The sequence below is a fragment of the Myotis yumanensis genome, unplaced genomic scaffold, assembly GCF_028538775.1.
Source record: "Myotis yumanensis isolate MYYU_CA2020_CCGP unplaced genomic scaffold, mMyoYum1.0.hap1 SCAF_7, whole genome shotgun sequence".
Classification (NCBI taxonomy): domain Eukaryota; kingdom Metazoa; phylum Chordata; class Mammalia; order Chiroptera; family Vespertilionidae; genus Myotis; species Myotis yumanensis.
Window position 1 is genome coordinate 5,356,584 of NW_027223758.1, and position 68,830 is coordinate 5,425,413.

The following is a 68,830-nucleotide window of genomic DNA, read 5'->3' on the forward strand; positions in this document are numbered from 1 at the left end:
ATGGAACAAAAATTATTATGTAGGTACATGGTTATGTAAGTGCTCATTGAACAAGTCTGACAGGAGCCTCGCCCTCCAGGCCCTACAGTCTAATGGAAGTTCAACAGCTAAACCAGACTGTTTCAGTAATTAATTTATTCCCCAGATAATTATTGATTATGTTGTTTTTCTTTTTTTAAAAAAAATATATTTTTTATTGATTTCAGAGAGGAAGGAAGAGGGAGAGAGAGATAGAAACATCCATGATGAGAGAGAATCATGGATCGGCTGTCTCCTGCAAGTCCTCCACTGGGTATCGAGCCCGCAACCCAGGCACGTGCCCTTGACTGGAATCGAACCTGGGACCTTTCAGTTCGCAGGCTGACGCTCCATCCACTGAGTCAAACCGGCTAGGGATTATGTTGTTTTTCAATAAGTAATCATTGAGCCTTTACTATAGGCAAGGTACTGAGAATCAGTGTTAGCAAGACAGGCAGATCCGTGCCCTCAAGGGCTTAGGTTGAGGGGCAGTTAAACAAACGAGATGACCTCTGAGACGATGAGCGCCCACTGAAAACAGTACAGCAGGTGTTGTGATGGAGGACCCAGGGTGGTTGTGATGGGGGGAGGACCCAGGCTGGTTGTGATGGAGGACCCAGGGTGGCTGTGATGGAGGGAGGTCCCAGGGTGGTTGTGATGGAGGGAGGTCCCAGGGCTGGTTGTGATGGAGGGAGGACCCAGGGCTGGTTGTGATGGAGGGTCCAGGCTGGTTGTGATGGAGGACCCAGGGTGGTTGTGATGGAGGGAGGTCCCAGGGTGGTTGTGATGGAGGGAGGACCCAGGCTGGTGGTGATGGAGGGAGGACCCAGGGTGGTTGTGATGGAGGACCAGGGTGGTTGTGATGGAGGGAGGACCCAGGGTGGTTGTGATGGAGGGAGGATCCAGGCTGGTTGTGATGGAGGGAGGTCCCAGGGTGGTTGTGATGGAGGGAGGACCCAGGGTGGCTGTGATGGAGGGAGGACCCAGGGCTGGTTTGATGGAGGATCCGGGCTGGGGATCTGCTGAGGAAGGTGAGAAGGAAGGCCTCTCTGTAGGGTGACTTCTGCGCAAGGGCCCTATGAACCCGGGCCCTCCGTCCTGTTCCACGGAGCACCCATGCCTCCTAACTGAACCCTTCATGCAGACATTAACCATATTGTTTGACGTTAGTTTCTCGTTGTCTATTTGTCTTCTTTCCCTCCAAGGTCATAACCCCTGTGAGGGCAGGTGGAAGCAGAGGTGACTGGTAGGCTGCCTGGATGCGTCTGGAGCCCCAATAGCATGGCCGAGACGGCGGTGGGAGGAATCGTCTAATGGCGCCAAGAACATTTGCTCAAGTCAAGGCGACAGGCCTGTCCACACCACCCGCTGATGGCAGCTGTCAACAGGCCTGGCGACGCCTGATGATGGTGGGCGGGGCGGGAGGAGCGGGCGGGGCGGGGCGCCGGGAACCCGCTGGGCCAGGCCCAACTCTGCCCAGAGGTCAGCCTCCCGCGACGCCCTCGAGGGGGCGGGCCGCCCGCCGCGCCTGCGCAGCACCACGGCCTCGCAGCGGCTCCCGGCGCTGCCCGCGAACTGCGCCGACGCGGCGCCCGGCGCTAAGGGGCGGGGCTTGGTTGCGCCGCGCGCTAGGCCGGCGCCCAGCCCGGGCCGGGATAGGGCGGGGGCTCCGCGTCGGGACGTCCCGGCGTCGGGCCCGACGGCGCGTGCGCGCTGCGCGACCAGCGGGAGGCGAGGGGGCAGGGCGGGGGCCGGTGCGGCCTCTTTGCCTCTTTGCGCCGCCGGGACGCCGCGCGGGACGCCGGCACCATGAAGATTTGGACTTCGGAGCACGTCTTTGAGTAAGTTCGGGGCGTGGGACGGGTCGGTGGGGGACGCGGGGCCACTGTGGAGTGTGTGGGGGGAGGGGAGAGGGGGGCAGGTTGGGCCCGAAGTGGTGGCGAGGTCGAGGCGCCCCGCAGGAAGCTTCCCGGCGTCGGGCCGAGTTGGGGAGCTGGATCTGAGCCCCACGGGGTTCTGGGGGCGCCCGCGCGGCCCTGCTCCCGGGAATGGGCCCCCAGGACGTCCCGGCCCCGCCGCCGCCCCGCCGGGAGGGGGCCAGAGGCGCGGTACCTGCGGCCGGCCCCCGGGTGGCGGGAGCGTCGCCGAACACGAGTTCCTGGACGACACTCGGGCGAGCGGCCCCCCGCTTGGACCCCCGGCTTCCAAAGCCGGGACGCGGCCCGGGGACCCCGAGGGCGTGTGGGCTGGGCCGAGAGTCCCGGGCGGCCCCGCCAGCGCCGGGTGGAGTCTCACGTCGGAATGTGACTGGACGAGCGCCGGCGACCTGGAGGCGACACTTCCGGCAGCTCGAGGCCAGGAGGAGCTGCCCGGATCGGAGTCCGGGTGCCGCGCCGCCTCCTGCGCGCCCGGTGACCTCGGTCCCCTCCACCGGGGACGCAGAGGGCGAGGGTGGGCGGGGTGCCTCGGGGGCCGCCCTCGGGGACGGCCCGGGTTGCCGAAATGGTCAGTGACGGAGGGAATGGCCTGGAGCCGCGGGTGTTGGGAACTAAACCTCCTTCTGGGTGTCGGACTCCACGCACGAAAGAACCGCCCGCCACGCGTGTAGTCAGTGGGTCTGCCGTCGCCGGAAGGACCTCGGCCCCGGGCACGCCGCCCTGTCCCAGGGCGCGATCTGTCCGAATCTCCTTCCGAGCTGCCTTGTGTGATCTTGCCGAGGAGCCACATTGTTTTAGCTCTCATAGCTTTGCAGTGTGTTTTAGTTTCCCTGTCTGATGAACAGTGTTCCCGAGGGCAGTTTTAAAAGAAGTTGTAAACTTCTGACCTGCTCGGAGCCCGCTGGGCCCTGGGACGCGTGGGATGTTGGAGTCCCAGGGAGGATTTCTTTTCTTCCTGGTTGGTTATGGTTCTGGGGGCAGGGACCCTGCGCTCCTAGTCTTTCTGATCATCTCCCGCCGGGACACATTCTTCACTGCTCCGTCGGCCCTCGGGACCAGGGGTGATCCTCTGCCAGGTTTAAGGGCGTCCATTGCTGGGACTGACTGCGCCTCCTGAGGATAGTCTTCTCCGTCTCCCCTAACACTCTGTTCCCTGGCTTGTCCCCAGCCCCTCTCTGCCCTTCTTTCTTTAATGTTTCCAACGTTCCCTTTGGGTATCAGTATTGAGTGAGATTCTGTTGTCGGCCTTCTTGTCTAGCATTTTATCAGTGATTCTTAATCTTTATTTTTCTCTTTTTGCCACAGACTTCTCTGGGATTTGAGGAAATCTCTGGGGCCCTCCTCCCAGAAGACAGACATGTTCACGTAAAAGCTGTACATGTCCTGGGAGAAGAAGTCCTGATCCTGACTCTGTCCAGATACTCAGGGCTTTTCCATCATGGTCCTAGCTGATTTGTACACATTAGGGCACCAGAATCGGTACTTTGGGCCCATCTAGTCTTGAACTTCACATCCTTACTTTCAGGTCCTACCAGACATCTCTACTCACCTGTCCCACGGGCTCTTCAAACTCAGCATACCTGAAATTAAAGTCATTGTCTCCCAGTAATCTTAGACCACTTCCCTACGTATCTAACTTAAGGATGATCCAATCTAATAACAATGCCTAAGGCAGCGGTTCTCAACCTGTGGGTCGCGACCCCTTTGGCGGTCGAATGACCCTTTCACAGGGGTCGCCTAAGACCATCCTGCATATCAGATATTTACATTACGATTCATAACAGTAGCAACATTACAGTTATGAAGTAGCAACGAACATAATTTTATGATTAGCTCACAACAAGGGCCAGAAGGTTGAGAACCACTGGTCTAAGGCATTATTCTGTGTGTACCCATCTTTGGTTTCCCACACTTCCTTCTGAGGCCTAGCATGTAGTTGGCATCCAGTTGTGAAGTCATTCATTGGCTCCTTCATCAGCTGTGAATGCCCACAATGCACCTACCAGGCACTGTTCTTGGGATTGGCAGAATTTGTTGTTACTTCAGTGGAGTGGCAGTGTCTCCCACCTCATTTTATAGGTGAAGAAATTGGACAGGTCAGTAAGCCACCACCAGGTTCTCCGGACTGCCCTTTGGTGCTATGAGTATCTTCCAGTGTGAGATCTCACATAATTACACTGAGACAGTTAAAATTAATTGCAGGAAGACTGTGCATCTTAATAGGCCTCCTTTGTAATGTTTGAGCTAGTTCTATTTCATAAAGCAGTCTTAGTTCAAGCAAGTCAACGTGGGTGTTTTCCAGTTGGCTCAGAGAGGAGAGAAGGCCTAAATTACAAATATTGTATAACCACCCCGAAGCCATGCAATTATTCATTTTTTTTGAGGGGATAAGGTAAAGAGTTAAGTGCAAGGAGACTAGCTGACCATGGTATGGGGCTAGATGGAGTCAGGAAAAGGGTTTGTCCAATTTTCATTTTAGATAGTTGCTTTGGTAATAATCAGTGCTTGTCCTGTATCACTCCTATTTGTGAGGGCTATTTAGATTAATAAAATATCTCCACTTACATAACTGCATTGATTGCTGAGTAAGGCCTGATATTAAAGACAGAATGAGGTTCGTTTATTTAATATGGTAGCAAAAATTAAAACATCCTATATAGCCCTAACTGGTTTGGCTCAGTGGATAGAGCGTCGGCCTGCGAACTGAAGGGTCCCAGGTTCGATTCCAGTCAAGGGCATGTACCTTGGTTGCAGGCACATCCCCAATAGGGGGTGTGCAGGAGGCAGCTGATCGATGTTTCTAACTCTATCCCTCTCCCTTCCTCTCTGTAAAAAATCAATAAAATATATTTTAAAAAATAAAATAAAACATCCTATATAATGAAAGCCTAATATGCAAATCGACCAAATGTCGGAATGACTGGCTGGCGGGGGGTTGGGGCCGGTAAGCGGGCAGCGCCAGACCAGCCAAGGTGGATGCCAGTGGGCACAGGGAGGGGATGATGATCGGGGGACAGTGGTGACCAGGCAATGGGGTGCGGGGCCAGGCATGCACCAGGCAGTGCCATTGCCCCGATTGGCCCACCCGTCACCTCCCACAGAGGGAGGCCAGACTGTGGTTTAGGCCTGCTCCTCATCAGTGGTACGTCCCCCAAGGGCTCCCAGACTGGGCACAGGCCGGACTGAGGGGACCCTCCCCCCCCCCAACAAGTGCACAAATTTTCATGCACCAGGCCTCTAGTTCCAAATAATGTCACTGGTTGTCCAGGGTTTTGAGATTTTCCTTCTGTCGATGTGAAGTAGTTGTCAGACTTGGTTCTCTGAAAGTTAAGTCACCTTTCATATTCAGTGTAGTTCATGAGGGCTCCTTTGAAAAGGATGTCTTTTGTACAGCCTCCTATTCACATAAGTTGTAGAGTGAACGAATGTACATCACGTTTGAATCACCAGGCACATGTGCTTTCTCAAGAGATGAAGATGCTGCAGGTTCCATTTCAATCCTAGAAGATAAGCAAATCTTAATATATTAAGAAATAGCATATTAGCAGCATCTTAAAAACATTTTATTGTCTTTTCAAAGCCAACCAGAACCACTCCTCGGAGCAAAGCAATGGATCAAGATTGATTGGAGGGGGTCACTGTTATTTATTACCTTAATGTAGAGAAAAATACATTTTTAATATGGTATTTAAATCAGTAATGTTTTGAATCTTTGTTATCACTGTAAGAATTTACAGGGCAAATAAGGTCTTTACTCTCGTTACTTTGTAGCTTTGTATAATTGGGGTCAGACAAAAAGATAAATGGTATAATTTTTGTTGCTTGATTCTGTAGAATATAATTTTTATGAATTTGGTTCTTAGAAACAAAATTTCATGTGAAAATAGACATGGGTAAATAGGAAAGATTATTTAAAAACCTGTACTGTGATGCTCCGTAGGCTGTTTTAATCTTTTTAATCTTTATAGAAATCAATTGTACCATATAACCTGTGCTGAAAAAAGACTAAAATGTATATTTTTAAAATTTAGATTGAGCCCCTAAACTCATCTTTTGAGAAAATTTTCCCTAGGTATATTAAACTTCAATTGCAAAGAATAATTTGATGGGTTATAAAATGCTTAATTTAAAGGTATATTTTTAAATGTTTGATTGTGCTTTATGTTGCAGCCACCCATGGGAAACTGTTACAACAGCCGCAATGCAGAAATATCCAAATCCTATGAACCCAAGCGTGGTTGGAGTCGATGTATTGGACAGACATGTAGATCCTTCTGGAAAGTTGCACAGCCATAGACTGCTCAGCACAGAGTGGGGCCTGCCTTCCATTGTGAAATCTGTAAGTGTGTCTTTATTCCTGCAGAAATGTGACTGCTGGGGAGAAGTTTTCCAAACCACATTATAATTTCAAATAGGCTGTGGGAGCAGATTCTGAATGTCATTTTTTCATCAGTTCAAATTGTATTATAATAAACTTGACTTATGAGTGTATAATGAATTGGAAATATTATTACAGTCTTCATGAAGGCACCTGATAAAACTTTCTGAAGGAAGCCAGCTAATGCTCTGTAGTTTAAAATGAGGAATATCCTACTTTTCCTGTTTTTGCCAGCAACTTGAGACCAACAGTAAGATTTGGAAATAATGATTTGGAGGGGATTGTTAGCTGACAGTTGTGTGGTCAGTGGTGGTTCGTGCACATGAAGAGAACAGCATTTTCTTGGCCTTCCTGTTGCCACATCGTTCCAAGATCTGGGCCTCCTCTCCATACATTTCAAAACAGAGTTCTATTCAGTTTCAGGCAAGCAGGCTTTAGTGATTCAATTTAACCAGTAAGAAACTGGAATGCCAGTTTATAGTGTGGGAAACTATGGTATGATAAGTGGATCCAGTTTTTTGTAGAAGTTCCCTTTCTAGAAGGTAAACAAAAGTACACCGTTTGCAACAGGAAGGCACTGATTGCTTCCTTTGTACAAACCACTGCATTAGGTAATGGGGGCCCAGAAATGAGGAGATTGGGTGATTGGCTTGGGGCAAGGCACGGGGAGTGACACTCACTGGGTGTGATGTCCTCCTTCATGACGTGGCTGTTTATGCCTGGAGAATGAGGCCGTTGCACCGTCTCCTTTGGATGGCTCTAGGAAAGTGCTGACTGGTGCTCTGAGCTCTTGTTCCAGATGCCATGTTTCCCAGACCCTCTGAGTCCCACGTTTCAGCCTGCTCCTTGGCCATTGGCAGGTCCAGCATCCTTCATCACTGCAGTGCGCTCAGTGGGCTGCTTGCTCATTGCCTCTGGGCAGGGTGTTGTGTGGCGTCTCATCTTATCCATGGGGTGTGAATTCCTGGTATCTCAGATGGGCCTCCATTCTGACCTTTGTCTGATGCCTCATGGATTTGTTTTGTTTTTTACGAAACAGATTTTTGGTTCAAGACATTAACACATTTTACTTTCAAATAAAATATTGATACACTTGTTAAGAAATCCTTCCTCCTCTGATTACTATTTGTGGATGTTTTATTTAGCTGATTGGTGCGGCAAGAACCAAAACATATGTGCAAGAACATTCTGTAGTTGATCCTGTAGAGAAAACAATGGAACTTAAATCCACTAATGTAAGTTTTGGCTTCCTTTTGTCTTATTTTAAACTATTTGGCCTAAGTTTTTGTCACTCCTAGTGTTGAAGAAATGAATCTAGCTCTGTGTGGGCGTTTAGGCAGTCAGCACTCACATTCTCTGCTGCCTTTGCCTTTTTGCAGCTTAGCCTCACCACTCAGTGAGCCTACTTAGCATTTTTTTTTTAAATATATTTTATTTATTTTTTACAGAGAGGAAGGGAGAGAGATAGAGAGTCAGAAACATCGATGAGAGAGAAACATCGATCAGCTGCCTCCTGCACTTCTCCCACTGGGGATGTGCCCGCAACCAAGGTACATGCCCTTGACCGGAATCGAACCTGGGACCCTTCAGTCCGCAGGCCGACGCTCTATCCACTGAGCCAAACCGGTTTTGGCAAGCCTACTTAGCATTTGTAGGGGCTAGCACTCAGTAAAATTACTTGGGATTCTGTGTGTTAGTACTCTTACAATGCTTTTGTCAAATTTATTATTTTTAATAAAAAGAATGAAATTTAAATTTTGTCTACACAGTAATATCGAAGTGGTTTATTTGTTCTTGTTCTGTATACAAAATTTGGGTTTGTGACTTAATTTTGGAAATGTTTTTAGTCCTGGTTTCCCACATGAATTGAATTTTTTTTTTTTTAATTTCTATAGATTTCATTTACAAATATGGTTTCAGTAGATGAGAGACTTATATATAAACCACATCCTCAGGACCCAGAAAGGTAAGTAAAAAAATGGTATAACAAACTTATTTTACAGGTGTTTTAATTCTTTTACCAAATATTATTTTAAAAAATGAAAGTTAGATCATTCTGAAACTGTGTGAATTTGTTTTGTTCCAGAACTGTTTTGACTCAAGAGGCCATCATCACTGTGAAAGGAGTGAGCCTCAGTAGTTACCTGGAAGGGCTGATGGCGAGCACAATATCTTCAAATGCTAGTAAAGTACGTGAGGCTGCCCCCTGGTTAATGTTATTCCTGGGTTTTGTTTTTTGGAAGAGCTTAGCGGTGAGCATGTGTTTGTCCTCACAAGCCAATTTTCAGCCATGATACAATGAGAATCCATGTAAGCTGTACTTGCACAGATTCTGGGCCCAGTACAGCTTGGTGTCCGGGCCCAAGCTCTAACTCTTAGCGGCCTTGCTCAGTTAAGTTAACCTTTCTATGCCTTAGTTTACCATCTATGAAGTGGAGGTTAACTGTCCATCTCACAGGGGTAGGCATGAAGAGTTAATGAGATAACATGGAAAATGTGTTGCCCAGGGCCCAGCATGTGGGAAATACTTGATTACGTGGCGCCATGTCATTTAAAGCACCAATTCTCAACCTTTTTTCATTATCATTTCCCCCGTCCCAGATCCATTTCAGACATCTTTTTCTGATCACCCTACCCTGTGTAGTTAATTGATAGATAATGCTTTATACATAAAAAGGTAGATTTTTTCCACCAACCCAGCTAATTTTTGCCCCATTGAGAACACATGATTTAAACTAAGTTTAGAGAAAAGGATGCTTAGTGCACTGTTCTATAACACTTAATGTAATCATTCAGCAGTCAGAAGATATTCATAGATAGACACCCGCTTTGTTCCAGACAGGGTATGAGGCTAGACTGGGGATACATCTGGAAATAAAAAAATGTGGTCCCTGCCCTTGTAGAACTAAGAAAGGCAACATTCATTGCAGTGTATCCTTAGAAAAGGAAAAGTGCAGGAAGGTATAAGAGTGTTTAATGTGTATTCGGTGAGTGATGGTGACAGCTGCATGAGGGGTGCCATGGTTGTGAGGGATGTGCAGGGCCTCTGCACACTCAGACAGGAGCTGAGTGTGCAGAGGCCCTGAAGCAGGAAAAATGAAGTGCTGCTGCTGTTTCTCCTTAACGGAACTGCACAGAGCATAGTGTGCCAGGAGAGAATGGTTGAGGAAGCCAGGGACCAGATCTCTCAGGATTTTGGTTTAAATCTTTGGTTTAGCACTTACATAGGATCTTGGTTTCAAATACATAAGAAGAAAAAGGGGGGTTTGGTTTCACCCCCAAAAAGGTCACTACTCTAATCATGAAATAAATGAAACATCACTGTCACTTGGAGAACATCTTTTGCATACAAAATAAAAATCAGCCGAAACCGGTTTGGCTCAGTGGATAGAGCGTCGGCTTGCGGACTGGAGGGTCCCAGGTTCGATTCCGGTCAAGGGCATGTACCTGGGTTGCGGGCACATCCCCAGTGGGGGATGTGCAGGAGGCAGCTGATCGATGTTTCTCTCTCATCGATGTTTCTAACTCTCTATCTCTCTCCCTTCCTCTCTGTAAAAAATCAATAAAATATTAAAAAAAAAAAAAATAACAAAATAAAAATCAGTTGATGGAGCATGTCAGTTGCTCAAGGCATTTGTTATTTGGTAAATAACATCAGGAAGAAGCAGCAAATGATCTGTCCTGGTGAGGTTTAGTTAGACTTGTAATGCCCACTGCTACTTCCTGGTGTTCCATTTATTTGATAGATGCCTTTGGTCTCACTCAGTAACAATAAATGTATTGGATTTTTTTTAAGGGCCGAGAAGCAATGGAATGGGTAATACATAAATTAAATGCTGAGATTGAAGAATTGACGGCTTCAGCAAGAGGAAGCATGAGGACGCCAATGGCAGCAGCAGCATTTGTAGAGAAATGATGAAAGTGGTATACAACACCCAGTCCCCCAGATCTCTACGAGCTGGCATTATATTTATTGTTATTTAAAAAATACATTAAAAACTATATTTTAGGTAGATTTTTTTTTAATAAGCTGAAGAAAGGGTATGTGACTTGATCAAAACAAGGAGGTACGGTGTTTCTACATAAAAGGGAACATCTGAAATTAGTGTTGTTTGAAATTACTCTGGTTTTGAAGATTCCATAGTTATGTGAGAATTTAACAATTTTTGAATGGTACTTGGAAATTGGTGTTAGCATATTAAGTCTCCTTCAGGTTTAATTTTAAAGCTTTTCATGCATTGGAACTCTACCTGGCTTTGGACCAACCCCAGGACAAAGCAGAGCCACCTCCAATAGACACAATTGTTCTGCTGTGGGAAACTTCAAGAGGGAATTCACTTTCAAAGGAGAAATTATATAGTTTAAAAGATATAAATTTGTATAAAATAACTTGCTCTGCTTGCTATAAACCACCGTTAAAAACCAGTGTTTTAATTTGGTACTTAAATGACATTTTTGGAGTTAAAATTATCACTCAAGTAATATTTAACTGCATCTTTATTCTCTGAAAGAGTACTGTATTGATTTGCCAAAGTTTTGTAACTTAGTGAAGATATTACCTTCCATAGATTTATACTTTATGACCTATATGCTGTATTGTGGGCCGGTTATGTTAACTGAAAAAATAAAGTCATTACCGAAATTTTTCAGCACTCTGAACTTAAACAGAAGAGCAGCTGTTCACATCTTTTAGCATTTCACATTTGTCTGACTTGTAAATTGCCATGTGTCAGAATTATGGTTCTGTAATTGCTAAAATATGATCTGCCAGGTTATTTGAATATAATTACTTTTTGAAGTAATTGTGACCACAGAACATCTTTTTTACATGAGGAGCTGTACATCACTTGAAATTGCCTAAATGATGTCTTATCTGGGGTACAAATCCCAGGTACCTACTGTTTTTAATAATATGGTGCCACTGAAGGGGTGGAGGTAGAAAGGGGGAGAAAGGCATTGGCCTAAGATAACCACTACATGAATTGCTTTGTGATTTTTATTTATGGGGAATCCTCATTTTGGGAGCCAAAGGGCCACTGCACTCAGAAAAACAATCCAGTAAATGTATTTTGTCTCATATTTTGTAGCAGTTAATTATCAACCATTAAAAAATATCTTTGATACTTGCAACTGTTGCTTATAGAGTATTTTTGTTAAAAGGTGATTAGCTCTTGCATTTAACAGTGCTTAATGTGATCAACTTCTAGTCAGGTTTCCTATAAAAGAAACCAGGTAATATATGTACATAAACCACAGAAATAGTATACCAAACTATTTAAAAATTAGTGTTTTCTACTTAAATTATTGTTTAGCTTGAGACTTCTTGGGGCATTTGTAAAAGCAAATGAAATTCAATAAGGTTTTTGATTATTTTTGTAACCAGAGATAGTTTTTACAATTGAAATAACATTTCAGCTAAACAAAATATTGCTAAGTACTGATTTTTTATTAATAGTTGCCTTCTATGCCCTAGCTGGTTTGGCTCAGTGGATAAGAGTGTCGGCCTGTGGAGTGAATAGTCTCAGGTTTGATTCCAGTTGGGGGCATATGCCTGGGTTGCCGAATTGATCCCCAGTGAGGGCATGCAGGAGACAGCTGGTCAAGGATTCTCTTTCATCATTGATGTTTCTCTCCCTTCCTCTCTAAAATATATATATATATATATATGTATATATATATATATATATAAAATTTTAAAGTTGCCTTGTATGATTTCTGTAAATTATACTTGTTCTGAAAAAGGTGTAATGAATGCACTGATAAAAAGGTTTAAGTTTTATTCTGTTCGATTTTGTTTTAGTGAGAGCTAGTTATAAAATTCTCTAAATTTTTATTTTCCTGTGTAATTACTCCTTTCATTTAAATAGCTGGTAGTTTATGGCTTTTACCTGTAAAGACAGAGATGCACAGCAAGCAAATACATTTGAGAGGACTACACTGGAAGTGTTCATCGAATAGACTCTTGGATTAGGAGCATCTTATCCTATTTAATATTAAAAGTGGATTTTACACTAAGAACCTTTCTTAATAAAAACTTTATGGTTTTTCCTGATTATAATTCTTTATATTTTTACTGATTTCAGATGAAGGGAGAGGAAGAGAAAGAAACATCAATGATGAGAAGCATTGATCAGCTACCTCCTGCAGGGCCCCCACAACCCCTACATGTGCCCTGACGGTTTAAACCGTGATCCCGGCTCATAGGTCTGTGCTCAACCATTGAGTCACACTGGCCGGCCTGGTTATAATTTCTTAAATGTAAATAGCGGAGTAAATTTTTTTTCCTCCTAAGAATACACTTAATTGTTTGTGCTGTATCCCAGCTCTGCTGAGACGGGTTTTCCACGTGTCTGGGGATCTCCCCCTTCTGCAGACAGCACAGGTTTCCCTAAGACTCTGGGAGATGTCCGGGCTGGTCACTTGTTCCCCCCGCCCCCCGTGGGGTGCGCCCCACACCAGCCACTGCTTCGCATCTCCCGTCCTCAAACCACGCGGCCGAGCGTTCCCTCCAGCTCCGCTTGCCAAAGCCGGGAACTACGGGAGCCCGCGGGGCACAAGCTCATCACCCGCCGCGCCAATCACGAGGCGTAGCCGGCCGGCCTGCTCGGCGATTGGCATTCGCGGCCCGTGCCGCACGCTCCCATTGGCTCCCGGTGCCGGGATCTACGGCGGGACAGCGGAGGCTCTTCGAAAATGCCGGGCGGGGCCGAGCGGCTGGATTGGCAGGCCAGGGGCCCCACCCCTTCCGCTTCTCAGGCCTGACCTTCCGGCCGCTGGGTCGCGCGCTGAGCCGACATTGAGGCGTCCTTACGATTCGGTCCGACCGTCCCCCCCTTTCGCGGCAACATGGTGGCCTATTGGCGACAGGCTGGACTCAGGTGGGCCCGGGCCTCGGGAGGGGAGCTCGGGGCGGCCGGGTCAGAGGTCACGCGGGCGCGTGGGGGTCGGGAGGCGAGCGCGCCCAAGATGGCGGCATTCCGGGGCTTAGGGCCGGCCGGCTGCTGCTGGGAGCGGGCGCAGCCTCGTGGGGGCCGCGCGCGCGAGCACCTGCGCGCCTACGTGGGGTGCAGCCCCGCCCCCGGCGCGACGCCCCCCGGAGACGGCGGCTCTCAGCGCAGGCCCTTTGCCCTTCTCACGACATCGGTTGTCAAAGTGGCAGGTGACATACAACGTGGGAGCTGGAAGAATGGGGGACAGCCCTCTGGATGTGGCCACTGCCAGCCGTTTCTGGGTTTGCCTTCCAGCATCAAATTGTGGCCCTTGACGATGGTGCACACTTCGTATGTTTATGGTACATTAACTCCGTGGCTCTTACCTGCAGAGAGCCCTGCGCACAGGTGGCGGTGGCTCCTGGACGCTCCCATACGGACCCCGTTTGAGGACATAGCAGCTAGTGTCCCGGGAGGACCCCTCTGGGTGCTGGGTGCCCGGTCCCTCCTGCTTCCTCTGGCCCAAGGGACACACCTCCTCACCTGCCCGGATAAAGTAGCACCTCCTAGTGGCGCCCCTGGGTAGAGGCTGGGAGACGCCGAGCAGCCCCAGAGCGCCTGACTTTGCAGAACTGGGAGGAGGGTAGTCCCAGGAATGGGCACCGTTTATTAACACGTTAGGCCCCATGTCAGTCCCTGTGACTGGCACCACACTTTCCGTGTGAAGCACCTACTGTGTGCGGGAAGGGGTGACTCATGCTTCTCACACTTTGTCTCTCCTCCTCCCACCCACAGGTGGGGCGAGTGTAATTACCCGTCTGTTTTATTCTATTGTTTCTCTGGGTGAATAAACGAGCTGAAAGATTGAACAGCCTGAAGGTCACCCAATTAGTAAGAGTGGAAGCAGGCATTGGAACGCCTACCTCTTGGCCAAAAAAACCCCTAATCTGAAAACATGAGAAAATAGACAGGATCGCTCCCCCCTCGCCCCCCTTCCTGTTTTCAAAAAGTGTACAAGTGAGCTGACATCTTGAAAATAAGATGTTGATGGGCGTCCATCTACCAAACAGGAAGCAGGCTGTTAGATATTTTGCTAGAATTGATGATATTCTCAAAGGACTGGTGCAGTTTAATTTGGAAACCTTGATTGGGAAGTATGTTTAATGGCAGAATTGTGAAACGGGATCCAATATTCTCAGGAAAACCTTTAAATAATTAATCAGAGGGAGAACTTTTAATTCAAAATAGTTTTTTTCTCTTTTAATTATACATACTTTACCTTGTCAGAATAATATAAAAAGTTTCAAATAGAGAAATTGGGAGGAATCCCTCATGTTATAGACTCCATTAACATTTAGGTCTGCTTCTTGTGCTATGGGTTTTAAAAAATATATATCTATGCATATTTTATTTTTTAATATATTTTTATTGATTTCAGGGAGGAAGGGAGAGGGAGATAGAAACATCGATGATGAGAGATAATCATTGATCAGCTGTCTCTTGCACGCTCCACACTGGGGATCGAGCCCACAACTCAGGCATGTGCCCTGACCAGGAATTGAACCATGACCTCCTGGTTCATAGGTCGAGCTCAACCACCGAGCCACGCCAGCCAGGCTGTGCATCTTTTATTTTAATATGTATTAAAGAGGGGAAAACAACATAAAGTACAAAAACTAAAGCCCACCCATCCTAACACCAGTGAAGACTCTGGTATATTTCTTCCTGGTCTTCTTTTTCTTTGTATGGATTCCTGTTGGCATTGTCATTTCTAAATCCAGTTCTATAATAATGGACCCTCAAACCAAAGTTAAAAATATAGGAAAAAAAAGAAAACCAGTTACACAACCAATCTGGCTGGATCCTTGATAATTAACTCTGGATCGTCTCTCATTTTCTCCCAGCTACATCCGCTACTCCCAGATCTGTGCCAAAGCAGTGCGGGATGCACTGAAGACTGAATTCAAAGCAAGCGCCGAGAAGACTTCCGGCAGCAGCGTCAAAATTGTGCAAGTGAAGAAGGAATAATGTGTAAGTTCTGATTGAGTTAGAAGAGGTGCATCTTAAATTTTGAGAGTACTTTTTAAAAAAAAGTAATTTTACTTTTGAACTTGTCCCATTTTTGGTCAGTTAGTCCATGTAGAAGTTGGTGGGATAATAATGTAAAGCATACAGGTTATACAAGTCCCTTGGCAAAATCAAAGGATGTCGCCTGGGGCCCTGACAAGCAGAAGTAATTGGCACATTGATTTTCAGCTCATTTAGCCGTGCTTAGGTAGAGATCCATCTCGTTTTAATTAAACTTGTTTCATTTGCACAAAGTCAAATAATCTGGAGGATAAACTGCCCATTTTTGTAATTGCTGTTGGCGTTACATAAGAGTTCAGGAGCTTGAAAAATTACAGTTCTTTGTGTTTTTCTTTCCCCCACACCTGCTAATGTTCTCACATAGCGCTACCTAATGAAGGGCTGCAAGTGCAGGCAAGGGTCCTGCCATGTGTCAGGCAGGAGAATCTGCAAGACCCTGCAGTGAGCCCGCTTTGCCAAATGTGCTGTGCTCTCCGGGGGTCTGGCTATTCCACTTCTCCGAAGATGATGGCCGTGATAAGTTCCCTTCTGCACAGCACAAGACAGTTCTGTACGTTGGATCAGTCAGACCTTTGTGCTCTGAACTTCTAAAGTGATTTGCTCTATAAACCACTTTTTTGAACATTGTTATTTCAAAGATAAGTGAAGTAAATTACCAGAGAGATGTTTCCCAGATTTCGTTTTCTTGTTTTGCTTTTCAAAAAGCTTCCGACCCGCAGTAGCAGGGAAATGTGATAAATATTAATCCTTTGGCAGCTTGTGGTTATGAGCAATTTTACTTATTGGAACTGTCTCCCCTAAGCGCTTCTCATTTTCATTTTGAATTAGTAAATATTTTATTACCAGTCTAGAGATACAGTGTTTTGAATTTAGTCCTTTTTCTAGGGGCTCTCTGTATAATCTCATAATTCTGAGTGATGAGACCAGGTTTTACGTGGGGTTGTTTTGTTGTGAACAGTGAGCTGACTTACAGAATCACAGCCCTGCTCTGCAGCATAGTCTGGCCAAACCCCGCATCTCACTCCCATGACCTTGTGATATCCTTGGGTCAGGATGCAGCGTCCAGATCCGGAAACAAAACGTGGGCCATTCTCTGTATGTCCTGCAGGGGATTCGGCCCCCACCCCATCAGCACAGGGGGTTTTAGTGTCTTTTAAAGGCAAAGTAGTTTCTTTATTGCTAGGCAAGGGTTTGGTTTTACTAAGGGAAGTAAGTGCCTGTTGAGCTAAGGCCCTGCCACGAGCCAAGGCTCCTCACCAACCGAGTGCATTGAAGCCACAGTTATGTTATGTAATTCACTGTAAGGAGGTTATTTCCCCCATTCATGTTGGGTTTTCAAGAAAACACAGAGGACTAGCAACTTCTGCATTTTCTTTTTTCTCCTAGACCCTGACTAAAGCTTGAATGCTACATTTTCAAAGTGAAGATGTGTGGGCACAGGTTATGGCAGATTGAAAACGATCGCACTTCATGGGGAAAGTAACACCTGTCTTGTTGATGGATTGACATTGCCAATAAACCGAAACATGCTCCCCTCCGGCTGTTGTGTTGGTTTCTGTCGGACTTGTTCTTTTTCTTCATGGGAACTGTCTGCACAACTGCTGGGCCGTGACCCTGGGAACCGAGGTGTCTCAAGTAGGGGAAGCAGATTTAATATCCAGGGACCAAAGAGATACAGGAAACAGTTTGAAAGTGTCTCAAAATAGAAAGTACTCTTTTTCATGACATTAACTGACAGACTATGTCAGTAAGGCCCTGGCTGCCCCTTATCTTTGAATTGTGGAGGTCGTGTCAGAGCGTCCTGCTTGGTGCAGGCCGCCATCTCTCTAGGTAGTGTGCTGCTTGGCCAGTAGCTTAAATGAAAGTAATAACTCAAGTCCTCCATCAGAAGGAAAATACTAAATTGTAGTATTTATGTTTTTCTTGTGCACTTAAAACCTTGTCTGATGAATGAATCCTTACATTCTGGGAGTATTGCTCATAGGAAATGAGGCACAGCCTCAGTCACCAGCTTATCGAACTAATGGCCGAGCTGAAATTAAAATCCAGGCTCCTAACTGCAGTCTCGGGGTGATGATTACAACAGTTAGATGGTGTTTGTGAGGTGACTCATTTAGTCATTAAATATTTATGGATGAAGTATTATTGCAAGTGTCTTGTTTTTATCTTTCTTTGAAACTTGGAAGCACTTGGCAGAGTAAAACTTCATTGCAGCATTAACTGCTTAATTTTAGCTGTTTTTGGAGAATAGAGAACTAAGTTCGAACAGGAAATTTTGAAACACGGTTCAGTTCATGCCCTGGGACCAGTTCTCACCACGGCACTTCAGCTAATAATAATTTTAGCAGGGCCAAGAAGGAGCCCAGAAAATGTCTTTGTTCTCAGCTTGTGGAGAAGACTCCCTGCCCCAGGACACTTGACCTGTAGATTTTATTTAATTCTCAGCACAGGGCATGCCCAGAGCAGCAGAGCAGTGGGAGAGTGGGGCTGAAAGCCACTTAAAGCTCCTGTGGTCCTTTGCCCTGGGCTGTTGTCCTGCTGTTTTGAAGTCTGGGCACCTGGGTTGTTTGGTGATGGAGGGACTAGGAAGCATCATTCATACAAACAGGAGTCAGTGACTCATGAGGCCTTTAGGCCTTTTTGATAACCAGACAAAGTGAGGGGCAGGCAAAGAGCTAATTTCCAGGCAAGTAATTAGAAATGAGTCATTTATTAGGGAGGCAAATGTGATCATTGGAGGTGAGACTTAGGGACAGGGCTTGTGACATGGCAAGGATTATAAAGGAACTGAATAAAAGATCAATTTACTGCCAGCAAAGATTCTCTAAGGCTCTTTCTCTGTGATTGAAAAATACCGTGAACTGATAACTGATTAAATAAACTCTGCATCCAGCCCTGCTGGGTAGCTGGCAGAACTGTCCAGGTTACCAGGGGCCCCAATCGGATCTAGTTGTGGGTATTTTAGTCACTGGTTGGGATGGTTGAGGCTGTCGTCAATCTCTTGCAGTGCTCTGGGCTGGGAGGTGAAGGCATCGGACAAGCTTTAAAATTCGATTCTACTATGTTGGTCTCTGAGAGACCAATGTCACTGTAACGACCATACTACTAAATAAATCGGCTCTTCAAAATCAGAGGGGACAGATTTCTTTTGGCTTCTGGATTTTTAAATTTTTGTTTTGTGTTGTTGTTTTAAATCTATTTCTACCATATGAAAGAGTAGGCTGATGCGATGCATTTTGAAATATTTTTAACTAAATTAATCAATCTGGGTGGTTAGACTCCAAGAAAAGCAATTTATTTAGTTTGAAATAAAGCAATTGAGCCATTTAAAATTGAATTTCTTTATACTTTAATGATTAATATTGAGCAAACAAAAATCTTTATAGTAATAAAAGTCAGCAGAAGTCTTTTTCTTTTTAATTTAGATTTATATCCTTCCTCCCATCCACTTAATTGCCTTTTTAGATTTGAGGAGGAAAGTGCTCGAGGAAGCGTGAGTATGAATTCTTAGGTAATCACAGGTTGTAGGACTTTTTAGCATCTAAGGAAGTTCACAACTTCAAAGTAAGAGCTTACAGGTGCAGCTTCTTATTCAATCTGATTGTGTTTTTAGTGATTCTTGAACCTCAAGTAGAAAGTGTTTAAAACTTTTCATTTTGTAAATAGAAGGCTTGCTCTACTGCCGACCGCAAGACTTTAATTTTCTCTTGGCAATTTCAGTCCTGTCCTTTGATGCATTTGTGAAGAGTAATGTTTCCCAGAATGAGCTATGTCTTTCCCCCAAGCCCCCCAAACCTGCCTGCACCTGCTGCCTCATTATTGCAGATTATGGAAGCAAATCGGGAGGCAATAACCCAGTGTCCGCAAGTGAATCCCTGCTGTCCGCGGAGCAAACAAGGCAGAGCTCAGTGGTAATTGTAGGCCATTAAACCCTTACGGCCCTCAGGGCCGGCAGCGTGTTAGAAATAGGTAAGCTGTAATTAAGTTACAGGCGATTTGATTATGCTCTTGTGTGTTTGGTCCTGTTGCAATGAGAGCAGATTAAAACCATGTGATGGTTAAAGCTGTGTCATCCTGCAAACATCATGACAACTTCTGCAAATTAATCTGAACTGTAAAAGTTCCCTAATGAGATGATGTCCTCTGTAACCAGGAGGGGCGTTGCCGAGCCCACGCTGTGCCCTTCTGAGTGAGCAGGGGCTGCGTCGTGCTCAGAAGGTGGTGACCGGAGGGGAGTGGGCAGGCCATTCCAAAGTAGCCTTAGTGGTTCTCAACCTTCCTAATGCCGCGACCCTTTAATACAGTTCATGTTGTGGTGACCCCCAACCATCAAATTATTTTTGTTGCTACTTCATAACTGTAATTTTGCTACTGTTATGAATCGTAATGTAAATATCTGATATGCTATATGTGTTTTCCGATGGTCGCGACCCACAGGTTGAGAACCGCTGCAGGGACACCAAAGAGGGTGGTCGATGAGGTCCCAGAGGCTAACACTAGTAAGAAACGTAGATAGTACATGTGTGTGTTGAAAGCTGGTAACAAGGCGTGGATTGGTGGGTGCTCCTGAGTTTTGTTCCTGAGTTTTGCCTGTCGTTTCTGGAATGGGTTTTGGCCTGCACTTTTCTCCCCTTCCTTTCCCCTTTCCAGTCCAGTCAGTGGCTGCGTTGTGCACAAGGACTACACAATTTCCTGGTGGGTGTTGACTCACTTGCCTCAGCTGTGTGGCTCCCCAATACCACTTGGTCACCTGGCTTTCCTGGAAGCCAGCAAGGGTGAGAGGTGGGGTGGGGGCAGAGTCCTAGCAGCCCGGGACACTGAGTCAGGAGTCCAGATGCGCTGACAGTTACAAGGTACCATCCTCCCCACATATCATGTGATGTCCTGCTTCCCACGCATGCTGTTCATACAGTAAACAAAGTTGTAGACAAAGGGAGTCCTTTGTGATAAATTCACTTTACTATTCAAAGGAGTGCAGACAATGTGCATGGAATACAGCGCCAGAGAAGACCCTGAAGCCATCGGTGATGTCCCCGCCCCGCCCACCACCCTCTGCCCCTGCCCCTGCCCCTGCCCGTGTCTGTGTCAGCTAGCGCCGAGTGGCTGTGTGCAGTGGTCCTCGGTGCTGCCCAGCAGAGCAGCCTTGGGATTGCTGCCCAGAGCACTCGTGTGGAGAGCCGCTCCCGTGCCCGCCTCTCTTGGTTAACCCTCCTTATCCTCTGCTTCCATTTCTGCCTCCCCCACCACCTCGTCATCTTCCTCCAGACCTGCTTTGGCGTCTTGAATCTGCTGGTACTCGGACACCAGGTCATGGATGTTGCTCTCGGCCTCCACAAACTCGTCGATGTCCATGCCCTCGCCAGTGTACCAGTGCACGAAAGCCTTCCTCCTGAACATGGCCGCGAAGTGCTCGGACATCCTGGTGAACAACTCCTGGATGGCCGTGCTGTTGCCGATGAAGGTGGCGGCCATGCTCAGCCCCGGGGGCGGGATGTCGCAGACGGCCACCTTGACATTGTTGGGGATCCAGTCCACGAAGCAGCTGCTGCTCCGGGTCTGCACGGTGAGCATCTGCTCGTCCACTTCCTTGGTGGACATCTTCCCTCGGAAGATGCAGGCCACCGTCAAGTAGCGGCCGTGCCGGGGGTCACAGGCAGCCATGGTGTTGCGGGCATCAAACATCTGCTGGGTGAGCTCGGCCACCGAGAGGGCCCGGTACTGCTGGCTGCCCTGCGCCGTGAGCGGGGCGAAGCCGGGAATGAAGAAGTGCAGGCGGGGGAAGGGGACCATGTTCACGGCCAGCTTGCGCAGGTCGGCATTGAGCTGGCCCGGGAACCGGAGGGAGGTGGTGATGCCACTCATGGTCAAGGACACCAGGTGGTTGAGGTCTCCGTAGGTGGGCGTGGTCAGCTTCAGGGTGCGGAAGCAGATGTCGTAGAGGGCCTCATTGTCGATGCAGAAGCAGGCGTCGGCGTTCTCAATCAGCTGGTGGATGGACAGCACGGCGTTGTAGGGCTCCACCACCGTGTCCGACACCTTGGGCGAGGGCATGACGCTGAAGGAGTTGAGGATGCGGTCGGGGTACTCCTCCCGGATCTTGTTCATGAGCAGCGTGCCCATGCCTGAGCCGGTGCCCCCGCCCAGCGAGTGCACGATCTGGAAGCCCTGCAGGCAGTCGCAGGCCTCGCTCTCGCCCCGCACCACGTCCAGGACGCTGTCCAACAGCTCCGCTCCCTCCGTGTAGTGGCCCTTGGCCCAGTTGTTGCCAGCCCCAGAGTTACCTGTGGCAGAGGACACGTGGTTATCTACCCAGAGGCAGAGGAGGCAGGGTGGAAAGAGGAAGACGCCATTAGCAGGCATCCTTCTCTCGTCCCAGTGGAACCTTCCAGAAAAAAAACCTACCGTGGACAAAACTGTCTGGTTGAAAGAGGCTTCCCAATTTGCTAGATCGGATGCTGTCCATCGTCCCAGGTTCCAGGTCCACCAAGACGGCTCGGGGCACATATTTCTTATCTGTGCAGAAAGATAGGAAGAGTCAGAAAACTATTGTTTTTTCTAAAAGTTAATGTTTCGCTCTAACCAGTTTTCTCAGTGGATAGAGCATCGGCCTGGGGACTGGAAGGTCCCCAGTTCGACTCTGGTCAAGGACACATGCCTGGGTTGTGGACTCCACCCTCAGTAGGGAGTGTGCAGGAGGCAGCCGATCAGTGATTCTCATCATTGATGTTTCTCTCTCTCTCTCCCTCTCCCTTCTTCTCTGAAATCAAGAAAAATATTTATAAAATAAAAATTAATGTTTCATCAAAATGGAACCTTGTGATACTGCGCCCCCCCCAAGAAAAAAATGGTGTCTTTGGTAGACAGATTCACTATCACACCCGGACCCTGACAACACACAAATCTACAAATGCCTTAAAAATTATGTTTCCATTATTGTTGTGTTTGTTATGTTGCCAACGACAGAGATTCTGTTCCTATTGGAAGTGCTGCTGGTTTTTACTTAAAAACCAAATGGGAAGCCTGGTGCTTAAACTGCACGTGTTAAGACATGTGCCCCCCTTTAGTGACTCCTTTGAACAGGGCTTGGGGAACCCGTCACTCAGCGTCCTGCCAAGGTGCCCGGACGTCACCCATGGACATCGCGTGGTCCCCTGTGAGCACTGGCCGCCCCGAGCACAGCATCCTACCGTGGGCCTCGTTGTAATACACGCTGATCCTCTCCAGCTGCAGGGCGCAGTCCCCGCCATAGCTCCCCACCGCGTCGATGCCGTGCTCCTCACCAATCACCTCCCAGAACTGAAAGCAGAGGAGGGATGGTCAGTGCGCAGAGGGACTCGAAAAAGGCTGTGTTGGCTGCAGGTGGGACAGGAAGGCGGGAGGTGGCCCTGGGCCTGCCTCCCTGGGTCTCCCTGCCTGTCCCTTCCCAAGACGTGCTTTTGGTCCTTTTCATAAATCCTCTCCGTGGCATCATCCCTTTGTGCCTCCCCTACACATGCATCTGAAGACTGCATTCCATACCCACCTGCATTCCCCAAATGAACTGTCAACATACATGAAGTTGGATTTTGCTCTTATTAAATTCAGGCTGTTGTATACCTTAAAGCTGTTGTTTAGCATTTCACATCACAGTGTAGCTCTAATTTCATCTGTAGTGCTCCAAGCATATGAAGTATAGACTCCAGGCCCTAGCCGGTTTGGCTCAGTGGATAGAGTGTCAGCCTGCAGACTAAACGGTCCCAGGTTTGGTTCCAGTCAAGGGCACATACCTTGGTTGCAGGCTCCTGCCCAGCCTGGGTTGGAGGTTTATTTTCATGCAGTTTACCCAAAAGCCCATAACTGGGACATCTCTGCCCGATGCAAGCAATGTGCATTTTGATGATCAGGTGTGCACAGAGTTAAAATCATGCACAGCTTACCCTCTTGTGACTGTTTGAAACACATTGCACCTTCAATCACACATACAGTACTTATTAATGTACATACATGCCAAGCTCTCAGTATGGAAGCAGTTACCGGACGCCCTCTTTTCATTGCCCTGGAGAAGCCCATCGTCCCGTGCAATGAAAACATCTATGCTCAAGTCACCAGCCGCCTCCTGTGAATGACGGCTCTGCTCCGGCCATGGTCTCATTCCCAGTAAGTTACCAGCACTGTCCAGGGTGTGGAAGAATCAATGAAGTTAAGTTCTGTGATACCACAAATTAAGTATAACTTCAAGTTCTTATGGACCCAAATAATAAGTAGTTGCTGTGGTTCTGACCAGGAGGCCACAGAGTTCTGGAGTGAGAGCGAGGACCCGATCTGGGCTGCTCTCCCTCTCAAGGGCCTCCGTCCACATTATCTTGCAGCGTCAGGGCCGTGGGGGCTTGGGCCTCCTCTGTGGGCTGTAGTTTGAACATCTTATCACTGTCGTGTGGAAGGCTGATGCTTCCCTTCAAGCGGTAATCGTCTTTGTCCCAGGGTTTAAGCCCCTGGTTTCTGCATAGCAGCAGCATCCACAGCAGCAGAAAGTGGAAACCAGCCCAGTGTCCATCGGGGATGAATGGTAACAAATTGCAGTCCCCCCACACAAGCAATATTCAGCCTTAAGAAAGGAAGGAGCCTGGCTGGGTGGCTCAGTTGGTTGGAGCATCGTCTGGTGCACCAAAAGGTTGTGGGTTCGACTCCCAGTCAGGACATATACCTAGGTTGCGGGTTCGATCCCCAGTCTGGGGCTCCTGGGAGGCAATCGATTGGTGTTTATACATCAATGTTTCTCCCTTCCTCTCTGAAATCAATGAGAACGTCCTCAGATGAGGATTTTTTAAAAAGAAAGGAAGGAAACCCAGTCACCTGCTATAGCCTGGATGAACCTGAGGACATTGAGCTCAGTGACACAAGCCTGTCACAAAAGGACAAATTCTGATGACTCAACTTACATGAGGGACCTAGAGATGTCAAACTGAGACGGAGTAGGCTGGTGGGGCCAGGGCTGGGGAGAGGAATGCGGGGTTATTATTTAGCAGGGACAGAGTTTCAGGTTTGCAAGAGGCACTGAGTGATACTCTTTTAAATAGTTAAATACAACAGCCTGAATTTAATAAGAGCAGCAGAGGGGAGGGGGATAGTTAAGGTGGTAAATTTTATGCTGTCTTTCACCAGTTTTTTTTTTTAATTTTAAAGACAGTTTTAATACAGTTCATACTTGTAAAAGTAATTTAAAAACAGCAATGAGAACAATCAGATGCTATAGAATTGGTCATCAGATTAGGGCTGGAGGCATTGGGCGCTCTCACTGTTTTCTTAGCATTACCAACTGAGCCAGGTCCTTTGAGACATTTTAAGAGGGGAAGAGAAAAACTCATTTATATTCCAGAGGGTCTATTTTAATTCTGATTGCTCCTGGGCACAAACCTTGTAGGTTTACCTTTTACTTTTCTGTTGCATATTAAATGGAACAGCAGTTGATCCTTTTTAACTTTATAACCTAAAGAGGAGGGAAAGATAGCTTCGTGATATGGTGTTGAAGGTTTCCCAGCAAACTCTGGAAAACTGTTTGGAGACAAATTACTGTTTTCAGACATAAAAAGTTCATTGCTTAGAGATGATAAAAGTAAAAATAGTTGATGTGTATCGTACACAAGAGACTCCACAAAATTAACATGAATTAAATTAACCCTTTAAACCTTTGCTAATTCCTGAGTCTCTAATTAAAGGCTGTTTAATAATCAAACGCCCAGCAAGTGCATGCTGTCTGTTCAGCTGACAGAGGGCAGTTTCTTGGTTGGCTGCACCATGGACCGTGGTGAAGCTATTGCTAGGAATGCAGGCGCCTTACCTTGGCTCCGATCTGGTTACCACACTGGCCGATCTGAATGTGCACAATTTCACGCATCCTTGCTTTGTGCCCAAGGGCAAGATCTTCACGGCCTCCTCAGACCCTGGGAGAGACGCCCTTCACCAGTGTGAGCCCAACACGACTGGTCATCGCAGTGATGGGACCAGCTGACCCAGCTCCCCGCAGTGTGACCCAAGGGTGTGTCCAGCCCAGGCCCAGCCCCGGCCCCGGCCCTCCTGTGCTCAGCCTGTCACCCTAGTGAAGGGGGTTTTCTCTTCCTCTCCCAGCGCAGAATAGTGCCTGGTCATTTCCTAGAGTTCAAGACCAAAGGCTGCCTTTGCGCACGGTGCCCGGCAGTCCAGCACCAGGCCTAGGCTTGCGCGATGGACCCTCGGCATGTGGTGTGACAGCTGAGCCTGGCCCCTCATCACCCTCTCTAGCCCTGCGTTCTGTTGTCCCCTTTGCTCTTGTCCTGCTGGCTGGGGCTCATTGCCTGCCAGGGGTTTCCTTGAGCAGACCAAGAGTGTGCCGGGGGCCAGAGGGACGCCCACCCACATTTCCATTTCGCTAAGGCCCAGCCGAGGGCAGCCGGACTGGGGGGTGCAGAGGATGGACCCGCTCTTCCAGGTCCTCAGCGTGCTTCCCTGAGTTCCCAGCAAGCAATTTGCAAAACCAGGCCCAGGCCCCCCTCCTTCTACCCACAGCCAGCCCTGCCCAGCAGCACAGAGCCCTGGGGGTGCAGGCAGGGCCACATCTCAGTCTGAACCCCTGGCACGTGTGCACCTGCTTCCCGATGCCTCTTCAGCCTTTGCCAGGGACCCCGAGGCGGGCCCTGGTCATTGAACAGCTACCAACCGCCACCTGCCCTATGCCAGGCACATCTTTGGGAACTGGGGGTTGGGGAATGGAGGAGACTGGTGCAGGCAGCTCCTGCGTCCCAGAGCTCTCTGAGGAGGTGACTGACTTAGGAAAGCAAGTCCCTAGGATGTGGATTCAAAAGCAGGACTGAACTGGACTCAGCCCCAGAGGCCCTGGTCCCTGTCCTCCCTGCCCCTGACCTGATAGGTGATGTCGGTCGAGGGGTCAGCCCTGCCTCCCAAGCCTTTCCAGACCCTTGACTCCTAAACCCTGTGTCCCCCCGGCCTGGGCAGCCTGAGATGGGGGTGCAGGGGACGGCGAAGAACAGTTGCTAACAATGGACTTGGGGGAAGGGGTGGTCAATAGCCTCTACTCACTCCCACAGGCATTCACCCTCAGGAAGGACCTGAGCTGTCCATTGAAAGCAACACCGAGAGGTGGGGGCGGAGGACTGTCCCCCGGGGGCCGGCAGGAGAGCCGCTCTAGTCTGCCACTGTCCGGAAGAGGCCCGTGACGCTGGGCCGGACCTGGACCGGGGAAAGGCGCTGTGAAGGGCGCTCCTAGGACAGTTGTGGGCATTTGAATACATGGCATACATTGCTCAATAGCACTGTGTCCATGTTAGCGTTCCTGCATGTGATCGGGGCCTGGGGCTTATGCAAATAGAAATCCTTGTTTTCAAGAGACTATGACGCACTCAGGGTCAAGAGTCACCAGGCCAGCAATTCAGTCGCAAACATTTAGGCAACACAATAAAAATGCGATCCGTGGAACGAGGTGACCCAGTGTGGCAAGATGTTAACAGCAGGTGCATTTCCCCCAACGTGGCGCAGGGTTAGCGCTCCGGTAACGCTCCTCCAGCTTGGCATTTCCTTCTGCTCAGGTCGCAATGACTGCAGGCATCACAGAGGCCTCTGCTTCACACCATGCCGCCCTCAAAGGCAAAGAGAAGGAAGTGCGAACTCAAGACGAAGGAATTCGGGCGTCTAGCAGTACTTTTCACAAATTAAAAAATAAGCTTTAGCTCTCATAGGTGTCACCCCACTCCCTTTCCCTGGGTGCCCCCTTCCCTCATCCCCTGCTGACCTCCCCACCTTCCCCGGCTCATCAGACTCCTACAAAGTCCCAGAGCCCCAGGGAAGCTCCCCTGTCACTTCCTGGAGCACCTTGACCTTCCCCTCAGCCCCTGGGTCACACACACACACACACACACACACACACACACACACACACGTGCGCGCGCGCGCACACACACACACACACGCCTGCGGCCCCAGCACTTTACCTGGTCCTGTTTGCTAATCACTTATCCTCATGCCTTATCTCCCGCCAGTCTGGAAACTGCCGCTATCTTTCTACCTTCGAGTCCCCCACCTGCCCCTTGGGTAACAGGGCCTCAGCAAATGTTTGCCGAGCGCACACAGACAGCTGGGCAAGTTTGAGCAGCCATGGCAAGTTTTCATAAAGGCAATAATGTATTTATTCAGAGTATGTCCTCATGGGGCAGGGGGTGTGGAAGGGGGAGGCTGGAGGATTTTTCCCTCCAACCCCTAAGTGGCTTGTTGATGGGTAACCGCAGGTGCTGCTAGAGCTGCTCACAGGGCCATGTGGGCTGCGGGGACACAGCCAGGCGGGGGCTACTAGGTCTCTGTGCTCGTTCTTCGCTGTGTGGGCAGGAGCCACTGTGTGGGCCCCCACCACCTCCACCCGGAGCACATTCCTCTTGGTCATCTCAGTTTGCTCAGGGAGGGGAGGCCAGGCTCCCAGATGGGCGCCTAAAAGGTTTTTCTGTTAATGGGGCAGTTGGCAAGAGGAGGGAAGAAGAGGAGCTGTTTGCTTTGAGCTGTTTGCTGGCAGTGTTTACTCAGTCTCAGCACTGCACTCAGCTTTGGACACCGCTGGGGCGAGGGCAGATGCTGGGCAGGGAGCCCACGGTCCAGGGCCGAGGCTTGGCCGCTCGTGGGCCTTCCTCCTGCCTGAACCTGAGTTTTCTCGGCCGCAACACGGGGTAGCGGTCGCCGGTTCGCTGTGGGGACTGTGCCTTTGCAGGCAGTGTTTTCCAAGTCTGCTTCCAAGGGTGTTAGAGGCTGCGGCTCCCTGTATAGATGGCACCGTTCATTTCTAGATAGTGAGCACCTACTATGTGCCAGGCTGAGCTAGTTGTGGGCGCAGAAGGCTGGCTGTCCGAGTTTAAAATGTCTGGGTGGGACAGGGTGGTGAGAAAGGCATGGGTCTGAAAGCGGCCACTCTGCACCCCTTTGTCCTGGTGACAGCAGCTGTGTGCCATGGAAAGAGCTCTCCCCTGAGGGCCCTTCTCAGACCAGCAGTGGCAGCCCCTCCCGGGACACTGCTCTGCTCTCCTACCGGGAGGAAGGTGAGCCTCTAGCTGGCCCTGAACTGCAGCGAGGGATGGAGAGTGGCCATCTGTGACGAAGGACAGTCCTTTGTCCCCCAGAGAAGGGCTGTGGCAAAGGCAGGTTAGCAGTGACTGCCCGGGAGCTCAGAGCATCAGCGAGCATCACTGCAGAGGGCAGAGGGCAGAGGGCAGGAGCAAAAGCATCCCAGGGAATGCATGGTGGTGACACCACTGCACGACAGGAAAGCTGCTGCCTGCGGACGCTGAAATGACCCTTAGTTGGGCCTCGAGAAGATGCGGTGGCAGCCAGCCCCTTCCTGCGTGTCCCCGGGTCTATTATGGGAACAGAACTACGATGATAAGGAAAACCAAGTGTCACCAGAAACCCCAGATCGGCTGCTCCCAGACTTCCTCCAGGAGCTGCCCCAATGGTCAGATGGAGCCCCCCCCTCCATTTGACAAATGAAATATAATCAGGAAAAACACAGCACACTTAGAATTCATTGATTTCATCCGCCCCTGATCCTCTTCTGGGTACATCCAAGTTCCGCGAATAACTCCGAGGAGATTGTTGAATTACAGTGTTTGCTTGTGATTCAGAGGCAGAAATTTTTCCAAATGTCTTAGCAAGAAAATGACATCTGAGGGGCCATTATGAGTGAGTCAGCGGTGTGGGCAGATCAGCTGCACCGAGCTCCCCGTTCCTGTCCTCGGCTTCGGGGTGTCTCTAGCTGTGAGAGAAAGTTCTGGAGGAAGAATAAGGAATTCGCAGAGAGGAGGGACTGGGAGAGCATGGCTGTTTTTCTATAAGCCAGGCTGCCCGGCTTCATGGAGAAATTTTAGACCTGGTCCCCCAGCCGAAAATCCCCATAGCACCCACACCACGCTGGCCTCGGGGCCACTCTGCCCCGCCCCCGGCCTCCAGCCCAGCAGTGAGACACTGCAGCTCTGTGGGCACATCAGGGGTCAGAGCTGGGCTGTGCTGTCTCCAAGGTGCAGGAGGAAACACACGCTCGCACGCTCACGCACCCCCCCGAAATGTCGTGATTCCACAGGGACACCTTAGCCTTCTCCACCAAGCCTTCCCCTCCCAAGGCGGACAGGACCTGATAAGCAACGTTCGCTGCGGAAACAGAGATAAGCATAACACCGTCCGCACCTGGAGCTGAAATCAAACAGAAACTTACACTTCTTCAAGCCCCGTGTTTGTCCAAGAAACCTCTGCTGTGCGCCTCCCAGAAATCCATTCGTTTATCCAACAAATACTGGCCAGGTGCTCTCTGGGGGTTTGAGGGACCTCAGGGAAGTAGGGAAGGGGGGCCCTGCTCTCCAAGGATGCAGACATACAGCCCTGGTCCCCTTTCCACTGGCCTTTGCCACCTCATTTGGGAATCTGAGGCTCAGAGAAGAAACCGGCTCACTCGAGTCCCAGAATGATGGCAGAAGCAGAGACGGGTCGGGCTGCAGGTCTTTGGGCCCCTATGTCCAGGGTACAATGTGAGGTGTTGGGAGGGGTCGGCCCGCTGGCCTCCAGTGAGGCATCTGAGGAGCCCAGACTGCTTCCCTCATCTTTCTCCTCACCCCTGGCCCACTCCTGGGTCCTGCCAGCCCTACCTCCCAGACAGGCAGCCGTGTGCCTACTGTCACCATCTCTGCTGCGAGGCATCATGACCACAGCCGGCCCCACCTGGCCTCACATCCCCTCCGCCCATGGCCACCAGAGGGATCTTAGCGCATAAGCCAGGCCCTGCCCTTCAGGAGCCAGCTGCCACCGGGGAGAACTGCCCACGGGGCTCAGACCTTCGGAGAAGATGCGGGAGGGGCGGGGAGGGGGCTTTCGGAGACTGCGTTGCAGGGCGGAGGGTCCACTCCTCCTGGGCTGCGCCTGCAGGAAGCCTGGCCGCGGGCGGTAGGCAGGACACAGCAGCTGGGGCGTGTCTAGGGCACCTGTGAGCTCTCCGTGACCTCACCGGCCTGTTGGCCAGCCACCCCTGCTGCCTCGTGCCCCTTGGCTTCTTCCAGGTGAGCACCCACCAAGCATGTTTGTGTGTCGAGGACTTTGCGTAGTCTCTCCCGCCTGCCTCGCAAGTCCAGCACTTTCCATGCCCGTGTCCTCGCCACCAGTCTCCGCTCCCTGGAGTGCCCTCCCCAGAGCCCATCTTTAGCCAGCCCCGTTCTACCCATTTCCAAGCCCTTTCTACTCCCGGGGGCTTCCTTTCTCCACGTGCCCCTTTCCCGAGTGCAAGCTCCTCGAAGGCAGGGGCTGGCACAGTGGTTTGGCACATGCCAGGAGCTCAGCAAATACCTGTGACTGCCTGACTTCAGAGAGCACCCGGATCTGACCAAGACCCCTCAGACAGGTCATGGGCAGCTCCCAGGCGGGCTTGACATTCTGCGCTCGGCCACGGCCAACGTGTTCTGAAGGTCATGCTGACAGCCAACCTCAGGAATAGGGTCCCAGGGAGGCAAGTGTGTGCAGCCAGGAGAGGGGTTAATGGCGATGCCTTTGGGGACAGCGGCAGGACGAGGGCACACCTGACCCACCCTATCGGAAGGCCTCCCCCGCAAAGGCGTCTGGGATTCAGACTGAGCATCCGGCCTCATGGCCACGTGGATGGAGAGGAGCCCTGCGGCTGCCAAGAACGCCGAAGTGCTCGAGAAGCCAGACTTGCCTGGCAAGCAGGGTCGGCATCCCTCCAAACAAAACCGGTATCCAGGATGTGGCCAAACTCAGGAATGTGGAGTAATGGCAAGTGTCTGCAGCTTGCGGGTGGGAGCCACGACACGGCCTGGAGGGAGGGGTGAAGGTTCCGAGGAAATTCCACAGACGCAGAAACAACCTGTCCACACTCCCCTTCAAGTAGGGAGAGCGGGCCGGCCCCGGCCCAACTAGAAAGTATGTGTGTTCTTTATCGGGACGAAGGGAAATCAACCTTATTTTTAGAAATAATAGGTTTTTGTGTTGTGGCCTTGGATCATGTATGTGTCAGGAGACTTTATAGAGGAAAAGAAAAGAGGGGGGACTAGATTCTAACCTGCCACCCACGAGCCTATGCTAAGTAGAGGTCTCCTGACCTCTGTGGGCCTCAGTCTCCCACCTATAAAATGGGGAGATAGCAGCTGGCCCCACCTCCAACATCTAAAGAGGACAGATGATTCCCAGTCTGGAGACTATTCTAGAAAGTCATCATCTCTGCCTTCAAGCACCACTAGGAACAGGTATGACTCAGTTACATCCAGGAGGAAAATGCCAGGGCACAGGTAGGCTTCCAGAGAGAGGACTTGGTAGTGGTTTCAGGGGACTCCACGTCTCAGCACCTGCAAGACTGGCCCCAGGTGGGACAGCAGGGCACACAGAGTGCAGGAGGGAGTGGCTGGAGCTGGGAGGCCCCTGCCCAGCCCCCTCTGCTCCAGGCTGGGGAAGATGAGTCTTTATCACAAATGCCTTCACAGGACCGGCTGCCAGGTCGGCCAAGGCCCAAAGCTGCGCTCAGGTGCACTTGCTGTGCGGAGAGACGAGCAGGCCCCGGGAGGCCAGCCCCACAGGCTCTTCCTCCTGCTGAGGCCAGCGGCCTTTCATGTTGATCTGCCTGCCCTTCCCTAGCAGTCTGCAGGCTGACACTTGGCTCAGGTTGGTCCAAGGCCACCCCGCCTCAGAGCCTCAGCAACCACTGATCACAGCCAAGTTCACACGTGAAGGGCCCTGGGTCTGTAGGTCTGACCGTCCAGGGGCTGGAGAGGCAGAGCGTGTCACACCAGACCTCACTCACTTCTCACCTTGCAAGTTGTGGTTTCAAATGTCTGGACTCCCTCCCCATCCTGCTGCCCGATTTCCCCATCACTTTCTGAGTCTGACTTGCTTCCGTGTCAGGGAAACGCTTTTGGGCCACAGCGAGACAACCCCGGGGTCCTCCCATCACCAGCCTGAGTGTCATCACCCCTCCCTCCGTCTAAGCTGCATTCCACAGGCCTGCGTGACCTTCCCAGCCAGGACCCTGGCCTCCGCCCTGGCCGCTGGAGGCCATGTGATCAGGCCAGCCTGCTGCAGCGTCTGTGGGCGGCAGCATATGGCAAGCTTGGCCCTCAGAGCCCGGGACCTGTGTGACTGCACGTCACCTGCCAATGACGAGCTTAGGGCTCTCCCAGGAGAGAAAGCACATCAGAGGGTGGGGCCGTGACCACACTTGAGCTCCCAGTGGCTTTTCAGGAACAGAGACGAGACTTCTGGACTGAGAATGCAATGTCCGGGCTCCACCTGAGGCCTCGGCTGCTCGGACAGCCACTGCCGGACAGGTGTCCAGCCACGTTGGGGTCCCATGGTCACTTCAGCACTCCTAAGGTGGCCACGGAAATTTCTGGAAGTCCAGGAGGCAGTCATTTTGATTTTTGATTGTCGGGTGGGCACAGGCCCAGGAAGGGGCCAAGGGACCGCAGAGGGGCCTGCGGACCCCGGCCAAAGCCTGTGCGGACCCTTCCCTTTAGGCCGAGGCAGCGGCTCTGCGGCCTGGGCAGCAGGAGGGAGGGATGACTGTTCCGTTACGAAATCGAGGCCAGGGCTCCCCACTTCTGCTTTTAGTCCCGCATTTGACCCCGAAGAACTGCGTCAGCAGGAAGCCTGCGCAGCATCTTGGAAGCCAGAATGCAGAACCAAGGATTTCTGTGCCAAGGGAGCCTGGCACTGCCTCCTCTGTGAGGGGCAGCATCTCCTCAGAGGGCCCGAGCCCTCGCCAAGGGGGGTGCAGAAAGCCAGGCGAGGGCAGGATTCTGGGGGGACAGTGGCTTTCCTCCAGGACTTGGGGAGCCCCTGCCCCTTCCCCGGAGGCCCGGGCCCAGTGGGATGTCGGGACAGGGGCACCTCTCCAGGGCTGAGGGTCTCAAGCATCCCAGGCTGCTGGGACATTCGGACCCGGCCGTCCCCCTGCCCCGCCCCAGGGCCCCTCGAGGTCTGGCTCCAATGTGCTCGGCAGGCCCGCAAGCCACGTGGCCGGTGGCCAGTGGCGGGGTCAGGTCAGGGGTCTGGCTCCCCGCCCAGCGCGTGACCCCATCCCAGCCCCTCCCGCACCGGCTGCGGCTGGGCGGCTCTGCCCGCGGCCGGGGCGGGGCCGGGGTCACGGGGGCAGGAGCGGCCGCCCCGCCCCGGGGGTGTGTCCGGGCGCCCGCGCCGCCACCTTAAGGACCGGGCGGGGCCGGGCCGGAGCGCGAGGGCCGGGAGGCGGCGGGCGGAGGGGCACCGGCGCGGGATCCGGCGCGGGGTTCGAATCGGCACCGTTGCGGGACGGGCGCGGAGCCATGGCGTCGTCGGGGCCGGCGGGGCCGCTGCTGCTGCTGCTCGTGCTGCTGTTGGGCGCGCGGGCCGGGCTCCCCTTCCGCCCGGGCCGGGGCTGCTACCGGGCGCCGCGCGGGGACCGGCTGGCCCCCCTGGGGCGCAGGTCAGCGGCCTGGGGGCTGCGCGCGCGCCCGCCTCCTGGGGACCCTGCCGCCTCCTGGGGCGCCCTGCCCCCCTTGACCTTTGAGGGTCAAATCAGTGTGGGGGTCTCGCTTCTCTCTCACACCCGGGGAGCCCTGCCTTTGGGGCGGCCTGGCGGGAGCGGGCTCACGTGATGGAGGCCCCGCCGGTGCGAGGCCGGGCGTCCTGATAGCTGGTCTTTCCCCAGGACCTACCCGCGGCCTCACGAGTACCTGTCCGCGTCGGATCTGCCCAAGAGCTGGGACTGGCGCAACGTGGACGGGGTCAACTATGCCAGCGTCACCCGCAACCAGCACATCCCCCAGTACTGCGGCTCCTGCTGGGCGCACGGCAGCACCAGCGCCATGGCGGGTAGGTGTGGCCAAGGCCTGCCGCGGGCTCCCCCCAGCCTCCAGCCCAGGGCCCAGCCGGGATGGGGTGTCGGAACCCGCAGACCGATGCCGCCTCCGCAGGGACCGGTGACCCAGGCTGGCGGGTCCCCACGCAGGTGGACCTGCTTCGCCGGGACCGGACCGTGACAAGTGGCCCCTGGGATGGATCCAGACGTGGGAACACAGCGGCTCCCTCCGTGTCTCGGGTGGAGATGGAGCTGCTTTTGGACAGCAGCTGGCAGTTGCGGTGCCGGCCCGCCTGGGCTTGGAGCCTCACTGAGGCTGGCCCTTTGCTCGGGGACCTTGGCCGGCTGGCCTGTGAGGAAGGCTGCGGAGGTCAGAGCACCTGAGGAGGCTGCTGGGCCTGGCCAGGGAGGAGGGGGAGCCACCTCACCCTTGGAGGAGGGGTCTCCTCCCCACAGAGGAGCTCAGGGCGGCCGGCTGAGGAGTGGCCTCTGCTGGGGTCTCCCTGGGGGCCTTGCCCCATCTCTTTTGGGGGACAGGAAGGAGGAGGAAGGGGGCAGGTAGGCCGAGGCTCAGTTGGGAGGTATAGGAACCCTCGGGGGAGCTGGGGCGGCCAGGAGCTAGACAGGGCCAGAGCTCGAACCACTGAGAGGCGTGGGCCGGCAGGCAGGGCATGGGCAGCCTTAAGGCGGAGAGCTAGGGCAAAGGCCGGGCAGGTGGGCAGGGATGGCGCTTGGCTGAGGAAGTGAAAGGGCCCCAGTGGGGGAGGGGAGAGGAGGAGGCAGAAGTCCCCTGGGCCCTGTCCCCGGGGAGGGCCCTAGGGGAGCCTTGAAGAAGCTGGGGGAGGGGGGAGCAGGGCCTGCCTTTGACTGTCCCTTCAGCATGGTGAACCTGCCACGGTTCTGGGGGAATTTCCTGGACAGAGGACTGCTTCTCCCACTTTCTCCTCAAACCTCCATCATCTTCCCCAGCAGCAGGGTTCTCCTTCCACTTTCATTGAGGAAACAGAAGTCTCCAGAAGGGGACTTCCACGGGGGCCCGCCCAGCCGCCACCCAACACAGCTGGCCATAGTTTACGCCTTCGCTCTGGTCTCTGGGCGTCACGTGTTCGAGTCCCTTGCCCAGGCCACGCCTCCCTGTGCTCAGATTTGGCCATCACTGAACCTATGAGCCCCAACCCGCCTCCAGCCACCACTCTCTGCTGGCCTCCCTGCTTCCTCTTCCCCATCCTTGAGCCCACTGCAGCCTCACTCCACTTCGTTGCAAGGTCACTGGCAAGAGGCAGCCATGCAGGCAGGTCCAGTGGTCAGCCCGGGCCTCCACCTCCTGGGCTACCTTTGCAGCGAATGCTTCTAGCACTCTCCCTCCTCCTTCCCCGCTCTTCCAGGCTCCTTGTCCTCCCAGCTCCACTAATGAACTTCGGCTTCCCCAGGACCAAGTCCCCGGCTCCACCCAGCCTGAACGCTCCCCTCAGCTTTACACCCAGCACCCACATTCCCTCTCGCTTGGACATCTGGCCCCTCAAACCTCATATGTTCAGACTGAACAGCCCGTCCTTCCCACTACTGCCCTCACCCCTGTGGACCAAGAAATATGCAAACCTCTAGAGAAGCGTGTAAGACTTTATTTGAGCCCAAACTGAAGACAGTTACCGGGAAGCAATATCTCAAATGCCCCAGGTAGTGACATTTGGAATTAAGGGGGGAACATGAGCAGAATTACAGGGAGGTGAGGAAGCAGGCGGCATGGTTGCAGGATTATTAACCAGATCCAGTGCCCTCCTGGGTGGTTGCCCTGGAGGGGTCTGAATAGAGATGTTTCAAAGGTGTGTTCACCTAAATGTATAGGAACAATGGGCAGGGCTGGCTTAAGGCAAAGAGAAATCCCTTCTAAAAAGTTATATGCCTGGGGCTTGTCTGCCCACCATCACCTGCCCCGTTGCCATGCCCGATTCCTCTGTTTCATACCCTCATACAATCCTGCAACAAATGTCGATTCAAAATATTTTGCGAACGCCTCTGCATCTTGCCACCTCCACCTCCACACCCAGCCTGAACCCCCACACCCGACACCTGGCTTCGTTCTGGAGCTGGACTGGTCTCCCTGCTGTCCAAGCACAAAAGCTAGCCCGAGCCTGGTCAAACCCTGGTCTTAGACCCCTTTAAGATTTCCTGCAGATAAAACACAAAAACCTTCCTTGGTCTGCCAGAGCTCCCTTCTTGTGGGTCCAGTGTGGTTGCCCTGAGCTGGAGCCTGCACTTGCAGACCCTCCTCACAGGGATGCCACTCAGTGAGGCCTTACCCACCCTCTCTGCACGTGGCCCCGAGTTCTCCCCCCTCGGACTTCATGCTTCCACACTGACATGTGTTTATTGTCCTTTGTCCCCCACCACGTAGACCTCTGTGACAAGAAGCTTCTGTCAGGAGGAGGGTCCGGGGCTGCAGGAGGGGAGAGCGGGATGCTCTGGGGGGCTGTGGGGGGCTCTCTGCTCACTGTAACGAGCTCTGACTTGGGGATGGAAAGCAACAGGAATCCCTGAGGTAGCAGCCCCTGGCGGGTGTGTGGCTGTGAAATCGGTGGAACGTGAGCAGAGGGGACTGGGGTGGGATTGGCTGCAGGTCCAGGGGCCCCGGGTAGGTGCAGGGACCACCTGTAGTGCCCCTGGCTGCCCACAGTGGGGTGTGGGCCCTGCCCACAGGCAGAGTCAACACTGACCAGATCCTGGCTGGCTGCTCAGAGCCCTGCCTCTGCCCCCCAGTCCCGTGGTGCAGATGCCACCAGCAGTGGGCGCAGTGCCCTCGGGACTGGTCCCGCCCAGCCTCCCAGGGGCTGTTGGCTTTGGGCTCACTGCCTGTGGTCCTGGCTGCCCTTGCTCACCAAGTGTCCCTGTCCTTGCTCCTGGCCCTTTCAGTTCCTCAGCGGGCACTTACGGGGTACCTACAGCTCGGCCCTGCCCACATGCCCTTCCAGTCGAGTAGTGTGGCCAGAAACATCAGTGCAGGGAAGGGCCGGGGGACAGCTCTGGAGAGCCTCGGCTTCCTCAAGGCAGTCTGGCGCGGGCCCTCCAGAGAGGGACAGGGGAGCCATGGACAGGCTGGGCAGGCTGGGTGCTAAATCCCATGGGTGTGCTTGCAGATCGGATCAACATCAAGAGGAAGGGGGCATGGCCCTCCACCCTCCTGTCTGTGCAGCACGTCATCGACTGCGGGATGGCTGGCTCCTGCGAGGGGGGCAATGACCTGGAGGTGTGGTCCTACGCCCAGAGTCACGGCATTCCGGACGAGACCTGCAACAACTACCAGGCCAAGGACCAGAGTAGGGCTCACCCACCCACCCTGCCTCCCTCTTCCCAGGACAGTCTAGGCTTCTCTCCCTGGTGGGGGCACTAGGGGAGGCTCAAACCTGTGGGTTTGGGGGAGCAGGGAGCTGGAGCCCATAGTCCTTGCTGAGGGCACCAGAAAAGCCCTGGGCAGGGATCTCTCCAGCCTTGTGTCCCTGTGGCGGGGCTGGCCGTGGTTGTGGTTCTGACATGGTGGCTGCGTGGGCCTTTGTAAGAGAAGCACAGGTGGCCATGATCCAGGGAAGAGTGAGTTTCCCGGGAGCTGCTGAGCGCAGGCGGTCCCGCTGGAGGAACATGGCTCTGGCCTGGTTCCCGCCACACGACCCCGGGCTGTGTGCATTCAGGTGGACCTGGAGTCCAGAGGCCCTGCATGGACCAGCCGACCTGAGCGGCCTGGAAACCCTGGAGTTGGCACATTCCTTTGAGGCTGCTCCCCTTTGAAATGAAAAGAAAAAGTCCGTAATTGGCAGTTTTAAGTCACCTACCTTTGTCAGCTGGAGCAGAGAGCTGGGACCAATTCAAGGGCTGTTTCAGACAGGAGGGGGTTGGGGGAGGCCAGGTGCTTTCCCACCCCACCCTCTCCTACAAAAGGGATTGCCTCGCCCTGTGCCTGTGAGGCACACAGCAGATTCAGGCCCCACCCCATGGCCGGCCCTCGGCTTGCCTCCAGGGCCATATTGCCCAGCCACAAGGAATTCCCCCAGACTGGTTGGGCAAGTCTTGAAGTGGTAAACCCTGCAGGGATCTGAGAACCGAGAGGGGCAGATAAAGGGAGGAGAATGACAGCTGGGAACCAGGAAATCAGGTGGGCCCCAGGGCCCTCACTCTGACCCTCTGCCCTGGCAGCCCTGAACTGGTCTCCTCAGGGCTGGCCTTTGTAACCCTGGATGAAGGGCAGATGCAGCTCATCAGGAGCCTGGCTGTTTGCAATAAATAGCCTGGTCTTTGTATTTATCGCATGGTGGCCACTTGCTGGTTGTGCTGGGCATTTGGTGACCAAAGGACACATCAAGCCATTTTAACCTCAAGGAGTCGAATGTCCTAGGGGAGGAACCTGGGCTGATAAGAAACTAGAACAGCAACATAAGTAACATGAAAGCTGTGAAAAGGCAGGAAAGGCAGGTCGGGTCTGAGGACAGACGCAGTGGGTGGTGTGGAGAACTAAGGGCTGCAGTTTTTAAAGCCTAATTCTTGATACCACTGCAAACCAAAATCATCAAAAATGCTCTTTTTGCCAAACGATCAGCCTATTCACTAGTCATCTTAAGAGCTAACTCATCTTCCGAGCTAACCATCCAGTCACTCTATTTTCAGCTATGGAGTTTGTGAACGGGCCCTTCTCCAGGCCATTAAAAGAAAAGAAAAAGGGCTGTCTCTTGAGTGCCTACTATGCGCTAATTACGTCCTGTGCTTCCCACCAAGGCCTGGGGCCGGGCTTTTCAGGACTCCTTTGCAGCCAAAGGAGCAGCGGGATTACACAGCGGTGGTGATGACTGCCAGTGTCAGTCAGGGAGCCCCGTGCAGGGTGGGCCTGGAGTGCTCACGGGCGGGTGACGGAGGGCGGTCCCTCACTGACTGTGTGCCCCCAGAGTGTGACAAGTTCAACCAGTGTGGCACATGCACGGAATTCAAGGAGTGTCAGCCCATCCAGAACTACACGCTCTGGAAAGTAGGCGACTACGGCTCCGTGTCCGGCAGGGAGAAGATGATGGCAGAGATCTACGCCAACGGTCCCATCAGGTGAGCCGCTGTAGGCACGTCACCGCTTTCCTTCGGCGGGCTTTACTTGCAAGGCTCGAGACGGCCGGCCGCCAAGGAGTGGAGCCAAGCTGGCTGTGGGCCCCTCAGGTGGTTGCGAGTGAAGGGCAGCGTGTGGAAAGGCCCCGGTTGCAGCGAGTGCTGTGGGCTGTGGGCCAGGCTGACAGCAGGCAGACTCACTTGCCGCACTAGCTCAGTCAGATTTACTCTGACTCACAAAGTGCTAACTCCCTCCCTGCTTGCTCCCAGCTGCGGGATAATGGCAACAGAAAAGATGGTGAATTACAGCGGAGGCATCTACGCGGAGTACCAGGAGCAGAGCTACATTAACCACGTCATTTCCGTGGCAGGCTGGGGCATCAGCGATGGGACCGAGTACTGGATTGTCCGGAATTCGTGGGGTGAACCATGGGTAAGATGTTCCTGCTGACACTCCTCACATCCATGGTGCTGTGGCTTTGTGGCTGGGAGCTGGGCCCTCAGCAAGCGCCAGTGACATTGGGGGTCAGACACTTGACTTGTGTGGGGGCTGTTGCTGTCCTGGGCATCGCGGTGCGTTAAGCAGCATCCTGGCCCCTAGCACCAGACGCCAGTAGCTGCTCTCCCTGTCCCTCCGTTGTGACAACCAAGACCGTCTCCAGACATGCCAGGTGTCTTCTGGGGGAACGGCCTGGTGGTGGGACTCGACTCTAGAAGTTTCAGGTTAGCTAGCTTATTCCTTCACAGCCATCTCATCCTTTTTCCTGTCAGTTTGGCTCCTCCCAATAATCCTGTATACTTTTTCATATCTTTGATTTGGGTCACAAATGCAGGGGAGAGAAGCTGATTGCCAGAATTTTAATTTCTAAGTAGTATGAACCATTAGTGGTTTAAGGCACATTCATTTTTGTGAAATGGGGGAAAGTGATTAATGTTGAAGTGCCACAATATCAATATTTTGTATATATATTCTTATTGATTGGCTGCCTCCCCTTACCACTGAGCCATGCCGGCCAGGCACAATGTCAATATTTTGTATTAAATGACTACACATGGAGAAACAGGAGGAAGTTGTCATCTGGTCCAAAGCATCCATGTTTTGGTTCCATGAATTGGCCTTTGCCATGCAGGGACCTGCACCCCTCATGTTACCCACAAAAGGTATTTGCAAGCAGGGGTCCCACGTGGGAAAGGGAGAGGCAGGTGGTGGAGCCTGTGCTGAGTGACAGGCAGAGGGAGAGGGGGTGTTCGGCATGCTGAGGAGTGGGGGTCAGGGGCTGGGCGACAAGCTAACACGAGCTTCCACTTGTCACAGGGCGAGCGAGGCTGGATGCGGATAGTGACCAGCACCTACAAAGATGGGAAGGGCGCTAAATACAACCTTGCTATCGAGGACAGCTGTGCATTTGGGGACCCCATCGTTTAAGGCAGATGTCTCGGAGAGCAGATCTTTAAGAAAATATCATGAACTCCCGTGGTTTGGAGGATTGGGAGCTGATGTTCAAATCACACTGCGAGGGCACTAAGCACCCGGCGGAGCACATCCCTGGGAGAGTCTCAGAAGGGATGGCGTAAACCAGCCAGGCCACTCCCCTGCAGGACTGCAGTGAACCATCTACCTGCCCAAGATGGGATCGCAAGACATTAATTATGTGAACTGCATTGTCGTCGATTGATGGTTTGGTATTTTCCCTCTGGCAACTGTAGTCTATAATGTGGCATTTATCACCAGTTCTTTTGTCACCTTGGAAGGAATGGGGAATAGAGGGAGACAGCAGTTTCAAATCGCCCAAGTGATGAATAAAATACGGGATTTCACAAGAGAACGGAGCCTGAGCGTGCCTTATTTACACATGGGAACAGAACACCAGGGTCTACACCTTTCAACCCAACAGGAAAGTTTTTATTTGTCCTTGGGAAATTAAAACAATGAAATGAAATAATTAATCAGGTTCTTGTGAGAAAACACAAGTCAGCTTTGCAAGCAGTTGATTTAAATGTTTCAGCTTCTGAATTCCCACCACCCATCCCGAGAAGTAACCTGAACACAGGCCCTCCTGGGGGCGAGAATACTGTGAGCAGAACTGACAAGGCGAGGGGATCACTCACAACAGCAATTTCCCACTTATCTTGCTCACATTTTCCTTTTTTAAAAGGCCATTCACCCAAGAACGCATTTCCGAGGTGCTGACTGAGCCCCTTTGGTCTGGAAGGCGTTTCCCCCGGTCTGGAATGTTCGCTTCGGCTCCGGAGGGTACTGGGTCAGTTCACCAGGATGAAGTTGGACTTGCAGTGAGCTTTACAAACGGGAGGAACACGGGTCAGAACCAGAAGGTAAAACATGACATGTAAACTAGCAGGGGGACACTCCCGTCAGCTTACCTATAAATTCTGTCACAGGGTCATGTTCACCTTCAGTCTTAATGGTGCCTGCGATGCTGTCATTTTCCAAGATGGGGAGGAAAAGCTGCACGAAGTCAGAGGTGTATGGCGGGGCTATGACGTCGAGCACCTGCAAGGAGAGGACAGCAGGTCACTGTTCCTGCACGCACACCCACGAGCAGCCTCGCACCACAGGCGGATGAAATGCCAGCTGGTCTGTAGAAAACCACCCTCCCTATCCAGCGTCTTGCTCCCCAGTGACCCCAGGACCCAGGGGGTAATGCAGGTAAACACAGTATAGTCCCAGCATGTAGGAGGAAACTGGTATCTATGTCACCATAATTGGCATGGGTATCAGGAAGCACAGTTCTCAGGGTTAGGTACAAAACACACATAAATTAATCCAGAAAGGGCACTGTTAGTGTACACAGTAAGGAACATGAAACAAATGTGTTGCTGACCTCGGTTACAAAATAGCGAATGAGAGAAATGTCAGTGTCCAGCTTCTCCAGACACTTGCGGATGTAACTGACAACAGGAAGTACATAACCTCGACTCAGCAGGTGTACCATCCTGTCCAACAGGGTCTTCTTCAACTCAAGCTACAAGAGTGAACAGAGAAATCAGTTAGAGAAGGCCCTCTCCTCGGCCACCTGGCAGCCCCGCCCTGCTCACCTGTTCCATCACGTCCAGCTGGGAGTGCTCCGTCTCAAAAAGTTTCACCAGCAGCTGCAGGACCTGGGGGTGCAGGAGCTGGTGGCAGGTGCTGATCTGCAAACAGGCCAAGGAAGCCCTGCTGAGCATGAGGGCTAATCCCAAGGCTCATCATCAGCACACAGAGGCACTGTCACCGTCACAGCCAATAAACAGCTTATCCTAACAACTGTGGTCCCCATCACTCAGCCCAGCCAGTCAGCTGGCTTCACTTGATAAAAACACATCTACACAGTCAATGAACCATCCTCAAAAGGAAAACCCTGGTTTAGGATAGAAATAACTCACTTTGGAGATTAAAATGGAGGCAGAGTAAGTGGATGCTGCACGGACCAAACTGGAATTACAACTAAAATACAGAAAAACTTCCTGAATAATCAACAGAAGACTTGCTGGAGAGAACCCTGATAACCGAGGACCAAAAGTGGAGACCCCGTAAAGACTGGTAGGAGGGGTGGAGGGGCGGAGGCGTGAAGGGCTGGCTGGGCTCACACAGACAGCAACTAAAGTTCCAGAGAGGTATCTCAGCTGTGGGGGTTGCGACTAAGAACTCTGGGGTCTAATCCCCAAGATAGGCCCCCCATCAGAGAGCACCAGAGAAGGGTACCCACAAATCATCTGGCTGTGAGAAGCAGCAGAGTTGCTGTCTACGAGGAAGGGACGGCTGGAAATGCAAACACACTCTTAAAGCACCAACGCACAAAATTCCCTGTGGAGCCACCCACCTTGTGCTCCAGCAAAGGGAGGGCAGAGTGGACTGGAGCTGTGCGAGCAGAAGCCGGGATCAGGGGCTCTGACATTAGAGCTCAGAAGGCAGAAACCCTGGTTTCCTGTGTTGAGTCACTCTCTCAAGCAGCAGAGGACATCTTTCCCACAGAGACATTTGCTATACAGGTGACCTGACCTGGGGGAAATATAGTTGACCCACCCTACTGGAAAACACCTTGTCCCATGGAACAGAGTTGCTCAGGCCCATTAAGAGACTGAGAATAACAATTAGCTTCCAGGCAGAAGCAAATGCCCCACCCAGTACAAAAAAAAACTCTCACCACACCTGAGAACCATTGCCTGAGGGCAAGTACAGTAGTAATTCTAAAAGTCTGTAGGCAGAGGCGTGTCTGGTGGTTTTGAGTTTTGCCTGATTTATTAGTCAGACATGGGGTTTGACACTGTCCTCCACTAGTGATTGGGAAGCATAGCAGATCTATCTAATACATACTAGTAGTCACAAACCAAAACAGGCAGACAAAATGAAGAGACAAAGAAACAACCCCTAAATGAAAGAACTAGAGAATTCTCCAGAAGAAGAGATAAATGAAGCAGAGATAAGAAATGTATCTGAAACAGAGGTTAGAGTAATGATGGTAAAGATGCTCAACAGCGTGAAAAAAGATATCGTAACTATGAAAACAGAAATAAAGAATGACATTACACAAATAAAGAACACACTGGAAGGAATACACAGCAGATTAGGAGAATCTGAGGATCGAATCAGTGAATTAGAAGACAGGGTTGAAAAAATGACTCAGAACCAAAAAGAAAAGACAATTTAAAAAGAGGACAATAGATTAAGAGAGCGATGGGACAACGTGAAACATAACAATATTCGAATAGCAGGCATGTCAGATGTGGCAGGAAGGGAGAAAGGGATAGAAAATGTGTTTGAAGAAATAATGGCAGGAAAGGTCCCCAACCTGGTAAAGGAAAAAGTCACACAAGTCCCGGAGGTACAGAGAACCCTAAGCAAGAACCCTAAGCAAGAAGAACCCAAACAGACCCAAGCCCAGACACATAAAATAACAAAAATTATAGACAAAGAGAAAATCTTAAAGGCAACAAAAGAAAAGAAAATTGTTACCTACAAAGGAGCTTCTTCTATAAGGCTAACACCTAATTTCTCATCAGAAATCCTACAGGCCAGAAGGAAATGGCACAAAGTACACAAGGTAATAGAAAACAAGGTTCTGAAACCAAGATTACTATATCCAGCAAGGCTATCATTCAAAATAAAGACCCTCCCGGACAAAAAAAAAGGCTAAAGGAGTACATCAACACTAAGCCAATATTACAAGAAATGCTAAAGGGACTACTGTAATAAGAAACAGAGAGAGAAACCTAGGCATACAGAATTAAAATGGCAATAAATAAGTATCTATCAATAATAACCTTAAATGTAAATGGATTATATGTTCCAATCAAAACACCTAGGGTAGCTGAATGGATATAAAAACATGATCCAACTATATGCTGTCTACAAGAGACCCACCTCACAACAAAAGACACACACAGGATGAGAGTGAAGGGTGGAAATACTTTTTCCATGAAAATGGAAAAGAAAAAAAAAGCTGGAGCAGCAATACTCATATCTGACAAAATAGACTTTAAAATGAAGGCCATCACAAGAGACAACAAAGGTCACTACATAATACTAAAGAGATTGGTCCAACAAGAGGATATAACCCTGGTAAAACATATGCACCAATATAGGAGCACGTAAGTACATATAAAGACTTCTAGAGGGCTTTAAGGGAGAGATTGACAACAATACAGTCATAGTAGGGGACTTTAGCACTCTGCTGACTTCACTGGGTAGGTCTTCCAGACAAAAAGTTAACAAGGAAACTGACTCTAAAGGACACAATGGATCAGATGGATTTAATTGACATTTTTAGAACATTTTACCCCAAAGCTGCAGAATATACATTCTTCTCAAGTGCACATGGATCATTCACTAAGATAGAGCACATGTTAGGACACAAAATGAGTCTCTCCAAGTTCAAGAAGATTGAAATCATATCAAGCATCTTCTCAGATCACAATGGAATGAAATTAGAAATCAACTACAGTAAAAACACCCAAAAACATTCAAACCCATGGAGACTAAATAGCATGTTATTAAACAATAAATGGGTTACCAATGAGATCAAGAAAGAAATAAAAAATTTCCTGAAAACAAATGATATGAACACAAAACAACCCAAAAATCTCTAGGAAAAACCAAAAGCAGCCCTGAGAGGGAAGTTCATAGAACTACAGGCCTACCTCAAAAAACAAGAAAAATCAACAATAAGCTACTTAACACTACATCTCAAATAATGAGAACAACAAGGGAAGCTCAGAGTAAGCAGAAGGCAGGAAATAATAAAAATCAGAGCAGGAATAAATGACATAGACTAAAAAAGCAATACATAAAATCCATGAAAACAAGAGCTGGTTCTTTGAAAGGATAAACAGAATTGATGAACCTTTTGCCAGATTCATCAAGAAACAGGGAGGACCCAAATAAGTAAAATCAGAAACCAAAGCGGAGAAATAACCACTGACACCACAGAAATACAAAGGATCACAAGGAAATACTATAAAAACTATATGCCAACAAGCTGGATAATGTGTATGAAATGAACAAATTCCTAGAAAAAATACAATCTCCCTAAACGGAATTAGGAAGAATCAGAAAACCTGAGTAGGCCAATAAAAACTTAGGAAGTTTGAAGCAGTGTTCAAAAAACTCCCAGCAAACAAAAGCCTGGGTCCAGACTGCTTCACAGGGAAGTTTACCAAACATTCAAAGAAGATCACTTATCCTCCTCAAACTATTCCACAACATCCAAGAGGAAGGAACACTTCCAGCTCTTTTTATGAGGCCAGCATTACCCTAATTCCAAAACCAGGTAAAGACACTACAAAGAAAAATAATTACAGGCCAATATCCCTGATGAACATAGATGCTAAAATCCTCAACAAAATATTAGCAAATCAGATCCAGCAATATATTACAAAGATAATACACCATGACCAAGTGGGAATTATTCCGGGAATGTAAGGCTGGTACAATATTTGCAAATCAATAAATGTGATACATCACATTAATAAATTGAAAGACAAAAATCACATGATCATATCAACAGACACAGAAAAAGCATTTGACAAAATCCCACACCCATTTTCTATAAAAACTCTCAGCAAAGTGGAAATAGAGGGAGCATAGCTCAACCATATAAAGCCCATATATGACAAACCTACAACCAACATCATACCCAATGGTCAATAGCTAAAACCATTTCCCCTAAGAACAGGATCAAGACAGGGATGTCCACTTTCACCACTCTTATTCAACATAGCACTGGAAGTCTTAGCCACAGCGATCAGACAAGTAGAAGAAATAAAAGGCATTCAAATTGGAAAGGAGGAAGTAAAAGTCTCATTATTCGCAGATGACATGATATTGTACATAGAAAACCTTAAAGACTCAATGAAAAACTTCTAGATTTAATAAATGAATTTGGCAATGTAGCAGGATACAAAGTCAACCCTAAAAAATGGATGCCTTTTTAAAAATATATATATTTTATTGATTTTTTACAGAGAGGAAGGGAGAGGGATAGAGAGCTAGAAACATTGATGACAGAGAAACATCGATCAGCTGCCTCCTGCACACCCCTTGACTGGAATCGAACCTGGGACCCTTCAGTCCGCAGGCCGACGCTTTATCCACTGAGCCAAATCGGTCAGGGCTGGATGCCTTTTTATACACCAATAATGAATTCTCAAAAAGAGAAACTAAAGAAGCAATCCCATTTACCACTGCAACAAAAAATTTAAAATACTTAGGAATAAACTTAACTAAGGAGACAAAAGACCTGTACTCAGAAAACTACAGGACATTGAAAAAAGACATATAAGAACATAGAAACAAGTGGAATAATAGACTGTGTTCATGGGTAGGTAGAATTAACATCTTTCAAATGTCCATACTACCCAAGGCAATCTACAGATTCAATGCAATCCCTATTAAAATACCAACAGCATATTTCACATCTCTAGAACAAATATTCCAAAAATTTATGTGGAATAAAAAAAAGACCCCAAATAGCTGCAGCAATCTTAAGAAGAACAAAGTTGGAGGAATCACAATACCAGATTTCAAGTTATACTATAAAGCCACCGTAATCAAAACAGCCTGGTACTGGTAAAAGAACACCATATAGATCAACTGAACAGAATAGAGATCCTAGAAATTGACCCAAGCCATTATGCTCAATTAATATTTGACAAAGGAGGCAAGAGCATACAATGGAGTCAAGACAGTCTCTTCAATAAATGGTGTTGGGAAAATTGGACAGATACATGCAAAAAAATGAAACTAGACCACCAACTTACACCATACACAAGAATAAATTCAAAATGGATAAAAAACTTAAATGTAAGTTGTGAAACCATAAAAATCCTGGAAGAAATCATAGGTAGCAAAATCTCAGACATCTCTCATAGCAATATGTTTACGGATACATATCCTAGGGCAAAGGAAATTAAAGAGAAAATAAAAAATTGGGGCCACATCAAAATAAAAAGCTTCTGCTCAGCAAAAGAAACATTCAACAAAATGAAAGGGGAGCCCACCTAATGGGAGAACATATTTGGCAATGATACATCTGAAAAAGGGTTACTATCCAAAATATATAAGGAACTCATACAACTTAACAGAAGGAAGACAAACAATCCAATTAAAATATGGGCAAAGGATATAACTAGACACTTCTCCAAAGAGGACATACAGATGGCTAAGAGACATGAAAAAATGCTCAAGGTCACTGATCATCAGAGAAATGCAAATTAAAATGACAATGAGGTATCACCTCACACCTGTCAGAATGGCTACCACCAACAAATCAACAAATGATAAGAGCTGGTGAGGATATCGAGAAAAGGGAACCCTAGTACACTTCTGGTGTCAATGCAGACTGGTGCAGCCATTATTGAAAAAAGTATGGAGTTTCCTCAAAAAACTAAATATGGATCTGCCACTTGATCCAGTGATCCCATTTCTAGGAATATAACCTAAGAAACATGAAATAAAAATCAGAAAGAATGTATGCACCCCTAGTTCATAGCAGCATTAATTTGCAATAGCTAAGATTTGGAAAAAGCCCAAGTGCCCATCAGTAGATGAGTGGATAAAAAAGCTGTGGCACATTTACACCATGGAATACTATGCAGCAGTAAAAAAGAAGGATCTCTTACTCTTTGAGACAGCATGGAGGGACCTGGACAGTATCATGCTAAGTGAAATAAGTCAGTCAGAGAAAGACAAGTATCATATGATCTCACTCCTATGTGAAATCTAAATAACAAAATAAACTAATGAACGGAATGTATCCAGAGCTATGGAAGCATGGAACAGAGTGCAGAATCTCAGAGGGAAGGTGGGGGAGGGTAGGTGGGTGGGAGGTAATCAATCAAGGACCTCGTATGCATATATGCATGGCCCATGGACACAGTTAATGGGGCAGTGAGGTCCTGGGTCTGGGGATGGGCTGGACGGGGTCAAGTGGGGGGAGGAGGAGGAGACATATGTAATACTTTCAACAATAAAGAATTATTTTTAAAAATTCTGAAATTAGAAAAAATAAACAAACAATAAGACAAATATAATTTTTAGGGACAACAGAAAAGTTATTGATAGCAAGAAATGATATCTAAGTTAATATATTAATATAAGTGGATGATAGGCAGCAAGGTATGCTAACTTTTTTCATACAAAAGGCAGAAAAAATACTTTTTTCTATTTGCTTTAATAATGATAGAAATAAAGTCTAAACAGAAGCATGAATACATACTATTGACAGTTGACAAAGGGAGGGGCAACTGGAAATAAAAATGAAATAACGTGCTTTGATGAGAATATCCTGAGTTCACTGTACAGGTCTGCTAGAAACACGGGCACATATAGCACAAGGACGGACAGTGCCGCAGGTCCTGGTACAATGTTTTGTTCAATGTTGTTTTGTTTCGACGCTGATGGGATGCTAGGGGCACTAACTCTGGTTCCTATGCATTAGCCCAGGATCAAATCATTTCCCTTTAGTCAATGCACCACTGTGTGCTGTGTATGGCTCTCCCGCCCCTACCTCATCCAGCAGCGCCAGGTGCACCGGGGTGTGGTCAGTCTGAAGCTGGAAGTACCGTGGCTCTGACACGGTCCAGTCCACCCACTTCAGCACACCCATTGCCACCACTGGAAACCTGCCGGTAACAAGACACAATGCTCCCTTTCAAAATTTTTTCAACAACAAACAGAAAGGTTTAAAAAACAAGGACAACAAGCTCAATCTATCCCATCAATCCTTTCTGATACTCTCTGCAAGGGAGATACCCATTAGTGAGAGATGAGCTGGCTCCCTACCAACACGCAGTGAAGAACCCTGCTCAGCGCTTGGCTCCTTTACCTCCTCCCTGCTTGACAGGAGAGCATCCATGGAGCCCCGCGGGAGCTGGGGGACAGGTTGAAGTTCACTGTTATTTAGCAAACCCTCTTCTTGTCCCTATAGCACAGGCTAACGGGAAAGACTCAAGTGCCTAAGAGAACACCCATCTGTAAGCTTTTCTATGAACTCTTATTGATATAATTGGCATATTGTTGGGTCTAACTTTTACTGTCAATAGACCCTTTTCTCCAAATCAGTTTTTGTAACTCAGTTTAAAGTTCTCTATAAACATTCAAACAAGAAAAAATAAATAAAATGAGCAAACATTTCTGAAGCTTCTGCAGGGTTTTTGAGCAAACTGCTCCGAGGGGTGAAGGTGAGCACCGAGCGGTCTGCTTACCTGATGCACTGGTAGAGTGTGCTCAGCTCGGCCACCAGTTCAGAGGCTCCTTTGTTCTCATTACAACACAGATTGTGAACGGTTTCGACCGCCTTCGACGTGGACTTCAGCTCATCCTTGTTGATGCTCACTCGCTTGTTCTGAAAACCCCCCAACCCCATTGGTGAATCCCACAGAGCACATGCCTGGCCAGTGGGGTGATCTGCTATGGGCCACCTCTCCCTGCAAAGGCCCCTCCCTACTCTGAAGTCAGGGGTCCATTTACATTTAACTGTCACCCTCCCCACCCACACATTACAGAGAGACTGAAGAAGGTCTCTCTCTCTCTTTTTTTTTTTTTTTAAGATCTCATTCTTTAGTCACACAAACTTCAAACTATAGTTTGAATAAATAGAGATGCTGTGTTCATTTTCTTGAGACTGTTTTTGGCACTTCGACTATTTTATGAATAAACACTAAAAAAGACATTTCTGACACTATATGGGCTCATGATTTCTTGCAGCCAGAATCCCCAAATAATCGCCGAGAGGAGGGGGATCACTTGTGTCCCTAACAGCACCTTCTTCCAGGTCTCCACCACGCTGGCCGCATACGCCAAGATGTGGATGTACTTGTGCTTGTGGTCCTGGTTGATCCTGGCGCCGGGTTTGAAGAGCGACTGCATGAACAGGTCCAGGAAGGCTGGCACCCGGATCTGGGGAGGACACATGACAAGTTGGGAAGGGACGCAGAAACATGGCAGGTGAGGCCACGCGCTCTCATGTGGTGGGCGGTGGGCCGTGAGTGGTGCGCACCCAGCAGCGGCTTCAGGGTGTGGGCTTGGCGTGGGATGGGAGGACCAGGCAATGCACAGAAACGTTTCGACAGGAGTTTGTACTCACTGGCGTGAGAGAATTAAGAGAGACACAGACTTCCGCAGTCTCCCTCCCAAATCGGCACAGGGTGCCCCGCTTTACTGTTACAATGAAAAGGCACTTACGAGTTCAACAGGAGGCGGGTCCATGCTCGTAAACATCTTGAACAGGACTGTGATGTCAGCCGGATTCAGGGCTCCTTTGGACAACATAGCCCCAAGGGCCTGGCACGCCCTCGGGTAGGAGGCAGCCGTGCCTAGTGCTAGTGTGATCTGACTGGCGTCATGGCCTCTTGGTGAAAACAATCAGATATCTCATCGTCAGTAAGGGAGCATACACCATTAACGACCCCTCCCTGCCTCCCTTTTCCTCAGGGAATGCTCTGACGGCTGGGATCCCCGTTTTTTCCTAGTCCTGCTTTCACTGTACACTCACTAACTGACCCAGGAGACAACACTTGGAGCTACTGGGAAGGAAGGGTTCCAACATAGCTCACAGACTTTCTAAAAGGAACCACTCACTTTCTAAATACCTTGTTAAGACTCCACCAGTAGAAAATAAAGAGCTAATCTTATTCTACAATATGGACAACACCACAATTAGACTACTGACTAGCCACTTCCAGACTATTCTTATTTACAGCTGATAAATCCCAATATATGAAAACACAGGTTCAAAACTCCAGTGAGTTGAACAATCTTCAAGTACTTAACGAATTATTCATCAAAGCAACACTTAAGGAAGCAAGGCCTCCCCACATCCTGAAGTTGCCCTGGCTTCTCCAGCTTGGGGGTCAGAGGCAGGCTGCCTGTGTGACCTAGAATCTTCGGTTGTGGAAGCAGGGCAATGGGGGGTCTACTGGGGCACCCAGCGGGACCCGGTGATCACAGACACCGCTCACTTCTCCTGGGCGAAGCGCTGGACCTCCTGAGCGATCCTGCGCACGGCGGAGCCGCCCTGCTCCTCTTGAGCCAGCACAGACATCATGGCCTGGGCAAACAGGTATGTGTGCTCCCCATGGCACACCATTTTCTGAAAAATTCCAGGGAGAGAGTGTGAGGTTTCACGATACAGCAATGACAAATGCAGAGCAAAGAGCAGATGAGCCTGTCCTCCCGCAGGAAGCTGCCATTGTGGAAGGAGCTTTTGGCTGGGGTGTCCCCTAAAGGAAGGGGCATTTCACACTGGAAATGCTCGACCCAGCTGCCTCCTTCCACTCCGAGATGAATTAAGAACTTACGGCAAACTCAGGAAGATTTTTTTCAAGGTTTTCTTCTCCTCCATCCAAAATTGTAGCCAGAGAGGTACGGAGTACTCTAGAGAACACCTCCAGCTGCTGGCAGGCTGTGGATACACTGGTTATCTCCCCTTGGTACCCTGCGTCAGAAATAAGCTACAACCAAAAATAAGAAGCCAAACAGAGTGTCAGCAAGTAGCGGCTACACATTTCACAGCAAGGTGGCTTGTTATCAGTGTTCGTGGTGAGATGGGACAAGCAAGCACTGGTCTCAGTCACACACCTTCACTCTGACCCTGCTTCGCCTCTAACTAGGTTTGTGCCCAAGCCGGCCACCTGGCTCGGTTTCTTTGTAAAATGGAGGAGACAGACCAGGCAGTCCTAAAGGCCCCCTTGGGACACAATGGACTCTGTTTCTGCCAAATCCTAGAAACCCCAGATATGCTGACCCAAAAGCACATATACAAATTCTGTGCTTTTCTTTCTCATGTAAGGCTTACTAAAGTAAAATGATGAAGGCCTTTACCAAAAAACCAAATGCAGTCTTTCGAAGGAGAAAGATCACCCACCCACTAACCATCCTTAAAAATAACAATTGCTCATGAACGCTTTTGTCTTTCTCTGACTCTGGCCCTCTTCCTACCTTAACAGTGAAGTTAAGCATCAAACAGTCTGGATGGGCTTCGGCCAGTTTGTAGAAAAGATCTCTCCATGTGGTATGTGCAATCATTTGTTCAAGCCAAGCTGGGGTCTGCCGACAGACAGACAGACAGACAGACAGGGAGAGGTGAGGCCCAGCATTAGCTTAGTGAAGACTGTGCTGTCTAAACAATCACGGATATTTTCAGCTGCAGAGTAGAGCCCTGGGAGCATTGGATGTGGCCCCACAGTCCCAGAGCTGCTGACGCCACGGGGCAGCTGAGTGACAGTTGAACGCCCACTCACGGCTTCTGGGAGAGCCGACTCCACACAGGACACGCCGAGGCACTTCCTGGAGACTTCCAAGAGTCCCACAGAAGCACGCGCACAGGAGTACATCACACGCACAACTGCTTCCTGCTAAATCAGCTGTGCGCCTGGGCACAGAGGACAGGCAACTGAAATAGTGCAGATGGCTTTGCCATCACTGGTGAAGCAGCCATGGGAATTGACTCTCAGCTCTCCTACTGCGTGGCTGCCAGGGCTGTGCTCTGCATCCACCAGCCTTCCGTGCCAAGGTTGAGCTGCCCATAGGCTGCTCCCAGACACTGAGGGCGGCAGGGCTCTGAGGGCTCCAGTGACAGGTTACTTGCAGACTCTGACACTGCTGAAACTTTCTGACAACTGCACTATCATCTGAGACCCCTCCTACCCGCCCTCCCTCTTGTCTTCAGGGGTCAGACCTGCCTCACAGCTCCTGCAGCCTCCTCTAGCCACTACCCATCTTCCTCAAACCTCCCACTTACTAATCCAGCCCTGGCACCTTCCTTTTGGAGGACCTAAATGAACAAACCACAACACCTTAGAGCCTGCGCCTCGAGTAGCATGGAATGGGAGGTGGGAATCTGCTGTTCTTTCTCTGGAGCTGGTACCTGTGTGCCTCTCCCCACTAGACCAAGTGTGGTATTTAAAGGGCAATTCTGACTCGATGCAACTTCTGGCCCACACCCCGATTTTAGTCCCTAAATCTTACATTTCTTATATAATATGCCACACTCCACTGTACACATGGAATTAGCAAAAGGCCTTAGGAACTGGTATTAGAAAAAGAAAAAAGGCCCCTCACCTCTCCTTCTTCAGTAAAAATAGAGTCTGCTTTGCGGGGGTCAAAATGTTTGATCAATAAATTCTTCAAGTGATTCTCCACGGTCTCCTGCACCTGCACGGGTTCAACGCCTGAGAGAGAACGACAACCTCTCAACTCGTTGTGTTGCTTTAAAGAAAGTAGAGAGCTCCAGTCTATACGTGAGTCAAATATGAGAGACCTGCTTCTGACAACTGAGGATCTGGGATCTCTTTTAAAAATTCCTATTTAGTAACCCTACTCAGTGCTAAGAACCCAAAGGAGCACAGAGCAGAACACAAGGATGCTCTACCCTTTTCTACACGGACAGGACAATGTCTTCAATCCTCGCTAAGGACAAGGACAAATGAGCAAACCAGACAGGCAGGGGGACAGACAGGCACACCCTGCACAGGAGGACGGAGCAGATGCAAGCCAGCGGAGACACTTGTCTAACCACCGTGACAGCGACGACAGACTCGTTTCCAGGAAGTCTTACTGTGTCGTCGCAGCTAGTTTCGTGATTGACAGGAGGCTCTACTCTGATCACATTCGCTGAAAGCCACAATCATACTCAGCCCTAAACTGTCCACCATCTGCTGTTTGCTCTCATGGACCTCTGAAATGGCACACTGAACATACACCGTGTAACAGTCCAATGAGAATCACAGTAGCGGGCTATCTGTAAACCTCAGTTCCCGAACGAAAGATAAGGGTAGGAAAGTTCAGTTCCGTCTTACTAAGTCTTAAAAACCAGGAAGACAGAGAAGCTTTCCTATTTATCGGCATTATAATGACCCAAAGGTCTTCGAAAAAGGGGGAGAAGGTGATGAGCAGCCAGGACAGGGGCCACCCACAGAGCACCTGTCTGAATGAGCCACTCGGCCAGCAGGTTGACAGTCTGGGCCACAGCAGTGTAGTTCTCTGACAAGAGCTGGATCACGTTCTCTGGAGACCCTCCTGCCTGAAAGTACCTAGAAAAAGTAACGAACTCTTACACTAAAGTGACGGCAGACAGGTATGGGGGTGGATGACAACAGGGAGGCAGGTTAGGAGGGACAGGTTATTAAGGTTTTTACAGTGTGGAGGGGACCCCTAGAAGCCTTCCTGTCCAATATCAGCATTCTTACTTTTACAGGTCACCTTCTGGGTCCACTACAAAACCTTCTCTAAATTATCGCCACCCTCCTCCCAAAACCAATAACCCTTCTCACGTCCGTACCTCTTGAGAGTGTTGAAGATGGAGGGCTCCATGATGTAGTCCCGGGTGGAAAACTTGTGGAGGCACTCCTGCTGGACCTCAGCGTCATCCTCCCCCTCGGCATACTCCTCCTCCTGCTGGGGGTCATCTCTACATTAACACAAGCTCCGGGAACCTCACAAGTCTCTCTCACACGGTCCCCTTCAAATTATGCCACACACAGCACATTGTTACATGTGACTTCCGTGCGACTCTCAGGGAGTGGGCTGGACAGTAATGAGTGGCCAAGAAAATGGGATCCAGAGTCACACCAAGGGGGTCTGTCTTGGCCTCTACCCTGGAGAACCTTTGCACGCGGTCACACAAGCCACCTCGTCTCTGGGCACCTTCCCTGTTCAACAAACAAAGGGCATCAAAGCACCTACTCCCACTTGGCTGTTGGGAGGACTGCACAGCTAATTTTTGGAAGAGCCAAATCCAGTGCCTGCCATTTAGTAAGAGTTCAGCAGACATTAGCTATTACTGTTTTTACTATTATTCTGTATGTGCCATTTCACACTTTCTGGCCAAGTTAAGGCAATAGTGATTCCTGCAGGCACACACCGCCCATCTGCTGTTAGAAAGTAAAGACCACAGACTTGCATCGTATAAGCAGCCCTGGCTGGGTTCTAGTCCCCCTTCTACCTGGAAACCACTTAAGCACGTTCCCAAGTCTAAGGACAAAGCAGCAGGATGATGTGATAACCCTGGACCAGTGACCCTGAGGTCTGCCCAGCTCTCACTCTGTTGTCCTAATGAACAAGCAGGTGCTTCTGAACACTTGCTGTGCGCTGGGAGCACTGGCTGACCCCCAGGGGGCCTAGGAACATGGAAGACAAGGCGTGTCTCTCCACCCAAGGAGTTCACAAACTAGTCGGAGACCAACCTCCACGTCACTGACTCTCCGTAGGGCAAGAGCTGGGCCAGACTCAGCAAACGTGGCCCGGGGCCCAGTCCAGTCCTCCTCTTGTTTTTGTGCATAAAACTGTATTGGAACAACAGCCAACCCGTTTTTTAACAACATAGTACCTATGGCTGCTTTCCCCTTAGAAGAGCAGAGCTGAGTGGCTGTAGAGACCTGCACAGCCTAAAGGCCCCGTGGCCGTTACAGAGAAGTCCCCCCCCCCCCCCCCCCCCCGTGCAGACTGGGGCGGGGGGGGGGGGGGGGGGGGTCCCCGCTGAGACCATGCCTGACGGGAGCCTTGAACAAGGCTGTGAGGAACAAGGGACGGCAGGACTCACCAAGGCTCCTCCTCCTGAATGAGTCTTGGGCCTCTACCCTGGAACCCCCTCCCTCCTCCTCCATCTCCTCACGGACCATACCACCTCCCTGCCCGTAAATCCAGAATTTAGCCTCGATCAATCGATTGATGGATGGAAACCTCTCTCTCTCTCTCTCTCTCTCCAGACTCAAGTATTCATCAGTCTGTTCTCATGTCCATTCAGATGCCCCGCCAGAATTCCAAACTCACTTGATCCAAAACTGACCTCACCTTTCCCCTACAGCCCCTAATTCAGTACAAGGTCCCCATCTGCCTGTTACCAAGCCCCCAGACCCAGGCGTCCTCAATTCCCCCACTTGTCGGTCCTGCGAGGCCCTTCTCTCCAGCCTCCCCTCCAGATCCTGGGGGTGTCACAGGGCCAGCATTCCCCTCGGGGCTCGGCCTCCTTCCTGCCTCTCAACCACCTCTCAGCCGATGCCACAGGCATCTTTTAAAAATGTTTTATTTTTTAACCCTCATCTGAGAATATTTTTTTTATTGATTTTAGGGAGGGAAACACGGATCTGTTGCCTCCTGTACACACGGGATCAAACCCTCAACCTAAGTATGTGCCTGACCTGAATCGACCGGAAACCTTTCTGTACCGGGCCGGGGCCGGCTGCCTTTGTAAGCCGCCAAGCGGGCGTCGCACCCCGAAGACACATCCGCTCTGAGGTGCCCTCAGCCCTCGCTCTTAGCTTCCCTCGCGTGGGCGTCACATCTCCCCGCCTCCCTCCATCAGCAAGCTCGGCCCCCGGGGACAGGACAGGAGTCACAAAAATGGACCCAGCAGCATCGTCCCGAACTCAGCTCAGCCATCCCTTCACCTTCCCTGACTTCTCCCCCTCATCGGCGCAGGTACATGGCGCCCGCTCGCCGGGCCCAGCCCCATCGGCGCGAGCCCAGTGCGGGGCGGAACTGGGTCGTGGCTGAGGCTCGGTCAGTGGGGCGCAGCTCGGGCCGCCATGCCCCCTGCGCCCGCGCCCGGCGCATCTGTTAGGCGAGGCGAGGCCCTGCCCGACTCTGGCCTCGAAGGTGCCACGTGACAAACTTCAGGACGGGGCGCTCCCAACTCCACCCGCCACTGCGTCGGCCCATTGGGCCCACGTTGGGGGCCGGCAGTTTGATGCAGTGGCAATGGCGGAACGGGACCTGGGGTCACCCTGTGTCACGGCTGGTGCCGCCCTTGCCCCAGCCCTGCGGGCAGCCAGGGCAGGCGCGGAGCCCACACGCCGCGTGCGTGGCCCTGGCGGGCGGGACGTAAGGGGCGGGCCCCGCCGGCCGGGGTGGGAGGCGACGGGCAGGGCGGCGCGCTGTGCTTGCACCACAAGGTGACCGCGGAGCCGACGCGGCGGGGGCGGGCCGCCCGGTGCCCCCTCACCTGGCCGCCGTCCGCCTCGTCGCCCCGCTCGGCCGCGCTCACGAAGTACTCCTCGTCCATGATGGCGCCCGACGCGGCCCCCGCCATCCTCTCCCGGGAGCGAGCGCGCGGCCACGGCGCATGCGCATGCGCACGACGGGCGGGAGAGCGCACGCGCGGCCCCGCGGCCGTGCGCCTCAGCCCAAACGGGAGGCGGGGGCGGGGCCAGGCGGAAGGGGCAGGGCCAGGAGGAGGGCGGGGCCAAGTGGAAGGGGCGGGGCACCGGGAATTGCCCCAGGCTCGCTGATCCAGGTGCTGAGGGCCTGGAAGCTAGGTGAGGTGCGGGCTTAGGGAACTTCCTGGAGTGACCCTGGAGCACAGCCGATTAGAAGTTTTGAACTAGAGTCATGCTTGGCCTGGGTTCGCGTCCCCTCCACTTCTTCCCTGTGACTTTTAGTCCTGAAATCATCTGCTTCCTCATCGGATAACTAGCCCCATAGCAGGGCTGACTTATCAGACACAGGGTCTAGGGCCCACGAAAATGTTTTAATTTCTTTTAAATCGGAAGGAAAATAACTATTATGACAATGAATCCAGCCTGGATTACATTAGTATATGTATAATTGGTATAAAGAACTAATGCAGTATAATATGTAATTTTTAATATTTCTTTATGAAAGAAGGGCCCATGAAGGCCAAAGTGCTTAGAGCCCACAAATGCAGCCCTAGAAAAGAGGGCTTACTTCCTGCGGTAGCTGCTGAGAATAACAGAGATGATGCTTTTTAAGCCCATAGCATGGTTCTCAGCACATAGTAGGAGGTCCAAAAGCAAGAGCCTCCAGACTTCATGGCAAGTTTTGAATAAAGATGTTAACACCCTCTGTTCTGGATGCTATAAGGGCATTAGAGACAAGAGCGCTGGATACTGATAATAGGATGATTTCCGGAGGGCTCCCCAGGAAGGCACTGTGCTTTCATTCATTCCTTCTTTCATTCCTTTGAGCACTGTTTATTTACCTGTGCCTGACTCTATGCTACTTTTGGAGCTTATTGGTGAACAAATTGGACATGGTCCTTACCCTAAGGGAAGCTACATTCTACCCAGGGAGCTGAATGAGGGGAACAAATAAAATAATGACAGAGGATGACAAGTGCTAGTGTTCTGTGATAATAGAAGAGAACGACTTCGGGCGATCAGAGAAAGCTTCTCTGAGTCATATGCCAAAAGGAGTCAAGCAAGCTATGACCAGGAGAGAACATTGTAGGAGAGCAGAGCTGCTTTCCATGTGTCTTTGGAACACAAAGGCCATTGAGAGTGGCACCAGGCAGGCCAGGGAGAAGCCCAGATGAAGCAGAGGAGACAGGCAGGGCCAGATCCTGGTAGAGAGTTGGATTTTCAACTGAGGGCTATTAGGAAGGATTTAGACACCTTAGCATGGAGCTTGCACACAGTAGGTGCTCAGTAAGTATTAGTTACTATGACGAGGAGGAAACATTTGGGGGTTTTTTTGGTTTGCTTGCTTTGAGGGAGTGACAGATTATATCTGGGTTTTTGGTGCTGTGTCCCCATAGCTGAGGGGGGAGGCCTTATGTTGGGGAACTTGGAGATGGGAATGCAAGATGGGAGGCCTCAGTGGGAGTTAACGGGTTAAGAAGGGGCTAGGGTAGATGCTCTAAGATTGAGGTTCAGTCCAGAGAATGTAGCAGCCTTGGGAGGGGGGTGGGGAGTGGCTATTGAGTGGGCCAGGAAGATGCTGAGACTTGCAGCCTGTGTGCCCAGGATGGAGGAAGTCTGGTTTCTGCAAGGGACCATCCTGAATTCAGATAGGGACTCACAGAATTGGAGGTGCCATCGGAACCCCTCTGCGGAGATGTCTTGCAGGTGGCTGGAGGTGGAAGTCTGTGACTCTAGCTGCTAGTCACAAAATGAAATCTATTAAGTTAATGAATGAATGCCCTGCTGATGGCTTGTTGCAGGGTTCATTTCCATGTGCTTTCTGAAGTGCTGCAAAGAATGGATGGCTGTTAAACTCCTACCTTCTCTCCTCTTGGATTTCCTTTTATAAAATAGTGCCTGAATTGAAAGCAGACAAATTAATACATGTATAAGCAATTGCTCATATAGAAGCAGGGCTTATGTAACTCACCTCTCCCTCAATCAAAAGGTTACTCATTAAATGGATGAACAAACAACCCCTAATGAAAGCATTATCTTCGGTCTGTAAGTCGAAATGATTTAGCGTATTGGGTCTATAGGTCTTGCCTCCTGAGATATGATTGACTTGTTTTTTAAAAGCCTTTCTGAAATGTCCAAATTAGCTTTCATTGCTTAAAATAAATACTCTAAAAACATTTTAAGATGACTTCCTGTTTAAGAAAAATTCTGGTGGAAATTTCCATGGAAATGAAGAGTTGGTTTCACTTAATCCATTCGAGGAACATTTGGAGAACACCTCGGTGTCATGTGCTGGGATGTAGCTGTAAACCATCAACACAGTTTAGTGCTGATGTCGGAAAAAATAAACGCTGTCTCTTATGATAGGGAAAGTGCAGAGGGTCAGGGGCTTGAGCTCATGGGGAGGTCAAGGAATACCTCTCTAGGGAAATGATATTGAAGCGGAGACTTCAGGCTTGAACACGGAGTCCTAAGAGAATAGGGCAGAGCAGAGAAAATAAAGATGACAGTGAGAGTAAGTGGCTGGAGTGCAGACCAGAAAAAGGGTGGAGGGAGAAATGCCTGAGAGATAGAGGCAGGAGTCAGATGACCTAAAAAACGTGCAAGAGATGTGAACTTTATCCCCATGGGAATAGGTAGCCATTGAAAGCTTTTAAACACAAGGGTGACATGATCATACGTAGGGGTTTCAGAAGGTTGTTCTGGCTGCCAGGGAGCAAAGCAGCGGTTGGGAGGCCAGTTAGGATGCTGTTGACAAAACATCCAAGTTGAGACTGTCGGTAACTGCAGTTAAGACAGGCTTGAGGCTGAAGTGAACACATTTGTGTAAGGCTCAGAAGGCCAGACAGAGGGAGTCTGAAAGGTCTTACCCAGTGAGTGCATAATAAACACCCAAATATTTAAGTCCTTCATATTCCATTCATGCATCAGCCCACTCTTCTGTGTTCTTCATGCCACTGAACAACAGCTGCCACTGTCAACCTTTCTGCCATCTCCAAAGAGCACTTCTGTGTCTTCATTCTGATTGATATTCCAACACTAATCAGCACAGATAGCCCTGACCCTCTTGAAATCCAATCCTTCCCCTGTATCGGCAGCACTGCACCTGCTTAATTTGCCTCCCACTGCCTCAGCTGTTCCTTCACAGACTTCTTCCACTGTTGTCCCCATACATTTCTCTAGCTATTTCAGTTCCTTGGGATGCAGGCGTGGAGTCTTCTCGACCTCCACTCTCTTCCTAGGGGATCTCATCTCTCCCACCCCTTCAAAATCATCTATATGCTGAAAACTCTTAAATCTGTATCTCCAACCCTTGCGTCATTTCTGATCTCCAGACTTGTGTATCTAAGTGACCCAACTGCCCCTTGACCTCACGATTTGGTTTCCCCAGGGGCATCTCAGCATCTCTGTCAGTACCCCAACATGGTCCTTCTGCAGGAAATGAGGCCACCAGTTCCACAGTTACCAATACCAATCACTTGGAAGTCATCCTTAACTTTTGTTCCCCATCCAATCCAAAAGTACTTCCTATATCAATTTTGCTTTAAAAGCATACCTTCAGTCTCTCCATATCTCTCATCTCCACTGCCACCTTCTTAGTCCAGATTTCCATGAGGTCTCACTGAGTCAACGGCAATAGCCTCAAACTAACCTGGCCACATCTATTCTTATTCTGTTACAGTCCATTCTCCAAACATCCACAAAGTCTTACCTTTTTACATTTTGCTAAATCACTTTATCATAAAGAAAAACACTAAAGATTGCAAAATTCCTCCCCCCCCCCTTTTTTTGCTATAATTTGTGTCTTCATGAGGCAAATAAACTGGACAAATACTTATGGGGCTTCTACATGAAGGTTAGGTGCCAAGAGGGGAACAAGGAGACTGATGTGAATGTGACCCATGCCATCAAAGAGCTGCAGATCCAACAGGGGAGATATGACATGCATATAGATCATTGAAATACATGGATAACAATGACATGCTGTGAGAGAAGTGCTGATGGTGTTCTCTTGAAATCCAGAAAAGGAAGATCTTATTTTTGGCTGAAATGGTTAGGGCTGTTTCTTGGAAGAAATGGCTTTTGAGCCAATACTTAGCAGGTAGGCAGGATTTCAGCATGCTGAGATTATAGAAAAGGGCATATTAAGGAGAAGGAACAAGAAGCAAAGGGCATTTGGGAAATAAGAAATGGCTCCGTTCTGTTGATCCACAGGAAAGGGAAAAGGGCCCTGAGAGAAAAGGCAGGAAAGTAGTGCAAGATCTTGGAATGCTTTGAATTACATGCTAATGACATTAGCCTCTGTGTAGAGCATCGGTTCTCAACCTGTGGGTCGAGAACCCTTGGGAGGGTCAAACGACCCTTTCACAGGGGTCGCCTAAATACATCCTGCATATCAGATATTTACATTACGATTCATAACAGTAGCAAAATTACAGTTATGAAGTAGCAATGAAAATAATTTTATGGTTGGGGGGTCACCACAACATGAGGAACTGTATTAAAGGGTCGCGGCATTAGGAAGGTTGAGAACCACTGCTCTATAGGGTACAGGCAATGGAAAACCATGAACAACCTGTTGGGGTCCAGCCCCAGCTGGTCCAGGGGTTCCCAAAGGTGTGGACGGAGTTTGCGAAGAATGAAGGACACGGAGACAGCGTTCAGTTGATCAGCATAGCCAGGTTCTCTTTATTGTCCTGTTACATCTGTATTTATACCAGTTGATTTTATTTTTATTTTTATTTTTATTTTTTAAATAACTGCATCCTTTAATGGCAGTAATACAATTATTGGATTAAGAGACACAGGAGAAAGGGCAGGTGACGTTTCTGGAAGACAGATACAGAGTACAAAAAGGGGGTGGAATAGAGGCATGCGACAATCATTGTAAAGATACAGTACGTTATATACATATTTGCACCATCAACTTTCTGAAATAGTATTTACACTTTTGTTACAATCCTGGTTAGAGAACAAATTTTTAAAAGCTTGGCCTGATGGCAAATGAAAATTTGGGGTAAATTCATAGTCCCATGAGGTTCTTAGGCTGAATATCCAAGGAGGGCTCCAGCTTCTAATTCATCCACAAATTTGTTTTAAAAAATTATTTAATTTGCTTTTACAAAAGAAAATTCTCAGAGAAGGAAACAAACCCACAGCCACACTGTGTATTCTTACTTATTGTACAAATACCACGGGCTGCGGCCCTCTGCTCAAGGCCAACACTGGCGGCTAAAGAAAAATATCACTAATGTTTAAAAAAACGAAACAAAAAGAGAAAGACAAACCAAACCAACCTGATCACGGCGCACTGACCCTGTGGGCCTGCCTCTCTGGCCTTCGCTTCTGGCTCCAAACACAACTATTTTTTTTTCTGGGGAGAGGGGTTTGGTATAGCAGCCTTGTTCACCTCCCACCCCAAGGTGCAGGGAGGGGGAACCCTTTGGCTAGGTCACCAGGTTTCCTCATTATTAGCAAGAGATCCTTCTTCTTCTTTTTTTGTTTAAATCTCTGCATAGGATTCCATGGTATAAATGTACCATGGCTTTTTTATCCACTCATCTACTGATGGACACTTTGGCTGTTTCCAGAACTTAGCTATTGTAAATAGTGCTGCTATGAACATAGGGGTGCATACATTCTTTCTGATTAATGTTTTGGGTTTCTTAGGATATATTCCTAAAAATGGGATCACTGGGTCAAATGGCAGTCCCATATTTAATTTCTTTTTATTTTTAATTTCTTCATTGATTAAGTTATAACATATGTGTCCTTATCCCCACATTACCCCCATCCCTCCACTCATGCCCTCACCCCCCTGTTGTCTGTGTCCATTGGTTAGGCCTATATGCTTGCATATAAGTCCTTTGGTTAATCTCTCCCCCTTACCCCCACCCTCCCCTTCCTTCCCTCTGAGGTTTGATGATCTGATTGATGGTTCTCTGTCTCAGGGTCTGTTTTGTTTTTTTAAAATTATTTTTGTGAGTTTATTTGAGCCAAACTGTTGACATATGCCAGGAAGCAGAACCGCAAGGAATTGAGATGATGCTCCGGAGAATGGCGGGGTTACATTTGTATTTATACATTTGTAATCAAAGGAGGGACATAGGTGGGTTACATGAAATCCATTGGTGATAGATGAAGGAGGAGGGATAAAGCAAAGCAGGGAAACCCCTGGGATTGGATAAAAAGTAAAATTATGGACACATACTTAGGTGGGTGCAGGATCAATGAACATGATAATGAAGGAATGTGTGGTATCTGTCCTGGCACCCCGCCCACTTGGTTGTGCCCCAGGGGCTCCAGAAAAAGGGAAGTTACAAGTTACCCAGACATTTCAAGGGTATGTTACCATAGATGCAAAAAGACAGATAGGCTCAGTTAAGGTAAAGGTTGACCTTGTCAGTGAAGATACTGGCCTGGGACGTAACTGCTCACCATAACTGCTTTTAAAGTTTAATTTCAGACCATCCTTTGCGGTTACTTTAGGTCTCTGAGTCTGCAAGACGGCCATGCAGGCCTCCCCTGAGCTTGTCAGGTCAGCATGTGGCCCCTTTCCTCCACACATCCCCCTTTTGGTCATAAATCAATCCTAAGGATGCACTGATGACCAACCTTTTGGTTGGATAATGGAGTCCCACGGTGCTAGGAAGGCTCATTCCTAGGATGTCTCAGTGTCAGCATGTCTTGCCGAACAGGTGGACCACTGCGGGTGGGGCAAGACCATAACCTTAGATGGCATTTAAGGTCGAATTATTATTATTTAAAAAAGGGCAGGTAAATGGGAGGCAGTCAGGTCCTATACGGCCTTGTTAAAAAGTATTCTGGATCATTTCTAATTTTTTTGAGCCACCATGACCCGAGTCTTTTTTCTGTTTGTCAAGTTTTGTTTTTCTGCATCTAGTATAACATTTACATACCAGGAACAAAAGTAACAATACTAAAATTAGGAACAGAAAATGTCTAATACTAGACGAGGAAAAGTCTGAGGGAATAAGCATCCCAGCCAACCGAAAAACCCTTTACATGTGTTATCATAATTTTTTATTAAGCTAATTATATGTTTTCCTCCTTTATCCACTGTCAGTTGTACCTTATGATACGTGGCCAGATGAATTAAGACTCTCTACCATTTCATTATCTAGAAGCTCTAATTTTCTTCTGGCCAGTTAGTTTCCATAGAAATGACTTCATGGCGAGGAGTTCAATTTCCCAATACATTGGTTTTTCAGTATAAATATTATCATAGGTTTTATGAAATTAAAAATTCTGCCTATAATTTCAGTATTCAACCACATTCCAATATTATTTAATGTAAACTTGGTGATATTACAGTAATAATCGCTTAGTATAACAGAAGAGTTTTGTTTTTGTTTTTTAACCCTTCCAAGCCAAAATGCCCCTTTCCCATATACCATATACTGTTTCCTTTGGGGTAGATACAATAGGCCAGGACTGGGTGAATTCAGTATTCCATATGGATTGGCATAGACAATAGGCCCTGTTGAGTTAGGGTACAGGCACGTTCCCATTGTTGGGTTTGTGCATGAGTTTTTATAGTCTGTTGAGTCTGTTCTATCCATGAAACTAAGGCTTTATTGTCTTTCCATGCTGTTTCCCACCCTTTTTCCTTACTGAAACAGCATTCCCTCCATATGACCTATTTGAGATAAAAACTAATGAATGACTTTCTTCATTAGCTGCAAGTTCAGCTTGTCCCAGGATACCAAGTCTAGCCTCTACTCCATTTGCTTCCTTTAGGGGACCAATGTTGTTGGATCCACCAGGAATGTTGTTGCCATTGGGTAGTTATGGCTTGGGAACAGTTAAGGTATACTGAGTGGACCCAAAAATGTTGAGTTTTCCATGCCATAGTTAAATGGGTGAAGGTGACCCCCAAATGAGCTAGAGTTTAAGTATTCCATAGGGCTTCCCACAAGCATCCAGGATGCAAGGATGGTGGGGTAGTTAGACATATCTACCCACCAAGTGATGCCAATAATTTCTGAAATGGGGTCCATTGATTTCTTTCTTATTTCACAGACATCCAGCCACAAGAGCCTGGCTGGTGAGTCCAAAGACAAGATATACTATGACAGATAGGACAGGCTGCTGCAAGCCTTTGGCCATCATATCCAGGTGTTTTTCTTAGTTATTCATCATCCATCTCTATAGCTATACAATATTCGTCCAGATTACATCCATATACCATTCTACCAGTAGAATTATCAGGGAGGTGCTGGAAGCCGGTCCATCCTTGCTGCTTGACACAGTTGCTGCAGGGAAGAAACATCTGCACAGCATATGTTTCAAGGGACCTGGCGTATATGGCATACTGTTCTTAATATGTTTGCTTCCCCTTCTTAGCGCTATGTGTTTTAACCAAGGTCACCTCTCTGAGAAAGGTTGTTTCCCCAGGTGGGGATTTTTCCCTGGAGTTAGGGATTAACAGGACTAAGGAAGGGAATAAAACCCCTTAACTAAGTGCCAGGTGGGTAATTAACCACTTTAACTATGAACAATCACACTTAAACTACATAATCTTTACTTAGGATAATCTCCTTCAGTTACTTCCTTGTAGCTTAATAGAACAATAGAGTGACCTTGGAATGGAGATAAGAAATGCCCTAACCTTTGGAATAGAATGGATAGGATTAAAATCAACTGGTATAAATACAGATGTAACAATAAACACAGAACTTGGCTGGAGAACCTGCCTGGAGAACCTGGCTACGGAACCTGGCTATGATGATCAACTGAACGCTGCCTCCATGACATTCCTTCTTCGCTGACTCCGTCCACACCTTTGGACCTGTTGGGGCTGGACCCCAACAGGGAGGTATTCGCCTAAGGTGGGTCCTTTATAGTAGATATAGTCAGAAAAAAAATGTACCAAAGCGTATATTGATAGTAGGAGAAGACCAATGTGTGGCTAGCAAGGCATTAATTTGACTATCATACCTGATAATCAGAACATCATTGTGCAGTAGGTGGAAAAGATTAGCAGGTATGCAAGTTAAATTTTTTATATCTAATAAGGGAGGAGGTCTGGGGAGGCAGATATTGTTTCCACTAGGAAACCATAAGGAGGATAATAATATGAAAATCATTTTATGTACATTCAATCAATAACAATCAGGTGATATAAAACAAGGTTCAAGCAATATCAGTTTGTGAGCATACAGGCCTTGTTGACATCGTCTTGGGATAGCAGTCTGCCTCCATGGTCAGCGACTTCTCGTCCTTGAAAAGTCTTTGATCTCCGCTGCAGACGGAGATGGGTGTCAGAGATGGGAGTAGACGTCCATTCATAGTCAGGTGCCTTTTTAAAATGAGAAATGTGAATCCATGAGCTAACTCCTTTAAGTTTAGCTGCAGATGGGTTAGTTAGTAATACCTGGTAAGGTCCCCTCCAACAAGGTTGGAGAGAGTCTTTTACTGGTGTCTTTTCCAATACACCAAATCTGGTTGTAAGCCATGATCTTTGAAATCTTCGTTTCCTGGGAGCGCACTGTGAAATGAATCTGTTACTAATTTGTTAGTTCCTACAATGCAGAATGTCTGCTCTTTACTTTATACTTGGGAAACAAAAGATTTAAAAGTCAACAATATTTTTAAACAGTCATATAAATAATTATCCTCAATTTATTTAGTCCCATAGTCGTTTTTTATTATCCTGATTATTTGCCAATAGTTTTTGAATTCAGTTATTTCTTGAAGGTCTAGAAATCTTCATCCAGTTAAAAAGTATGACCTGCTTACAAGCCTGCAATTTAGAGTAAATCAGAGTCCTTTTCATGGATTTTTCTATACATGTAATATACCTACAAATGCATCAGAATAAAACTGTCCACGAATGACAAAATTTAAGAGTGGCATGGTTATAGATCTGATAAAACCTTAGCTTTTCTATAAAATATAACATTCCAAGACAACAATTTCTTGGTAAGTAATAATCCCTGTAAAATGGCATAGAGAATATAAAATTTGTATACCTTTAGATTCAATTATAATTTCAGCATATAAAGAATAAATAATATGTAAGATTTTAAAATGAGGCACATGGCTTATTGCAAGCAGTGTTTTCAGCATTGAAAATAATTCATAAACTCCCAATCTGTGAAACACAAATACCTCAAGCATCACTGGTGGATGCCCCCATGGGGGATCCTGACTCTTGGCTGCCCGGTGTCCCTGACGGGACACATGCTCCCCCCCCACCCCGGCCCCCCAAAGTTTCCTGTTTGAACCTGGCTGTGAATCTTTGCAAGTTCCTTTCTCACGCAGATGCCTTAACAATGCATGTGACCTGTCCCTTGCTCTTGATTGGAGCTCAGGTGCACGGTCTTTCCCAATTGGCTAATTCAAAGGGAGGGGTAGGCCTTTGCTGTTTCAAGATGGCGGTCCCCAGGGGAGCAGCAAGCCATGTGGCCAAACATGGCGGCTGCCAAGTCAGGCAGCCCAAAATGGCTGTCTACACTGTTCCTAAAATATAGACGGCCAACATTATATTGCAAACAGAAACCTCACCAGCTGTTTCTAGTGGCCGAACCCGAGAGGGAGAGCAAGAAGAGCCCCCGAGATTAAGAATTCTTGGCAGCTGCTGGGACATTCTTGCCATCTCTCTCACGCTTTCAACCCCACCGCACACAGCTAGGCTTCCCCAAAGCAGGACTGGCCTCTTCTTTATATAAATTGAACAACAACAAAGAGGCACAAAAACATCAACACTCTTATACAGGCGCGCAGAACACACTAGAAGTTTACACCAGAGAATGTCCAGCATTAAAAATCACCAAAGCAGTGTCTTTTGTCCCTGGTTGGGGAACTGCCCCTCTCTAGAATTTCAGTATATTCCCAATGGACTATTCAAAAAAATGGGCAGGGGTCTTTTCTAGTTGCCTCTACCTCCCTTTATCTGGGGGAATCTTCTATGAAGATAAATCAGAGGCATGATTCCTATGGGGAAAAACAGGGT

At 49.3% G+C, this 68,830-nt stretch overlaps 5 protein-coding genes across 7 annotated transcripts; 3 read left to right on the forward strand and 2 right to left on the reverse strand.

The window, feature by feature from the left end:
• Positions 1-1,723: 1,723 nt before the first annotated feature.
• On the forward strand, positions 1,724-11,463 carry PRELID3B (PRELI domain containing 3B). Its single transcript, XM_070419681.1, has 6 exons — positions 1,724-1,859; positions 6,126-6,294; positions 7,479-7,568; positions 8,229-8,299; positions 8,420-8,522; positions 10,130-11,463. The coding sequence occupies exons 1-6, from the start codon at positions 1,828-1,830 to the stop codon at positions 10,247-10,249; spliced, it is 585 nt and encodes a 194-aa protein (XP_070275782.1). The 5' UTR covers positions 1,724-1,827; the 3' UTR covers positions 10,250-11,463.
• Positions 11,464-13,083: 1,620 nt separating this feature from the next.
• Positions 13,084-16,887, forward strand: ATP5F1E (ATP synthase F1 subunit epsilon). The gene is made up of 3 exons (XM_070419682.1): positions 13,084-13,211; positions 15,167-15,293; positions 16,737-16,887. The coding sequence occupies exons 1-2, from the start codon at positions 13,180-13,182 to the stop codon at positions 15,288-15,290; spliced, it is 156 nt and encodes a 51-aa protein (XP_070275783.1). The 5' UTR covers positions 13,084-13,179; the 3' UTR covers positions 15,291-15,293; positions 16,737-16,887.
• A 3,531-nt stretch (positions 16,888-20,418) lies between these two features.
• On the reverse strand, positions 20,419-25,309 carry TUBB1 (tubulin beta 1 class VI). Its single transcript, XM_070421370.1, has 4 exons — positions 25,168-25,309; positions 22,538-22,646; positions 21,753-21,863; positions 20,419-21,631 (listed from the first exon to the last, which is right to left on the reverse strand). Exons 1-4 carry the CDS (start codon positions 25,222-25,224, stop codon positions 20,553-20,555), a joined length of 1,356 nt encoding a protein of 451 aa, XP_070277471.1. The 5' UTR covers positions 25,225-25,309; the 3' UTR covers positions 20,419-20,552.
• An 8,272-nt stretch (positions 25,310-33,581) lies between these two features.
• Positions 33,582-41,087, forward strand: CTSZ (cathepsin Z). The gene is made up of 6 exons (XM_070419686.1): positions 33,582-33,810; positions 34,036-34,199; positions 37,320-37,499; positions 39,114-39,264; positions 39,532-39,694; positions 40,577-41,087. The coding sequence occupies exons 1-6, from the start codon at positions 33,671-33,673 to the stop codon at positions 40,685-40,687; spliced, it is 909 nt and encodes a 302-aa protein (XP_070275787.1). The 5' UTR covers positions 33,582-33,670; the 3' UTR covers positions 40,688-41,087.
• A 55-nt stretch (positions 41,088-41,142) lies between these two features.
• Positions 41,143-57,789, reverse strand: NELFCD (negative elongation factor complex member C/D). Of its 3 annotated transcripts, none has more exons than XM_070419684.1 (16): positions 57,699-57,789; positions 55,038-55,150; positions 54,680-54,789; positions 53,819-53,928; positions 52,697-52,804; positions 52,057-52,209; positions 51,718-51,848; positions 50,942-51,107; positions 50,522-50,656; positions 49,963-50,102; positions 49,584-49,628; positions 49,266-49,380; positions 42,319-42,414; positions 42,105-42,245; positions 41,644-41,773; positions 41,143-41,558 (listed from the first exon to the last, which is right to left on the reverse strand). In XM_070419684.1, the coding sequence occupies exons 1-16, from the start codon at positions 57,783-57,785 to the stop codon at positions 41,524-41,526; spliced, it is 1,815 nt and encodes a 604-aa protein (XP_070275785.1). In that variant the 5' UTR covers positions 57,786-57,789; the 3' UTR covers positions 41,143-41,523. The 3 variants fall into 3 exon arrangements, with proteins under 3 accessions (XP_070275785.1, XP_070275784.1, XP_070275786.1); XM_070419683.1 differs by having other exon boundaries at positions 55,038-55,153; XM_070419685.1 differs by lacking the exon at positions 49,584-49,628 and having other exon boundaries at positions 55,038-55,153.
• Positions 57,790-68,830: the final 11,041 nt, after the last annotated feature.

What these genes read in the sequence shown, in the direction of transcription:
- PRELID3B (XM_070419681.1), top strand. Translation starts at nt 1,828, where the DNA reads ATGAAGATTTGGACTTCGGAGCACGTCTTTGA. An exon ending in CATCCTCAGGACCCAGAAAG is followed by an intron (nt 8,300 to 8,419) that starts GTAAGTAAAAAA and finishes GTTTTGTTCCAG; the next exon opens with AACTGTTTTGACTCAAGAGG. An exon ending in TATCTTCAAATGCTAGTAAA is followed by an intron (nt 8,523 to 10,129) that starts GTACGTGAGGCT and finishes ATTTTTTTTAAG; the next exon opens with GGCCGAGAAGCAATGGAATG.
- NELFCD (XM_070419683.1), bottom strand. Translation starts at nt 57,785, where the DNA reads ATGGCGGGGGCCGCGTCGGGCGCCATCATGGACGAGGAGTACTTCGTG. An exon ending in CGAGTGGCTCATTCAGACAG is followed by an intron (nt 53,929 to 54,679) that starts GTGCTCTGTGGG and finishes GTTCTCTCTCAG; the next exon opens with GCGTTGAACCCGTGCAGGTG. An exon ending in TGCTTAACTTCACTGTTAAG is followed by an intron (nt 52,210 to 52,696) that starts GTAGGAAGAGGG and finishes TTTTGGTTGTAG; the next exon opens with CTTATTTCTGACGCAGGGTA.
- ATP5F1E (XM_070419682.1), top strand. Translation starts at nt 13,180, where the DNA reads ATGGTGGCCTATTGGCGACAGGCTGGACTCAG. An exon ending in TGGCGACAGGCTGGACTCAG is followed by an intron (nt 13,212 to 15,166) that starts GTGGGCCCGGGC and finishes ATTTTCTCCCAG; the next exon opens with CTACATCCGCTACTCCCAGA.
- CTSZ (XM_070419686.1), top strand. Translation starts at nt 33,671, where the DNA reads ATGGCGTCGTCGGGGCCGGCGGGGCCGCTGCTGCTGCTGCTCGTGCTG. An exon ending in CTGGCCCCCCTGGGGCGCAG is followed by an intron (nt 33,811 to 34,035) that starts GTCAGCGGCCTG and finishes GTCTTTCCCCAG; the next exon opens with GACCTACCCGCGGCCTCACG. An exon ending in CTACCAGGCCAAGGACCAGA is followed by an intron (nt 37,500 to 39,113) that starts GTAGGGCTCACC and finishes GTGTGCCCCCAG; the next exon opens with AGTGTGACAAGTTCAACCAG.
- TUBB1 (XM_070421370.1), bottom strand. Translation starts at nt 25,224, where the DNA reads ATGCGTGAAATTGTGCACATTCAGATCGGCCAGTGTGGTAACCAGATC. An exon ending in GTATTACAACGAGGCCCACG is followed by an intron (nt 21,864 to 22,537) that starts GTAGGATGCTGT and finishes CTTTCTGCACAG; the next exon opens with ATAAGAAATATGTGCCCCGA. An exon ending in ACCAGACAGTTTTGTCCACG is followed by an intron (nt 21,632 to 21,752) that starts GTAGGTTTTTTT and finishes CCTCTGCCACAG; the next exon opens with GTAACTCTGGGGCTGGCAAC.